This window comes from Notothenia rossii (assembly GCF_949606895.1).
Source record: "Notothenia rossii genome assembly, chromosome: 7".
NCBI lineage: Eukaryota > Metazoa > Chordata > Actinopteri > Perciformes > Nototheniidae > Notothenia > Notothenia rossii.
The window spans coordinates 37,603,921-37,676,009 of record NC_136905.1 but is presented as its reverse complement, the minus strand read 5'-3'; the positions used below and the strand labels follow the sequence as shown (position 1 = coordinate 37,676,009).

At 41.4% G+C, this 72,089-nt stretch overlaps 2 protein-coding genes across 5 annotated transcripts; both read left to right on the top strand.

The window, feature by feature from the left end:
- The first annotated feature begins 20,097 nt into the window (after positions 1-20,097).
- Positions 20,098-63,526, top strand: LOC307046224 (uncharacterized protein). Of its 3 annotated transcripts, XM_079692496.1 has the most exons (3): positions 20,117-20,231; positions 34,504-34,603; positions 63,329-63,526. In XM_079692496.1, the coding sequence occupies exons 1-3, from the start codon at positions 20,145-20,147 to the stop codon at positions 63,493-63,495; spliced, it is 354 nt and encodes a 117-aa protein (XP_079548622.1). In that variant the 5' UTR covers positions 20,117-20,144; the 3' UTR covers positions 63,496-63,526. The 3 variants fall into 3 exon arrangements, 1 of the variants encoding a protein (XP_079548622.1); XR_013810096.1 differs by lacking the exon at positions 34,504-34,603 and having other exon boundaries at positions 20,098-20,231; XR_013810097.1 differs by lacking the exons at positions 20,117-20,231; positions 63,329-63,526 and adding an exon at positions 33,759-34,093 and having other exon boundaries at positions 34,504-35,570.
- Positions 51,517-60,043, top strand: LOC307047204 (uncharacterized protein). 2 transcript variants are annotated; one of them, XM_079693993.1, is made up of 7 exons: positions 51,518-51,841; positions 53,131-53,220; positions 55,643-55,807; positions 56,099-57,085; positions 57,791-57,949; positions 58,063-58,158; positions 58,998-60,043. In XM_079693993.1, the coding sequence occupies exons 4-7, from the start codon at positions 56,102-56,104 to the stop codon at positions 59,298-59,300; spliced, it is 1,542 nt and encodes a 513-aa protein (XP_079550119.1). In that variant the 5' UTR covers positions 51,518-51,841; positions 53,131-53,220; positions 55,643-55,807; positions 56,099-56,101; the 3' UTR covers positions 59,301-60,043. The 2 variants fall into 2 exon arrangements, with proteins under 2 accessions (XP_079550120.1, XP_079550119.1); XM_079693994.1 differs by lacking the exon at positions 55,643-55,807 and having other exon boundaries at positions 51,517-51,841.
- Positions 63,527-72,089: the final 8,563 nt, after the last annotated feature.

The following is a 72,089-nucleotide window of genomic DNA, read 5'->3' as shown; positions in this document are numbered from 1 at the left end:
TGTACTACCACCAGAGTGCGCTATTTTAAATTCCAGCTTAATCCACTAGGGAATAGCTGTTTCAAAACTGACTCGTTTTTAACAAGGAGAAACTTAGTTTCCTCAAAAATATCTTTAAAATAGGAAGAACATTACACTATGGTTAAACAACACAGCACATAACCGCCAAAACACATTTGCAAAGAAGAATATTCACAAAAGCGCCAATACACATTTACCAGCAGAAGTACTTCCAATAGTTCTAACTCTAACAAGAAGTATGATGTTCTTTAGAAGATGGAATGCCTAGCCTCAGTGTGTTAAAGCAAACAGAGTACTTCAATTAGCATTTCATGAAATGGCGACTGCCGTGTGGCTCACCGTGAACATGAGGTCAAGACAAGATGGCAACTGGTTTTCCAACCTTTGACCTGAAGAACAAAGGGATTTGAGAAAACACCTGGAGTTGAAATTGGTGAGGTGATATTTTGTCTAGTAAATTCAACACACAACACTGTAGTTTAAAATAACATTTCTATTTAGTTTACAATGATAAATGGGCCTCATACCCTTACGTCATAGCCCTCTACCCATGTACGTAAATGTTTTGACTTTAAGAGCCAGTATGGTCATCTCTTCTGTTTAAACACGCTATTTATGGGACAAATAGGACGCTATCCAAACACAATCAGAAGAATATCGTCTATCTAACGCACGAATGTCGCACTTCCTACCGTAATCCACAACGCAATGTCTTGAAAGACAGAAATAAAGTAACCACTGAAAGCTTCAAACTCCTCAGGCCTTTTCCTTGAAAAAGGACTTTTTTAAAACAGCCTCACACTGTTGTTACACAAAACACTCACTCCAATAACCTTAGCTTCAAACTTTGGCTGTGTCTTTGCCTCAAGCAGTCCCGACTGCTTAATGGCCTAAAACCATTCACGTAAAACGTAAAACGCAACAAAAGACACATATAGTGATTGGCCTCTAGCCGGCATGTAATAACAGACAAACGAATAGCATGCAGGGTTAAATAGAAAAAAAGAAATTGAACTCACCCTGCCTGTAACAAAGCAACGCCACGTGGTAGGATACCAATGTTTATCAATTTAGGCTTGTTTTAACTTAAATTGCACAGCTATTTTCAGGATCCGCTGGCCGCCGTCAAACACACAGAACTAACATTGTCCTACATTAACTATTGAAGAATTCGATATAACAGGTTTCTCCTTACCTAGTTGATTTGAGCTCTCTGTGTGTTGAACGGATGCCAGCGGGTCCAGCAAGCAGCCTGCTGTAGTCTCTCCCGGTTTTGCGAGACCCCGGCTAGCTCGCCAATTGTTAAATATGTTCTTTATTCTCGCGTCCAGGAGAGAAGCTTTAAAATGAGACTAAATGGAGTCTCTGAAAAGATTCAAATGGGATACTTTAATTAAAAAAGGCGCGGTAGTGTTACAGACAGAATATTGTTCCGGCAGAAAACAGCTGTGATCTGGCTCTCCTGAGCAAGAAGAGAAGAGACTGGATCTCTCCTCCGGCGCTGTTATATATCCTCTGCTGGCTCCTCCCCGCCAGCCGGCTCACCTCGTCTCCAATGTCCGTTATTGCATTTAAACAGAGGATAGGTTCTTTTCACATTCAATATATGCTTAACACGCCGTTTCTCCTCATATTCTCTTTCATCACTTTTCATTTAACACATTCTAAACGCTGTAATCAATACTCTAAACAATACTTCTCGGCTCGTTTGGTTTCCGGTCATTCCGGATGTTGTCACATGCTACTCTCGTCTGTAAACAATAATGTATTCAAATAAACTGTACTTTCATTTAATATTCAGCAGGGTAGTATCTCGACATCTATCGTTGTAGTGTTAAATCAGTAGGTTTCGGTTTTCACCACACCACGTCATTTCGCTTCTCAATTCACCTCTTTAGGAATTCGTATATTAGCCACATGCTAAATGCTAACCGTAGATGAAGGATTTTCAGAATAAAAGCTTAACTGCTTGTGCACAAGAATTTCTGGTTTTTCAGTATAAAAGAGCGTTTAAACTGACGGTATGTTTAAGCTACATTATACCATCAAAACATTGATTTTAATTTCTAACACAGCTCAGGTGAGGTAAAGGACTCTCTGAGTGTTTAGATAGTTAACTTAGTCTAAGTTCTCAGTGGGTCTCAAACGGTTCGGTCACCATTTATGTAAACACATATTTCCATTTGAGGGGGGAGTGATTAGTAAAATATGCATGAATAATAAAAAAAAACAAATGCTAACCAGGTGAAAAAAGGTAAGATAAACTTTAAAAACTTGTTGAGAGCTAAAACTAGTCTTTGCTGCTGCCTCAAAGAGGAGCAGGGGGGACAGGAGGGAGACAGGAGAGGCTGATTCAGGAGCCCAGACACACTCACAACTATAAATGAACCAAAAACAAATAAATAAACAAGTTTCAATGTTTTTTCATATTGGATATGGTATGTTATTGGTTATGGCCATGTTCTTATGATTATTTAAATACAGTGCTGTTTCATATGGATCTAGTCTCATTATTTCCCCCTCAAAATGCACCAGATTGATGCATTTAAGTCCAACATTAATGCCCCCGGACCCCCCTAGAGGATCTGAGGTCCACCTCCACTTAAAATATGTTCACATACATCGGTTCCTAAATAAATTTGCACATTTTTTTAAAAGAGTAACCCATGTCCATATGTTTATTCTGGGGTAGTAGATTTAAAGTTTAGGGCTATCACTATGGGCTGCAACGCTGTAAATATTGACAAATAAATCCAGGAAAATGGCACAAAAGAAAACTGATAGTGGCCTGGCTGGGTGTATAATTCCCGGCCTGACTTATTGTCCCAGTCCGGCTCTGGATAGAGAGATACAAATACTGAATAGTTTAGATGAGAAAAGGCATCGAAATGCCAGGTTACTAGTATGTATCATGTAAACAGGGAACATGAATAACCCGATCTCTCTGTGCTCATGTAAACACCATGATGTCCATGTAGAGACGCAGTCAGTGTGTTTTACTGGAGCCTCAGTTCGATAAGAGATTATTTTCTGAGTTCTTTAAGGTACTCTCTCTCAAAATGGTAATGTGCATTATGTTTTAATTATACTTCTTATAATTCAGAAGCTTTTTGTGTGTGTTTATGTTTGAGTACTTAGGCAATTTCCATTCCAGTATTCAGTTAACTATTTATTTTCTGTGCACATTACATAGACTAGCTAATATTCTACCTACTGCTTGGGACTTTGAGTCTTCAAAATGTCCAATGTCACAGACTGGGACTTACTTTAGAGTCAGTTGTATTTACATTCAGTATGAATTGTTATGATTCAATGTGAAAGAGTATACTGCTCAATAAATAATGATCACTTCACCACCTCTCTTGATATCTAGGCGCTTGAGAGTGAGTCAGAGGCAGAACACAGGGACAGTGGAGAGAGGTCCATTGCTGAGGTGAGAGATGAAAGGGAAATGACAGTTTAGAGTAAATTGTGATGTGGACTCTCATCCCAGAATGTTAAGGAAATCAGTGGGGATATTGAACAGGAAACATTTCAGTCAAGGGGCATCATGTGACCAATATAGACAGAAGAGCAACATTTATTTGAACATTTAAGTCAATGATACCATTCCTAGGTGAACTTAACATCTGTATGGAGTCTCAATATTAATAAATGCTCACAGAAGGATTCACAAATGTATTTTGCGATTTACTGTATATATAAATGACTTTCCACAACAATATCTCTCAATGCATTCACAAATATTTACTGTTGTATATAAATGTACAAAAAATGGGCATTTAAACTGTTTTTTATTCATTCAAAGACGGCTCTGAATTAATAATCAAATATGTTTCCTTTCTTTACTACTGGATGAAATTACAAAATGTACCCATCATTTTCCTCATGCTAGTATAGCCACATAAAAGTATCAAACCACCTGAAATGCACCAGAATACAGGAAATCTATATATTTTTTCATGGGGGGGATCCCCAAACCCCCCGTTAAAAATGTCCCCCCCCCCCACATTCAGGATGATTCATACGCCCATGGTGGTGATTATTATTCACCCACGTGTCTATGGGTTGGGGTATTGTTGCGCACGGACATTATAGTTAACCAGACTTCCTGTTGATTTGAAATCCGAAAACATTAAAAAAAAATAATACTTTATTCCGAGTGCACTTGCTTTTCTCTTTGAAGGTCATCACATAACGGCATTGTAATACACGGTTATACATATCTGCCGTAGTTTGCTATTTATAGAGCCCTGATGAGAAGACTTCTAGACAAACAAGAATAACTGCCGCCAAAACTGAATATGTAACGTGGATCATAAATATATTAGCAATCAAACTAAATCTTCAATTTCTCTTCACACAATACGTCTCCTCGCATTATCGATACTAATTCGGCTGACTTTTATATTTGATCCAATTGGTATATGTACACCATAACGGTGCACAGCTGATAGAAAGGGACACCTGGTGGTTAAAGCACGTTATTGAAATGTATTATTTTTATTATTAAATATTAATAGGAGACACAGACAGACAAACTAATAAGGCTTTATTTAAACATTAAAGAATAATTTAGGTTAAGGTCTTATTTTGAATAAGAAAAAAGCTTTGGGGGTATAAATATTAAGCCTGACAAAGTACTAACATATTGCTTTCCTGCAATGTTAACTACTGTATGTTTAAGCACTTATTTTAACTGATATTATACATATGTTTTTTACTCTTATAAGGTGTATGTAGATAGTATAAGAAATGTGCAGAATATGACAGTTTAATGGTGGAGGTATAGACATATTGATAGATGTCTTGTAATGCACTGTTGAGGCACCTGCGACCCAGGTTTTTCATCTCCGACCTTGTCAGGTATTGAACAATCAATAAATAAAGAACTCATAATTTGTGTGATTATACTAAATGATTTACAAATAAACACCACTGCATATTTGGGGACGGGGTGGACCCGTTCAAATCCAGTTTGCCGTGGTTCCATCCCATTTCAAAGTGCTGTTCGACGCTCGGCGTAACCCTCGGCACACACTCAAACATCCAATTACAGAGCTTGAGGACTATCACAGGGTTTGTCAAGCGAAGCGGAGAGAATACTTACTTCCGGGTGTAAAATTCTCTAAAGCAACTACTATGAGCTGCTCCGACCCTCGGTCCTGACGGACTCCAACTTGTGTTTATTAATCAAACAAATAAACACAAGGATAATTATGTGTTATTGTTGAGTAAATAACAGTGTGTGGTTTAGAAAAGAATACAAAATTAGAAGGAAAAAACGATGAAACAATACAGATTTCAGTATGCTGAGCCCCTACTCTCCCCATAACTGACGGCAACAAAAGTCCTACATTATTCAATTAAAATAAAGAAGTAAAAACAATAAGTGTGGCTTGATATTGAGTAAGAAAAAGTTTGATAAGCGCTGTGAGAATGGATCCGCGGAGAGCATTTCGCCGCGATCCCAATTCCTCTATTACCAACGTTCAGGGAGCTCTATGCAAGTCAATGGGACGCCCTGCCCGTTGAAAACTGACTTCAAAGATGTATCCTGTACGTAATAGAGTGACGGGGAGGGGCCCTGACGGGTTGGGAGTGAGAACGTGTTGTGTTAATAGCTTGCCGGCATAGCTCAGTTAAAATAAAGCACAGCTATTGTGCAATACATTTGTATTGCACAATAGCTGTGATCGGAATCGGAATCGATACATTTCAAACGATACCCATCCCTACTCTGGGCCCTCCGTGATGTCATCAGTGGGTCCCGAATCAGGAGGCAGAGGCCACACAGTAGAGGAGAAAACAATCAATCAACAATCATAAGAGGGAAGTCGTTTCACTCCTACATCCTCATTCGGTTTTGTTGAGATCTCCATATTAGGTTGCGTACATAAAACGAAAGTTAGTTATAATCAAATATAATCAGTTATATTGTTGTATAACCCAAAATGAAAATGCTTCATATTTTATGATTTTCTATATTTACAGTATAAACAAAAGTGGTTTGTTAAGTTGAGTGTCTATTATGATTTATGGGTGTCACTGATAAGGGAGGGGAGACCGTTTCATCCCTCTTCACTCACAGCAGTACACAGGGAGGGGGGCTCCTGACTTTTTGGGGAAAGACTGAGGCCCCAAAAAGGTGTTTCTGACATAACCGAGAATAATATTTTTGTCCTGCACACTAGAGGCCATGCCCAGTTTCCACAAATATGGGTATGGAGGAGGTATCTTTAGGTTTTTCTGTCCTGTTTCGAGCATAAAAATAAAAACACTAGTAGAGAGGGAGCAAACTTGAGAGAGAGAGGGGGGGGGGGGGGGGGGGGTGTAAGCTCTCTCTTATTTTCTCTCTGGGGTTTCTCTTGGTAAGGTTCACTCAAACTTGGTAAATATCGCTTGAATTTCTTTGTTGAATGCAGAGTGGATTTCTTTGTTGAAAGCTGAATGAATTGATGTGTGTTGAAAGTTTAGCACCCTGCCACCTGTGAGGAAAGGTCCTCCAAATTCATGCGGGACTAGATGTGTATACGAAATGATGTGTTGAATGCGGACTGCATTGATGTGTGTTGAAAGTTTAGCACCCTGCCACCTGTGAGGAAAGGTCCTCCGAATCTTGCTGACGTTGGTGGATCTGAGCCAAGCAGTAAACTTACAGAGACTCAATAACTTCTGTTAGTTCAATTAGTAGGTCTGGGTAATTTGTCGGAACAAATTATCAGGCCCCCCGACTCCAACAGTTTACAAGTGGGTGGGATTCAATGGAATTTTTTTCTCAAACACCAAGATGATGTGAAGTTGAGGGCCTACACAACATGGCAGGAGAAATGCATGAGTATGTCTGACTGCATTTGAATAATGAGTCAGAATGTGTGAATGCTGACTTGTATATGTAAAAGAGCTTTGAGCGATCCTAAAGACTGGAAAGCGCTATATAAATGCACTCCAATTACCATTATTCCCAAATGGAGGCCGCTAATTAAGTGTTACAAATATCTGCTCCATCCATCTATGTAATGATTGTGGATGTCTTCGAAATGTTTTTTGAAATCATTTGGTTTCAATTAATTTGAATAACTATCAATTGAACATTTATAAATGTATGTCTATCATAAAGTGTTACTCACTTTCATTATGTTTCAAGTTTTAATTTGTCTTATCTGTGGCTAATTATTTCAGAGAACCAACCTGAAACACGAGGCAGTAAAGAATGAGGTGCACACTTTTTTTGATTTTATATAAAAATAATCACTGCTCTTGTGGTTGCTTTTCACCAATTGTCTTTTTCTGGTTACACAAAATTGGCTGTGTGTTAATTTGCATTTCTGATGTGTGTCTTCCATGCAAGGTGTTTTCCCCGCAAGGTGATAGAAGTGTTATAGATATTTGCTAGATGATGCACCTGCAAACTGCAACCATTCAAGGCTGCTCACTGGCAGGATTGATGGTAATGTTTCCGTCCAGGCACATCTCAATGATTATGTTGTTTTGCTTTTCAAAAAAGACTGCAGAGCTTGTAATTACCAACTTTATGGTGTTTAACTTCTACTACTGAAATCTATTAGCATTTCGAGCATGAATAGGTTTGTTATGCAGTCTGTAGTTTGTCTTCTTCATTTTTAATCTAACTGCTAAACTGTGTCGTGCAACTGAGAAGAGTTTACAGCTGTCAATCACAAAATACATATCATTTGGCCTTCAGATAATACAATCCTCCTGCAATAAATGTGTTGAATATGAGTGTCTGAAAACAAAACTGAATTTATTTCAGCTTAATAATGTTTCATGTAGCAACTGTCATGCATCAGTTGTCACAGCCAGTCTCCATCTGCATAAACCGAATATTCCTGCCAATTAGAAGACAACTGGCATTTCTCCCTGCAGCTATCACTGTGAAGCCACACTACTTCCAAAAACTGAAAATATGTGAATGTTTCTTACATATAAACAGTGTTTCTCATCTATCAGAGGCCTATGAAATATAACGAAACTAGATAACATTTGAAAAAATCCTTTCCTCACATTGCATGTTATTCATTACTGATTGTTTTATTTTCTATCTTCGTTTTAAGATGAAGAAGAGTTAAACAATTGAAATGTACATCAAGGGGCTGTTTGCTTTTACCTGCTGCAAGTATAGTTCACTTGAAAAAAACAATATAATTAAAGCATGACCATATGTCACAAGTGATTAAGATTGTAGAACATGTTTCCCGTACAAAGCTTATAATCTTTCTACTTACAGTATTATGCGACTTTGTTAAATACTCGATTCTGTTTGGTCAATTTGAACATTCCAAACAGACTGCTGCTAAGGAGGGGGCTCTGATCAAAGGACTACAGCATGTAGTCATATACTTCCACAAAATCAAGTCCGGACAAGCTAGTGTCAGCTGTGCGCATTAAACATTAGTTTTCTCCATCAAAAACACCACTGAACACTTTTTAAAGATTATTTTTTATATTTGTGGAGAGCACATGTTTGGATTCATGATGGCTAAACTGACCCCAGTAAAGAAAAGAAAAAGAGAACAAGAGAATAAAAAGCGGTTAAAAGACAGAAGAGGTTTCTCAATACTCTAATTTCCAACCTGACACGTTTGATTCCTGTTTTGAATAGTGTGCCATCGATGGGTTTCATTCCATTTCAAAATGCTGTTTGATGCTCGGGGTAAACTTCGCGCACTGCCACTCCAACATCCAATCACAGAGCTTGAGGACAAATCAAGGGGTTTGTCAAGCAAAGCACATGGTGTAGTCCCAAACGATAGCTGAGGATTCTGGGTAGTGTAGTGTCTTCTGCCATCCTAAACTCTGAACAAATATTTGTTTCTCCGAATCGAAGGGGACATGATCAAATAGGAATATAATTATCTTTTAAAAAACGTTAACTAAAGGGAACAATCTATTGAACACAGCTGAAGCTCTGGCCTTCCTTAAAAAAAAACTAATTTAATAAAAATCACAGTTGTATTACACACAATGCACTGTTTTTTGAGAACAAACATTTGTAACTAATGCATTTTTATCATTCTGACGAAAAATACAAATTATTATGAATACAAATAAAATAAAAGAAGCCTCCCGTGAGTTACTACAAGCTATAAAGTATATTTTAAAAACGTTTTATAGAATAAAAAGCTCACTGCAGGACGTTGTAGAAATGCGTGTGTGCACCACGACAAAGGAGCCTCATCCACTTTACATTGGCGTTGTTTGCTTGGTGCAGACACGTAAATGTAGCAGAGTTCGTGACTCCACCACGCATTGCGGTCTTAAGTAGTCGTGGTTGAGTCACGCATTCTGGTGATACAATAGCCTCATCCCAATACCCCTCGTTCTTTCCCTCACTTCCGTCCCTTCCTTGCGTCTTAGCCAGTATGAACACTTAAGTGTTCATACTGGGTAGTATGTTTGGGTAGTAGTTTTTTAGTTTAAAAAAAATTATCCAACAATTTACCGACCACTCTTTTCCCATGTAAGTCAATGGGAAAAAGTATTTCCGGGCCTGGCAACCAAACGGAAGTGTAGTACCGCCGTTTGGCCACCACAACTATTTTCATCTGAGTCCGGTGCACTTCCTGGGGGATTGGTGTAGACTCCGCGGTCCTAAAATCCCCCAATGCTTTGCGCACGGACTAATTTCCCAAAATCTGTGGCGGAAAATGTAAGGCGGGGCTTCTCATGTGATGCACACAACCTGATCTCACCAGAATGCGTGACTCCACCACGACCCCTTAACACCGCATTGCATGGTGGAGTCACGATCTTTGCTACATTTACGTGTCTGCACCACGCAAACAACCCCAATGTAAAGTGAATGAGGCTCCTTTGTCGTGGTACACACACACATTTCTACAACGTCCAGCAGTGAGCTTTTATTCTATAAAACGTTTTTAAAATCTACTTTAGAGCTTGTAGTAACTCACGGGAGGCTTCTTTTATTTTATTTGTATTCATAATCATTTGTATTTTTCGTCAGAATGTATTATGGCAACCCTGTCTCCTAAAGATTACGTTCCCACATAACTAAACTGCATTCTCAATTACATTTAGCAAGAAACATATTTTCTCCCACGTTACGTTTCTTAAATACGTTTATTTTCTACATATATTGCCATTTAGTGCCAAAAAGCTGCTGTGTCGTTTATTGCCCCTCAAACAAATCCCGACTTACGTGTTTCTGTACTTCCTCTCAACGTTTCCCAGATCGGTGTCCTCCATTTTGTAGATTATTCACAATTTTTAAATCCACATAAACACATCGGCAAAATCCAGCTTACTTTGAGCATGTGTTTTAAACAGTTTAATCCCTTTGTGAATTGTTTCCACTTGCGTCGTCCTTTAATTTCTTCATACAGCGGGAATCCAAATGAATGAATCCTGAGTCCAATAATCATCAAAGTCACACCAATAGTGCTCCTTAATTACGCTTTCATCCTCCTTTAACAAAATACTTCACATTCATCCAGTTTGTGACAGTAGTTATAGCATTTTTGAGACTTTGAAACTTTAATTAATGTTTCTCGGGTCAACATCGTGATGTGTTTTCGTGTTTCCGGTTATTACTTCCTATTGGGGGTTTCCCGCCTGTTTGATTATCTGAATCTTTTCACCCAGTGCCCTTGTGTTTCTCCTCCCCACCTGTGTCTTGTCCTTGTGATTAGTTCTGCATGCACAGTATTCAAGTTCAAGTGTTCTGTTAATGTTTGTCAGATTCTTGATTATTCTCCGTCTGAGAATTTTGCTTTGTTTTGGCCTGTCCCGCAGGGGCGGCGCCAGGGGGGAGGTAGGGGGTGCTGAAGCACCCCCCAGGATTGCCAAAGCACCCCCTAAGCAATCCCAAGAAATATGTTTTTTTTCTTTTCTTTTTTTCGAAAATTATTATTATTATTTTTATTAAATTAAATCAGAAAAATTATTGATTACATCAATGCAAATGTGAAACAAACAAATGTTTGACCAAAAACATAAAACCAACACAGGTGATATGATTAGGCCAATGGCCAGCACCCATTCGATTTTTGACCTGCCCATAGGCTAAATTACTTTGTGACACTTGAGTGACTTCCTGTTAGCTGGAGCTCCAAATTATTTGCTAACAGCAAAGTGACAAATGGATTGATTTTTAGTCCTTAAATGTCCACGTGTGGACACTCAAACAAAACCAACTGAAAGCGAGAGGGATTCTGCACATAATAGGCCTCGTGAGTACAAGTAGCTTACTTCTGGGTCTCTAGAGGCTTCTCAATTCTTACATTTCCCCTCCTCGACTCCCCTCCTCGACTCCCCTCCTCGAGACTTAGTCCCACCCACAGGAGATGCAAGCGGAGGACCGTGGAGGGGAACCGAGGGGAAGCAGCAGACGTTTAAAGAAATGGAAACTCCTCTCCTCTGAGCGGTCATATTAAAGCGACGTCCGTTCATTATTACGTGGTGTTGGAGATTTGGAGGATGTTTAAAACCAACCTCGTCTCCGCGTGTCGTTTGATAAGCTGGGTAAATTCGTAAAAAGGAAGGGATTAAGAAACCCCAGAATGCAAGTTAAACAATAATCTTGTTTTAATGATACAAAGTAACAATGCAAATACATCAGCGAATCACGAAGCACTCTGCAGAGTACTCCGGGCTCAGGTTCTACCACGTGTGAGACAGGTCTCAGGAACGGCCAGTCAAAAACAAGAGCGCGAACCAAAGGAAAACACAGGCTTTCATATTAAAAACACAGGAGGAGGTGTGTGCGTGCTTTCCCCCAGAGGTCATCTTATTGGGAGAGACCAACACATGGCCTGTCGCACCCAATCAGTGCGACACAGCAGAAGAAACCCGGAAAACAAAAAGTCTCTTTCAGTTTGACGAAGACCAGACACCTTTTGGTGTCTGGTACGAAACTGCTCTAAACAACAAGTTTCCTTATCTTATTTCACATCTTGCAGCCAGCACACACACATCCCCTTTATGGCCCTTTGTCCCTGAGTCCATCTTCCCCCCTCAGGTTACCACACACAAGTTAAAAGTATGTTTTAAGATATAGTTGTTATAGTTGGCTAAATATACGTAATACATGTAAATCACTTTCATATCAATAATAACGAGGAACACATTACCTATGCTCTTAAGCAGTATTAGAGATGCTTTTCAAATAGTCAAACTTCACACAGGCCCAATATAGAGAACACACTCATCTGTCCTGTTGTCTTTCCAGCCATTTGAGCTATTGTTCACATCTCTACTTCAAATAAAAGGTTTCACATTGCATATTTCCAGCTTCCTTTACACATACTGTTATTATTAATACAAAGTAATTAACCACACACATCTATTTAAAACAAGTAGATTTCTCTGATAATTGACATGCTGAAAATCTTAGGAAGAATGTCCCCTCCCCGAGCTCTCTCGTCCCTGTCATAAAAGCTGCTTCCATTTCATATAGAGTAATAAAACATGTTTAAGCTAATTTCTCCACAATGTTTGTAGCCATTTAGTACCCACACATGAAAGAATAAAAACAGAGGTATAGTTGAACAGTAATCATGCAGCACATATATTTACTGCAATGAAAACACACACATTTGCCCTAAGCATGTGTAACGCACCCTCTTCTTTTATGAGGGAAACATTCCAGAGTTTTGGAGCTATCCCCAAATTAGGATGTCCCCTGCTTGCATCCCTCTCTAAACGCAAAGACTTCACCTCAATATATTGGGGAGGGAAAATATACTTTGTCCCTTCAAATTTAACACACATGAATATATATAAGGTGACATTAAAATGAATATACCAGATTTAACTTTCCTGCCATAACACGTTACTTTAATACTTCAAACAATTCAACTAATCCTTCAATGGCAACAGCTGCATCAGCTGTCAAGTGTTTTGTCATAGCGTGAACATTGTTCCCCCACCTATTCACTTTGAATTCATTGAGAGTGCGGTATAATGAAATAACAGGCTACAGATGCGGACACACACACACAAATATATTTATATAAATATATACAATTTAAAGTATGAGAGCACTCTCATAATAAAGCCACACAATCAGAGACTGGATATATCCCCCCCCTCTCTCTGGTCGCTAAAATGGGGAATTGAAATTACGGGCCAAAAGTTGTATTTACAAGTATTAAAAGTAAGCAGAGGACACCAAACCAACTGAGACCCGTCTGTCCGCCGCATCTACGAACTGTACAACACACACCTACACACTGCCCCAAACACACACACACACACACCTACACACTGTACCAGACACACCTATAGCTCCTAAAGCATAATCAGGCTACAGCCGTTGTGTATTTTATTATGTGAAGCACTAAATGGTCTTAGAAAAATATCGACTCTTTGTTTGTAGATATCTACTAAACTAAAGCAAATAAAGAGAGTAGGCCTGTTATACTGAGTGATATATATTATACACACTGCTCTGCTTTCTGCACGGACCTCACAGCTGTTCTCTCTGGAAACATCGCGACGCGATGAAAGCAGTTTCTAAAATAATATCCAGGGGATGCATCAGAGCTGTCATTGGCTAAGATAAGTCCGGCCGTGCGTCACGCCTCCACCGTTCCCGGAAATGCATCCGCGGAGGAGCCGTGGAGGAACCATCAGTGTATCCTCGGTTAGAGCTCCTCCAGAGAGCCTCCTCGACGCTCGATCCTCGGTCCTCGAAGTGCATTTAGAGAAATGAGATGTCCTTCAAAATGGCGCGCTGAAATTCATTTCCGGGTCACTACCGGAGGACCGAGTAGTCGAGGAGGGGAAATTTGAGTATTGAGAAGCCTCTTCTGTTTTTCATTCAACCTCTGCTCTGTGTGTGTGTGGCACGAGCCATTTTGTGTACGTGCGCAAGCGAGTGAGAGAGAGAGCTCGCGCACCGGTGGGTATCTACCGGAGATCGTTGTGGTTAGCATCTGGTGCTATCTAGCCAAGCTAACGGATATAAGGAGTGTTTTCAACAACAAGGTGGAGGGAGAACTCTCTCCTCCTGTCAGACTGAGAGTCTCAGATAACCTCAGCTCAGGTGAAGTAAAGGACTCTCAGTGTTTAGATAGTTAACTGTAGTCTAGTTATCTCAGTGGGTCTCAAACGGTTTGTTTTAAAAGGGGAGTGATTTGTAAAATATCTATAAAGAAATAGAAAATCTGTTTACAGTTCTGTTTCATATGTATGTTGAGAGATGTATCCATAGATCTCTTCATTTTGCTCTCAAAATGCAACAGATTGATGCTTTTAACTTCAATATCTAAAAAAAGATCTTCCCCACTAGAGGAGGTGAGGACCCTCCTAGAGGAGTGAGGTCCACTCCCCACTTGTAAAAATAGCACTTTATGCCGTGAGCTGATTACAGAGCCTTCATTGTAACAGTCGCGGGTACACTGTGTGTGCGTGGGAAGTGTTGCAGTAGAAAATTCAACTGTAGCGCCGGTGCATTAATGGGAAATCCTTAATGTTTGAGCACCCTCTATGAAACGTCAAGCTACCCCACAGCACCCCCTAGAGAAAATCTCTGGCGCCGCCACTGCTGTCCCGCCTCGATGTAAACCTTGAATAAAGGTATTTGGGTCCACCCTGCTCTATTTTCTCTAACACAATAATACAATGTTACATAATTACATTTTGTTGGTACAAAGCAGCTTGTTGGACACCATTAAGAAGTGGCAGAAGATGCTCAAAGTGAAGCAATGTAGGACGTGTTGGCTAGAAAGCTAGTGAAAAGATGTGGATGGAGTAAGGTAGCAGAGACCACCTGTGACATGCTGCTACTCCCCTCTTGCAACTGTGAGCAAGAAATGAATGAGCAACAACCAGTTGAATGCAGAGGCCAATATTCTGTCACTGCAGATACTTTTTTTGCAGCAAAGTCCCTGAAATTACATATTTCATATTTTCATTAACAGCACCTGTATATTTTGACATTCACAATTCTTTCATACTGTTGGACATACTTCAACATTTTGACCTAAATGTATACTGGAAGTAAAACCACTGAACATCTCCTTTAAATCAGTACAGTCAAAACACATTGAGGAGTGTGAATGTTCTTATATTTCCACAACATTCATGCATGCTACTGTATGTAGCTCTATTAGAGGTGTATCTATCTATCTATCTTTAAAGTTGTCATTGAGCCTGGTTCAAATGTTTTGTGTATCTCTTACTGTGACATTTGTGGGTTTGTCTGTAACTCCAGCAGTTTGCTTTGGTCACGCTCTTTGTGCAGAGTAGCTGGGGAATTCGAGTCAATTTCCCATAATGCTGTAATGCATCTAACCTTCATTTGACGGGGGATTTGCTGACTGCCAACTCAAAGGGTATTGTCACTGACTGATAGTCTGTAACTGAGTCTATTGTTATGTCAGTATAAAGATAACTGTGAAGGATTGATAAGTGTTTTATCAAAACAACACGTACTGCCTTAGCTGAATGGAATTACACAAGGAAATATCTACAAAGAAAAATAGAATGTGTACCAGTGGACCTTTCAGGGTTAGGTTTCGGCTTATTATTCTGAGCTGGAGATATTTTTGGAAGTTTCCTATAGTGGCTATTTCCAGAGAAAAATTAAGCTGTGGTTGTCATAATCATGAGAGGATAATCACAGGGTGACATGCTTTTCTCTTGTCAGAGGGAATTCTGGAGCAGTATGTGGCTAATTCTAACCTTTAAAAATACCCTATATAATAATAGTAAAATGAGAGGAATTAGGAAAGTATTAAAGAGCAGACTAGTAGTCCAGGAAAGTGAAGGAAAAGTGGGAGAGATAAGGCGATCTGGACGATGTAGAACTACCTAAGTGAAACAGTTAAGAGGTCATGTTTGTCCCTGCCTAATATGGGGGCAGACAGGGGCAAACATGCTTCAACTGCTGCAAAACATTTACATTCTGAGAAACGTGCACTTGCAAATATATAAAAAAAGAATGTTCCAGGACACATGCTGTTAGTGCAATTAATGGCTCACAAACTTTAAACGTTAACACAGAGAGAGATCAATAAAACAAAACACAGTTATAGTTGAGATTAATTATTATTCAGTTGCGCAACAACAAATAACTAGAGAATGCAATTCCTGAAGAAATTGCTTGTGGCAATGCTTTATGCTGGAAAGCTGATGCTGAATTGCTATTCTGAAATGTAATGTGTCAGAAGAAAGTGAAACATTTTGATTGAAATGATGCATGAACACTGGGGGCTTGAATGTGTGATAAGAGAAGAAAAGAAAGTAAAAAAGCTTGGAAAAGTAGCAGAATATTTGAACTGCAAACTATTGAACTAACTTGATGACGAATGATCTGTCGCCATGGCGACGGTATTTGATGACACCCCATAATATGCTCAGATGTTTTGATGGCTGCATCGTTACCAAACCTGTGAAGTTTTGGGCCGTTTGGAGCATTTTCACTAAAGTTATGAGAAAACCATGTTTCATAGCGAGCATTGTGTTGCCATGGCAACGGCATTTGAAGAAATGTCAAAACTGTCACGTAGATGTCTTCACGGCTGGAATGTTAGCACACGTGAAGTTTGAGCACTTTTTGACCATTTTCATAGGAGTTATAGCAATATCGTGTTTTAGGGCGAGGGATGCGGTGCCATGGCAACAACTTTTGAGGAAAACTCACTAATGGCACATAGACATGTTGAGGGCCGGATCATTAACTGTCATCTGAAGTATGGTGGTGTTTTGACCATTTTCATATCAGTTCAGTCAGACAACTCACGTGTTTCTTTAACATGTTTATTAGAAGCAGCATATAGTTGAGTGGCGATTAGGCTCGGGCATCATCACTCCCTAGATATACTTAGCAAGATGAGTGATGATCAAATAACTAACCCCCAAAACTGTGTGGAGATTAGATACTATCCCCCAAAACTGCGTAGCCCGAGCCTGACGCTGGTGATGTAAATCTGATAAGTAGAGGGCCTGGCGAACTGCCATGTGGCCATTCCCCCTAAGCACACTGGCTTTAAGGGGAATATACTACCTAGCGAGACTGCTATGTGTAGGGCCGGGAACACCCCGAAAAGCCATCCCCCCTTAAGCCCGGCGGCTTTAGGGGAATATACTACCTAGTGACTGCTATGTGAAGGCCCGGGAACACCCTGAAAGCCATCCTCCCCCCCAGCACAGCGGCTTTCAGGGGAATATATTACCTAATGACTGCTATGTGAAGGCCCGGGAACGCCCCGAAAGCCACCACCCCCCCCAACACAGCGGCTTTCAGGGGAATATACTACCTAATGACTGCTATGTGAAGGCCCGGGAACACCCTGAAAAGCCATCCCCCTTAAGCCCGGTGGCTTTAAGGGGAATATACTACCTATCGAGACTGCTGTATCTAGTATTGAGGCCGCGACAATGAGCTTACCCCCCCAAGCATACAGCTATGAGGGGAATATACTATAATGAAATAAATATAATCTAACCCAGCAACCACCTGGTGTGCAATAACAGAATCCTACAGATATACATCTTTGAACGTTTATTCATTCATCGAGTAATGCAAGAGTTCATGGTTGTTTGTGCTGAAAGGATCTCATTCCTGTGAAGCATGATATACCACTGGTGGGCAGAAGATGACCGATGGCACATGATACTCAGGGTTGAGGTAGGCGGAGAGCTGCAGTTGTGGCTGCGCAGATTCTTAAACAGTGGGAATAGCTATCTGGGGGCAGGTCGCAGCTTAGGCAGAGATCACGCAGCTTGGAGGAGAACCCCCGTCGTTGGGTTTGCAGCCATCGAATAAACGTGGGTGCCGTCCCATGTTTCGGAGGGCAATGGTGCGAGAAGTTCAGCATGGAAGATAAAGAATAAAGAAAACAGTGTTAGTTTTAGCAATGATTATTCTGGGTTCCGTGACTCCCCAAACAGAACTGTCAAACATTGAATGTTTCAAAACAGTGTGTATATTTGATCTACGAAGTTAATTCAGTAAGGGCGAGATTATGCTGAGGATTAAAAGGTGAGAGGTCTGTGTATATTTGCCACCTGAGAAACCCATAGAAAGCTGTAACAACTGCATCTGACGTTTATCAATGTATAGTGAAACCCCTTTGTCTGAACTTATACCTTAACCTTTGCACAGGTGCAAAGTTAAGAGGCAGTTTTTATCATTGTGTGGAGGACGTGCCTTCTTAAGGCCCTTGAGGAGCAAATGAATTAACTCTAGCTTGGCTTTACACTTAGCACTTGAAGATGCAGGATTTGAAAGAAAATACAATTAATGCATGGACAACTATTATATATATTGTATAAGTACACAGAGGAGGTTGGGACAGAAGAAGAAAGTACCAAGCTGAATTGTATGCTTTGAATCATGCTCTTGGTTGGAGGCAGAATATGGGAAATCCTTGAGGGGCTTGACGTGTAGATCCAGAGTCATTTGGTTGAACGAAGGGCATGGCATGCTGGTGGGGCAAACCACTCATTGTGCCATCGAATCAACATGGGTGCCGACCCATGTGTCAGAGGGCAATGATGCAGGACGTTCAGCATGGAAGATAAAGGACAAAGAAAACAGTGTTAGTGTTAGCAATGATTGTTCAAGTTCCTTGACCAGAAGTATCAAACTTTGATGTTTCGAAAACCTGGCGAGGTGACAAACGCCGGCTACTACAGCAACCAAAGTTACTGAGTGTAAAACCTTAAACGCTATTAACGTCACATATGTATGCCACAGAAGGTCTCTGTGATATCTGCTTTCCCTAGCCATGCACATACCCCTATTGAGTTAATAGTCTGCCGGCTTCATCTACAGAAGCTTAGAAACAGGAAAGCTCTTCAGGAGTTAAGCTATTAATACTCTTGACGGAAGAATCATGAGGAGCTAACAGATCAATAAAATACTTGCAAGAATATTTCCTCGTTGCGCTTGGGCGCCTATCAGGTTGCTAAACTCTTTAATAGCGGCACATCTAATCCTGATTCCTTCAGCGCAACTCGGTCTTCAGTGCAGGTTTAAACAGACATAGGTCCCTTTGGGAGCCAGCAAACCTGCTAGGGAACCTTGATTAAGGTAATTGACGAACATCTGTTAGGGTGAAAGCTTTGGAGAGCTGGCACATCACTGGAGTCGATTTTGCAGCGTGAAGCCTCCAGAGGGACACCAGCATGGGTGGCCATTTCTGTACGAACTACACACGTGTGTAAATTACAATTAAGATAGGTACACACATCCAGAATTATAGCATATAGAAGGCTTGAATCCTCTGGGGAAAACTCTCTCCTTGGTAGGTGATTGAATGTACATGGCCGCTTTGGCAGAGAAGAATTCATGGTATTCATTGAAGAGAGAGCCACTGTAATGAGCGAAGTCTAAGATGATGGACAAATAAGTATCGAGCTATTCTTCATTATTCAGAACCACATAACAGATATATATTATATATTAATAACAGATATATATTACATTTAATTTTTAATGTATTATTATTTAATTCATAGTAGTATAACTACTTCTGTATAATTGCCTCAAAATATGAATTACTGCAGACGAAATATTTCCATAATAAAACATTGCCTCATGCAGAATTTTATGATATACCTGCTAATATACGATTCCTAAGTCAGGAATTGCTGCTTCAGGGTTCAGGAAGCTAGAACCAGTGGTTGGAGCTGAGACTTCATTTCCCAGAGTCCTCGGGGGTGTGACGTCAGCGGGAAGCAGAGCGGGAGCAGCAGCATGGGTAAACACGGAAGTAGATGCATGGATTGAGGAGGAGGGGCTCGGTTTGTTTACATTTGCAGGCAGCGGAAAACGGGTTTTGTTCCAGGGAATCTATCCTGGAATTAAAGGTTTCAAGCGCTGATTTAACTTTGAAAAGGGAAGACAGCAAGGCAGGTAGTTTAGGAATGCCGGAGTCAGCTTGCTCCTGCCTTTTTTGGTGTTGAATTGGCCGCTGGTCGAGAGACATTGAGCCTTTTAATTGACGCTCTGTGATGAGAGGGTTTGTTACCGGTGCTGGCGTACAACTCAGGCCTTTGTCTTGGCCGGAAGGAAAAAGGCTCCTCGTGGTTGAGGACGGACGGGACACCCGGCCAATCGTTCCGGGAGCTGCGGTTCGTTCCAGCTGCGTCTGCTCTGAGCTAGCCTATTTTAGCTAGCCTATGTTTCGGATATGAGGCAGGCTTCTTCCCCCGTGGATGATGATTCGGTTCCAGAGTCGGAGATAGCGAGACACATGTGCAAAGGACAGCACCAGCAGGTAATCTGAACATATCATGGAGGACTGTTTAGAGCAGCAGCGATGTGAATAAGCAGGCAAGCAGCAGCAACATGAAACACAGCAGCAGGAACATGAACGCAGCAATAGCAAGTGAACACAGCAGGCAAGCAGCAGCGACGTAAAGGTAGCTGCGGCAATAGCAGCAGCAAGCAATGCATGGAGAGAGGACTGGCAGGTTAAATAGAGCGGCATATTAAGGAGACTGTTGGTTGGTTGTAGAGTGGCAAGGGGCGTTATGTATGAATGCAGCATAAGTGCCCGAGTTGACTGCCTGAACTAGCTCGCAGGCTTCGCCCCATTTACGACAACATCGTGTTTTTGGGCGAGGGATGCGTTTCCATGGAAACAGCCTATGGTTAGATCCCATATTTGGCGTAGAGCCGATGAGGCATGGACCGGTGATACACAAGCGAAGTTTTGGGGACGATCAGACCGTGTCCATTGGAGTTACAGCGACATCTTGTTTTATGGCGAGGGATGCATTTCCATGGAAACGGCATATGATGACACCCCATAATTGACGTAGAGCTGTGTTAACCATTATCTGAAGTCTGCTGCTCTGAGCATGTCGGTTGGAGTTATGACATCATCGTGTTCCATGACACAGGTGTTTATATTTGAGCTAACGACGTGTCCAGAGATCAAAGGTTTCCATGGTGATGTGCAGTAATCACAGAGAGGAGAGCATTTTCATTGTTCTGAACGAGAGATAAACCTCTTACATGTGAACGTTTTGTTGAAGAACCGTAACAGATATCGGTGAAATTTCAAAGCGTGAAGCATGTCAAGGAACTTGAGCATCTGAAGTGTACTTTTTGTGTACTTTCGGGTTAATAATGTGGCCTTTTTGGCAGATTAACTAAAGGTGTGCGGCTGCTGTGGTGGGGAAATATGAGGCTTAACTTACAATGGGGTTTAATGGAGACATGTTGAAAGTTTGTATCACTTCATGTCCTCAAGAGGCATTTTCTTTAATTATTTTGCTTAATTTTTTTATTTTTCAAGCTACGAGATGTTTTCCTACGTTTCTCATGAAATATTATGTCTCAGGAATGTAGGGTTTGACAATTATGGCAGGTTTAAAAGAAAATATGAAGGCAAAATTAAATCTGTCCTCTACTCTAGCTGTGACATCACACCCTCTAAAATCTGAAGAAAGCCTCTTTACCAAGGTCTGAACAATGTTTAATATCTCTAAAAGTACGAATCAGATTTAAAAGTGGTGTTAGACGAATAATGTCAGAAAGATGTAACGAGATGTAACATTTTAAAGTTGGAATGAGGTTTCTGAGTGAAAGTATGAAGGAGCAGCTGGCAGTTGAAGTTGAATGAAGATTGTCTGAAGATTTTCTCCATTGACTTCCATGTTAAAAATGTGATGAATTATGGGATGTATCTCTGGAATTATTAAAGTTATGAATAGGAAAAGTAATAGCCATTGATTCCCGACCGAGCTGAACGTTTTGATGTTTGAACGGAGTTTCTGCGATGTGGAATGTGGGAGAAGACGAGGTGCAAAATAACCCGGCGGAATAATACATTATTTTGTGCGTAGCATAACAGATAGTTAGAATGCTGTATCAGCATTCCCACTAAATAATGGAGTACATCACCTTGCTTCAACAGCAACCAATCCCAGAAATGCCCCCAGAGTAGAAGTTTCACACAGGCATATATAGCTACTGTAATGAACGCACACACATTTTTCCTAACCATGTTTAACCTGTTAAGTCCGAGAGACCCTGGTACCGGGGCCCTTCCGCAAAATCTTGCAGGAAACAGTGTCTGAAGGCATCTTAACATTTAATAAACTATGTGTTACGGTTTGCGGAAAAGGCAGGACCCAAATGCAGACTATAAAAAGGTAAAAGTTCTCGAAACAAAAATGAGCTTTATTTAAAAGCTGATGAACATAAATATGGCACGAAAAAACCCAAGTAGCACAAGGTAGCATTAACAAACAAAACTGACCGTTACCAACATCGAGGGCGACAGGAAAGACAAACAATGAACACAGGAAGAGACTAAATACAGGGAGGGGTAATCACAAGACGAGAAACAGCCGGGCAGAGGAGGAGAAACACAAGGGCCACAGGTGAACACAATCAGACAATTAGACACACCAGGGAAACTAACGACTGGAGGAAAAACAGAGGGAAAAGGACCAGACAATAAACCAGGAGGAAAACATGACAGGGAGAACAGCAAAACACCCAAACCTAGACATAAAAAGGTGACATAACATGAATATCGTGACAGAACCCCCCCCCCCCCCCTCAAGGGACGGATACTAGACGTCCCTAAACAGGGTGGGTGGAGGGGGTCCGGAGGACGGGCCTTGACTGACAGCCCAGGGCACGGCAGATGACCAGGAAGGGGTCTCGGGCGGACGGCCCGGGGGCAAGGCAGAGTCCAAAAAGGGGCGAACACCACAGCGGGCGAACCCAGGGTACCGGGCACTAGGGCGAAGGCAGCGGCAGGAAGAGTCAGGGGGCCGGGTCCGAGGGCGAGGACCACGGCCGGGAAAGTCAGGGGGCCGGGCTCGAGCTCGAGAGAGTCGGTGTCGACCGGACAGGACCCGGAGCCGGTGGGACAGGTGTCGGCAAGATCCCCCACGGAAGAGGACACAGGGCCGGCAGGACCCCCGGCAGGAGAGCAGTCAGCGGGACCTCCAACGGCACAGGACATAGGGTTGGCAGTAGGGCTGAACGGTATACCGTGTCATGGCGATAACCGCGTTATGCGCATGCGCGATATTCACACCGCAGGGACGTGCGGTTTTATTCATTTAAAAAAAAAAATGCTAACGCACTTTAGCACAGAATTCAAAATAAAGATACCCTTATTACTTATCGAAACTGCACACACAATATATCCGATTAAAGCTGAGACTCCACAGATTATTTAAGTATAGTATCTAAGCGATCCGATCTCCCGACAGGGGAAGCAAACACAGACATCACAACACGTACCTTTACGGAGATTTTACGGGAGATCGTCTCACCGTAGCTGTCAATCTGATCAAAAGACGTGTTCAATGGCATTAAAACGAGAAAAAACGCGGCTGAATCGGTTGACAATACCTTCATCCGGTTAAATATAGTTAAAAAAAACGCAATATATACAGCAGGGGGGGGGGAAATCGCGATGTCGTTTTTTTCAATATCGTGCAGCCCTAGTTGGCAGGACCCCCGGCAGAAGAGTAGTCGGCGGGGCCTCCAACAGCACAGGACATAGGGTTGGTAGGACCCCCGGCAGAAGAGTAGTCGGCGGGGCCTCCAACAGCACAGGACATAGGGTTGGTAGGACCCCCGGCAGAAGAGTAGTCGGCGGTGCCTCCAACGGCACAGGACATAGGGTTGGCAGGACCCCCGGCAGAAGAGTAGTCGGCGTGACCCCCAACAGGACAGGACATGGAGTTGGCAGGACCCCCAGCGGAACCTCCAACGGCACTTGAGTAGGGACTTCAGTTAGGGGTGGGCGATATGACGATATATATCATCGAGACGATATTAGGTCTCCACGATATGCCTTTTCAGAGATATCATATCTATCGTGATAGTGCACCAGGGTAGGATTTTCACGGCGGCCATGACGGCCGGTCTGGCCGTGTAGCCCCGAAAATAATTGTACGTCCTACGGCCACCAAGGCCTGCATGCCCCTGATACTGTTAAAATCTCGAAGTTGCTTTAAAAGCGTCAGAACAGTGGTTTCTGAGCTGCGTTATGCTGCGTTCACAACGGACGCAATGCGAATATTCTCACCCTAACCGCTGGAGTTTCACCGCGGCTGTCAGCTGTGTTTACTCCTGTCATTCAAACAGGACGCGCTGGAGAGAAGGCGGGGCTTATATCCATGTAAATACTGTGGTGGAAACCAACTACGACAAAATTAACCTATTTTACCGTGATTGAATTGTAATACACATTTCAAAATGATGCCGAAGTAACTAAATACTGATAACGGTTAGTAAAAACCAAGCTGTCTTCAGACAGTATTGCACTTCATTTATGGTCTTGGTTGGTTGCTTATATTTTATTTTATCAATAAGGTATTTATATTGTTTTTCCCTTTTAAAACAGATGTTCAGTTATGTTAAAGTCTTTGATTGCACTTCAAGTCTAAAGTTTACATTTTAATTGTTTGGCACTGACTTTTCCTCATTGATGTTTTATGTTTTACTTAGTTATGTTTTACTCTCCTTTTCATGTTTATTGATGTTACATCACTGCTAGTGCTACCTAAAACACAAAGTGATTTTTTATATTGAGAAACTGTGCCTTGAATATTTTATTTTATTTAGCAAGAGAGTGTACTTTACTTGGTGAAGAAACCAGTGTTAACGTTTGTTGTGTAGGGTGTAGGCCTACCTACTTGAACACTGAGGAAGCCATATCAAAATTCCTGTTGAATTGTTAATTCAGGGATTCATTGCAGAATTAAAAGCAGCTTGAAATGCTATTTTGGTCTGTTACTCCTTTTTATTTTAGTTTTTGTTTGTGACTTGAGAGTAGACTCAAGAGGGAACTCGAGGGGGAACTCGAAAGGGAACTCGAAAGGGCACTCGAGAGGAGACTTGAGAGGGAACTCGAGAGGTGACTTGAAAGGAGGCTTGAGAGGGGACTCGAGAGGTGACTTGAGACAGAACTCGAGAGGGAACTCGAGAGGACACTCGAGAGAGGGCTTGAGAGGGAACTCGAGAGGGAACTTGAGAGGGACCTCGAGAGTGGACTTTAGAAAGAACTCGAGAGGAGACTTGAGAGGAGACTTGAGAGGGGACTCGAGAAGAGACTCGGGAGGGGACCTGAGAGGGAACTTGAGAGGGAACTCGAGAGGAGACTTGAGAGGGGACTCGAGAAGGAACTTGAGAGAAAACTTGAGAGGGGACTCGAGAGGAGACTTGAGAGGGAACTCGAGAGGGAACTCGAGAGGAGACTTGAGAGGGGGCTTGAGAGGAGACTTGAGAGGGGACTCGAGAAGGAACTCGAGAGGGGACTCAAGAGAGGACTTGAGAGGGAACTCGAGAGTTGACTTGTAAGGAGACTTGAGAGGGAACTCAAGAGGTGACTCGAGAGGGGACTCGAGAGGGGACTCAAGAAGGTACTCGAGAGAAGACTCGAGAGAGGAATCGAGAGGGGACTTGAGAGGGAACTCGAGAAGGGACTTGAGAGGAGACTTGAGAGGGAACTGGAGAGGTGACTTGAGACGGTCGGTACGCCTACAGGACACGGGGTGCTGGAGTCGGCCGCTACGCCGACAGGACTCGGGGAGCTGGCGTCGGCTGGAGAGCCAACATGAGACGAGGTACTGGAGTCGGCCGGTATGCCGACAGGACACGGGGAGCTGGGAGTGGAGGTTGGTTATGGCAGCAGTGGAAAACAGTTGCTCCAGGGTGGGTAGAGAGGCATGGCTGGTCTTGGGAGTGTGGAAGGCCTTGGATTCCTCCTGGGAGAAACATACAAATGAGTGTGAGGCAAAAACAGGTAAAGTTGTCAAAGAATGTGCTGGCAAAAAGCTAGAGCGGCACGCAAAAAAACGTTCACGGCAACAATCCGGCAGGGAATAAGTGCAGGCTGCAGGCTTTCATAGTGTGGCTGATAAGCAGGTTGCAGGTGTGGTTGATTGGAGATTGCTCCCAGCCGTGTAGAGCAGACCAGCAAGCAGGAGGGGGGAGAGAGAGAGACACACAGTAGAAACAAACACATACAAACACTAACAGGGGTTTCAGGGACGGGCAGTGATAGTCGGTCCGTTCTTCTATATGTCTGTCTTTGGTTTTCTAAGTGTTATTCGATCCATATGTCAATAGAGATATGTGCATAAACAAGAAAAACACTTGTGGTAAAACGTTGGAACAATGTTATCGCCAAAAATGATAAGAATGTTTTTAGAGAACGTTATCCTACCTTTCAGAAGTACATTCTAGGAGCCAAAATAAAACTTCTCGACGAAACCATTCCTAGAACAATGAATGGTAACATTCTCAGAATGTTTTTAGAACCAACATTGCCTAGCTGGGAACTCAGACATGCCTACACAAATATGCAATATCCAACCCGATATCACGGCAAGACGTGAAAATGTGACGATTTACCATGCCTGGAGACGTAAAGATGTCACAATTTATTCCCTTCAAACGTGACAGTTACACGGTATTGTTAACCCATGTTAACCAGTGGAGAAATAATCGGAAATACCAAGCAAATGCTCCCCCGACGTAATGATTTATTTTTTAATAGTCACACTCGATTACGCCGATTTTCTTGTTGCCCCAGCTGGTCGACACCTCTTTTAGCAGAAACAAAGGCTACATTAACCCTTTGGAGTTGACCGTCATGCCGGCGTGATCAGATCACATGAACTGTTCAAGCCGGTGCCGCATAAAAACAACAGTCCGGAAAACATTGCAGTGTGTTTCTATCGAAAGTACTGGCTTGAAACTATATCCCACTCTTTGTTTCATGCAAAAAGACCCAGTAAACACGGAGATACGATGATATAAAGTTAATACATTTCAAAAGTATGAAAAATGGAAGCACATATTTGAATATCTTCGCCGTATTTGATCATTTTACGAAACGGAAAATACTGGAAACTGTAGATCCTGCTCAACAGGATGTATATGTGTATTTCTGTCGAAAGTAGCCTACTGGCTTGACACTATATGCCATTCTTTGTTTCATGCAAAAAGACCCAATAAACACGGAGATACAATGATATAAAGTTAATACAAATATATTTCAAAAGTATGAATAACGGAAGCACATATTTTAATATCTTCGCCGTATTTTATCATTTTACGACACGGAAAATACTGGAAACTAGATTCTGCTCAACAGGATGTATTTACCAGGGAGGGGGTGAGGTAATCAGGTAAACGGAGTGATACGAAGCGAGACGAAAAGAGACGAAGAATGACGGTGGAAACCGAAGAGAGACGGCGGGAAATGGAGAGAGACGAAGATATACGAAGACAGGCGGCGGGAGACAAAGAGAGACGGCGGGAGACTGCGATTGAAGTAAAGTGGCAGACAAAAATTGAGAATTTTGATATAGTTAGACAGATTTAGAGTTTTGAAGATTCAAAATATGATGAAGAGAACTCTGAATGTGAGTCAAGCTATGAGCTTGTTTTTGACATGGAGGAGGAGGAGAAGCCTGTGATGTTGCCCTCTGTATCGTAGTTGACAGAAACTGCTTTGAAGCGTGGCACAGATAAAGACAGAAAAAACAGATTTGTGTACATAATGTGTATATATATTTGTATTATATTTATAATAACACTTTTGCCTTATCAGAATGAAATCCCATGTACATTATTTAAGCTTTTAAATGTTTTGTTGTGCCTACTGTGTCACTGTTGACAGAACTTGAGAAATGAGGAAAAAAAGCCTATGGATACACCTGTTATTTGTTCATAACATTTGTATATAGGTTCATGCTACCTCAATCAAACTTTCACATTATCATAGTGACATCCCATGTATATATTTCCAGCTTTCAAATGGTTTTGTTGTGTATGTTTGTGTTACCTACATGACATATAATATCATTTTCAAAATCTGTTTTTAAGTTTTTTTGTGATTTGGGGTCCAAAATGTTCATATAGTATCTCAAAATGAAAGAAATAACTATCAGGTTATATTGGTGAAGTTGTCCTTAAAATAAAAATACCAAACATTGACATGCCAAACCCTTCTGAATGGTGTTTAGTAAGACAAATCAAAAGTATGCGAAAACGGCCAAGTTAGCCCAGGACTCCAAAGGGTTAATGTATTACATCGATGTTAATCCGTGTACCAAGCAAATGCTACCCCGACGTAATGACTTATCTTGTAATAGTCGCACTCGATTACGTCAATTTTCTTGTTGTCCCAGCTGGTCGACACCTCTTTTAGCAGAAACGAAGGCTACATTAATGTATTAAATCGATGTTAATCCGTGCGTGTAGATGTGGAATTAACGGACGTGATGTTGTGCGATTGAGTTACCAAAGCAACAGCTTCGGTTCATGTTAATCTACAAACTCTTCAACTACAACCGTAGTTATATTTAAAAACATGTTAGAAGGCCTCACAAAATACTTTAATGCAAATTAAAATGTAAATGTGAAGGAATGTGTGTATAACAAAATACATCGGTCATAAACGAAACCGGAAACAGACGTAGGCAAGATCCTCAGCTCGATGATTGGATGGTTAGCCGCAATGCATGCTGGGATTTGGTAGTTATGTGATGTGAAATCTGAAAACACAATAATACTTTATTCCGAGTGTGCTTGCTTTTCTCTTTGAAAGTCATCATATAACGGTATTGTAATACACGGTTCGGCTGCATTAAATATTACATATCTGCCGTAGTTCTCTATTTATAGAGCCCTGCTGAAAAGACTTCTAGACAAACAGGAGAACTGCCGTCAAAACTGAAAACGTGACGTGGATCATAAATATATAGGAAATTAAACAGCATCTTACATTTCTTTTCACACAATACGTCTCTTTGCAGTATTAACACTAATTCGGCTGACTTTTATATTTGATCCAATTGGTAGAAATAGGCTGCATTTACACCATAACGGTGCAGAGCTGATAGAAAGGGACACCTGGTGGTTAAAGCACGTTATTGAATTGTATTATTTTATTATTAGATATTAATAGGAGGATGTGCAAAACAGACAAACTAATAAGGCTTAATTTAAACATTAAAGAGGTTAAGGTCTTCTTTTGAATAAGAAAAAAGCTTTAAGAAGAATAGGATGAGGGTCCTGCAAACCCTCTTGAAACCCCAGGTCCTTCCTTCCTGCAGCGGTCAGACTTTACAACCAGCACTGCCCCTAGTAGACCCTCCGACACACAACACAACACAGACTATAACACCCCTTGCTGCTAAATACAAACCAACTTTGTGCAATATGTGCTATAGCCTATGTGCAATATATATATATATGCCATTAATAACTGTGTAATTTATACCTGGCCACTAAATCAATTGCCGTTCATAACTGCGTAATTTATACCTGGCTGCTAAACCCTTGTTACTGTTACAAGGTATGTATCTTGTATTTTGTAAATTGTGTAACTTGCTGCTGTTAAATACCGTCAAACTATGTGCAATATGTGCTTTATGTGCAATATATACTTTATACATATGCCATCTTTAATAATTGTAATATGTACCTGGCTGATAAATCCTAAGAACTGCTACAGGATTTGATTTGTCGATTTGATTTGTATTTCTGAAAATTATGTAACTTTTTATCTTTTTTTTAGCATATTGTTTATTATATTATAACTTAGTACTTTTTTAGCATATTGTTTATTTTATTATAACTTAGTACTTTTTTAAAGCATGTAAGATATGCAGCACTAAGCTGTCTGTGGCTCTTTCCTGCTGTAACGCTGCACATTTCCCCTCTGTGGGACTAATAAAGGTATTCTGATTCTGCTTCTGATTCTTTAATGGTCACACCTGCAGAGCACACAGCACACACAGTGACATTTGTATCTACAGATAAATATTAAGCCTGACAAAGTACTTAACGTCTAATATATTGCTTTCCTGCAATGTTAACTATGTTTAAGCACTTATTTGTTTATTATTAAACTAATATTATACATATGTATTATACTCTTATAAGATATATGTAGATAGTATAAGAAATGTGCAGAATGACAGTTTAATGGTGGAGTATACACACATATTGATAGATGTCTTGTAATGCACTGTTGAGGAACCTGCGACCCAAGTTTTTCATTCATTGCATAACTACACCGTAGTTGTGTATAATATGATTATGTCAATAAACTTAGAAAATCTTGAAATCTTGAAAGGGATGTGCAAACTAGTCATTATATACAGTCTTTAATGAACTATTAGTAGAGAATAACGAGTAATGAATATACTTTATAGGGACCCTATTAATATCTAATAATAAAATAATAAAATTCAATAACGTTCTTCAACCACCAGGTGTCCCTTTCTATCAGCTCTGCACCGTTATGGTGTAAATACAGCCTATCTACCAATTGGATCAAATATAAAAGTCAGCCGAATTAATGTTGATACTGCAAAGAGACGTATTGTGTGAAAAGAAATGTAAGATGTTGTTTAATTGCCTATATATTTATGATCCACGTCACATTTTCAGTTTTGGCGGCAGTTCTCCCGTTTGTCTAGAAGTCTTCTCAACAGGGCTCTATAAATAGAGAATTACGGAAGATATGTAATATTTAATGCAGCTGAACCGTGTATTACAATGCCGTTATGTGATGACTTTCAAAGAGAAAAGCAAGCACACTCGGGATAAAGTATTATTGTATTTTTAAAAAACGTTTTCAGATTTCACATCACATAAACACCAAATCCCAGCATGCATTGCGGTTTAACCATACAATCATCGAGCTGAGGATCTTGCCTACATCTGTTTCCGGTTTCGTTTATGACCGATGTATTTTGTTATAAACACATTCCTTCACATTTACATTTTAATTTGCATTAAAGTATTTCGTGAGGCCTTCTAACATGTTTTTAAATATAACTACGGTTGTAGTTGAAGAGTTTGTAAATTAACATGAACCGAAGCTGTTGCCTGGCAACTCAATCGCACAACGTCACGTCCGTTAATTCCACATCCACACGCATGGATTAACATCGATTTAATACATTAATGTAGCCTTCGTTTCTGCTAAAAGAGGTGTCGACCAGCTGGGACAACAAGAAAATTGGCGTAATCGAGTGTGACTATTACAAGATAAATCATCGTCGGGGTAGCATTTGCTTGGTATTTCCGGTTATTTCTCCACTAGTTAACATGGGTTAACAATACCGTGTAACTGTCACGTTTGAAGGGACGAAATCGTGACATCTTCACGTCTCTCAGCATGGTAAATCGTCACATGTTCACGTCTTGCCGTGATACCGGGTTGGCATTATCATGAATTGCATGCTTGTTTTTAAAAATCTGATTTTTTTTAAACATCCTTTTCAAACAAATGCAACAAGTTTGTTTTTTAAAGCGCACTACAAATAAATCTGACGTTGACCATGACCGTGTTTAATATTTCGCATCACAGGAACGTTTTATAAAAAAGAATAACCTCCTGAAAACATTATCCAAATGTTGCTTTCAGAATGTTCGTCTTTGGTTATCATGTAACATTATGGGAATGTTTTATAAAGAACATCTTTAATGTGTTACCCCAACAACGTCCAAAACACATCCTTAGAATGTTGCAGGCAAAACGTTCCACCTTTGTTAACATATCACATTAAAGGAACATTTTATAAAACACCTCATCTCAGGTCTCAATAACATCCTCAAAACATCCTCTGAATGTTGCAGTTAAAACGTTATGTCTTAGTTAACCTTAAACCTTATATGAACATTATTTGAAAAAATAAACATCCTAAAAAGGTTATTTGAACATCAGATTAAAACGTTTCTTTAAAACCTTATTAGAACTTGTAGGTAATGTTAGCCAAAGTTGTGAGAACGTTCCCAGCTAGCTGGGTACTTTCATGTCAAAATGCTCCAAAGCAAAGTATTTGCGTTTTGCCATCAAGGGGATAGCCTACCAGTTCAACAGACTACTGTTCGGCGATTCCCTGTCCCCACGCACGTTCCACAAATGTGTGACCACAGCGCTTCAGCCGCTTCGCGACCATGGCATGAGGGTTTTATTTTATCTCAACGACCTCATAGTCATGGCCAGGTCCAGGGAATGGGCAGATGTTCCACACAGCCCAATTGATCTTACACTTAACCAAGTTGGTGGTTTGTGGTCAATTGGAAGAAGAGCAGTCCCATACCTCACCAGCAGGTGGGGTATCTGGGGATTTTGCTCAAGGCAGCCCCCATCGAGAGCGAGGGGTATGCCCCCATCGAGAGGGAGGGCAGGCTACGTGCCACTCTGTCAGAGGAGAGACAGACGTGGTGCGAGGAAGGGATTCTAGACCTTCTGTCTGGTACATTGGGCTCTATTCTATCCTAGCTATAGCTACTGGTGGACAAGGGGCTTGCTCATGCCACAGTCAAGGTGTATGCATCAGCCATCTCGTCCTGTCATGCAGGATTTGGCAGCAGAACAGTCTTTAGCCGACCGCTTATGAAGCGTTTTTTTGCAGGGGATCAGGAGACAGCGCCCAGTGGTGCATGTCTCCACCCCGCAATGGCAACTGCCATAAAAGAATGGTGCTCGAGGCTTTGGTTACGGAACCGTTGAGCCTCTGGAGCTCTCCTCCCTGTAGGCGCTATCATTGAGAGAGAGAGAGAGTAGCAAAAAGAAACAGCTTTGCTGCTTGCTTTGACTTCTGCCAAGAGAGTATGCGAACTGACCGCTTTATAGGTGCACCCGAGTTGCCTTCCGGTTCGTGGTGACCGTAGCAGGGCGACACTCAGACCGAACCCCTCCTCTGTTCCCAAGAACCTAAGGAGTTCTTCCAGGTCGAGGGTTATACAGCTAGACGGCTTTAGTCGTCCACCTATGCACGGCGGCGTCTTTGTCTACGCCGGGCCCGTTCGTAAGGTAAGTATCTCTTAGACATGTCTGGCTCCTTTTTCATCGTCGGTGCTTGTTGGGGCAACACAGGACTGGTGAAAAGAGGAGGGCTGTGGGTAAGTAAGCTGTATCTGACCCCCTTGGACATAATGCACTTACGTTGTCCCATGCTCCTTAGGGACCTGGGAAACATGGTGCGCAGTAAGCCCTATACAGGCTATGGGCAGGCGGGGAGAGCCTTCCCCACTAGTGTCCGTGCACACACTACACTAGGAGTGAGTGAGTGAGTGAGGAGGAGTGAGTGAGTGTGGAGGAGATAGTACACTTACGTTTTCCCCATGCTTCTTAGGGACCTGGGAAAGGTGACCTGGTGCGCAGTGTGTAGTCACTTGCGCTCAGGGGCGGATCTACCGGGGTGGCATGGGGTGGCAGCTGCCACCCTAAAACACATCCTTGCCACCCCAGCTGCAACCCCTGTTGGCAGCTTTATTTTGAAATAAAAGTTGTGGCTCATCAGACATTTATGAGAAAAAATCTCTAATGTCCGAGTGCAAGTAAATGCAGCACAAGACGCGAGCCAGTTACCCCCCTCCCTGCGAGCTGAAATGTGATTGGCGGCGATTTCATTTTTAACGGGACAGAACAAACAGAGAAGCATTCGGTGAAGTAGACGGAAGGAATGAGGTAAGACTGATCAACTATGTCTCCTGTGAAATAAATGTAGAACAAAGCTAATGTTTTCCAGTTACAGAAAAGAGAGAAGTTAGATATGTCCATGTGAATCATAACGTTAATGCTGATATTGAAACGATACAAATCTGGTTGAGTAACGTTATTATCAGTAACTCTTTACTTACTGTGTGCGTGGAACGTTAGCTAGGTTTTTGTTTAAAAAAATGTCATGCATGAAATATTTGTATATTATCAATCATTTAGCAAGATGTACAACCTGATCAAGGCTAAACGATTCTGCTCTTCAATAATAACTTTGAATCTTATTTCAGGAATCTGTTTGGAAGAGGATAGAAAGTGAGGCTGAGCAACAGGGAAGTGACAAAGTAATTGACCAGGGACATGAGGAGGTGGAAGGAGATGAAGAACAGCAACAGGAAAGTGTCAGTGATGAAATAGAAGGCAAAGATGAACAGGGACAGGAGGAGGAAGGAGAACACAAAAGAGAACACAACAGAGAAGAAGAGACGGAGAGGGAGAGCATAACATAGACAAGGTGCAAGAGGGAGAGAGCGAGAGACAACAAGACGGCATGCAGAGCTCAGACAGTGAGGGGGAAAGGAATATTCCTAAGCCCTTGCAACCAACGGCCAGTCGAGTTGGTCCACATGGTATGAACATTGTTAATACAAAGTATCAAAAATTACACAAAAGGACATTTTGCAAAACAGTTTATTTAAAAGACAGGGCTAGCCTCAGTCTAATAAATATATTATTAATTCAAAACAATTATGTTTGCTTTACTTAGATAGTTTTGAGTATGAGGAAAAGGGTAGATTGTGAGTATTTTGTGTACAATGTATTTTAGACCTATTATAGCAAATGAGGTTGAAATAAAAAAAAATTACCCAAAACAATACACACCCAGGCCAAAATGTTGTGCTGCATGCATTAACAAAGCCAGTAGGTTAAACACATATTGAAAAATGACAGCTCCAAACTGTGTTATAATTAGTTGATTATAATATGTACTCAGTTAAGCTCTATTACAGTTTGAATATGTTTTACTCCCATTTTCTAGACATATCCAAGTCCAGGTGTGAGGAGCCAGCTCAGCCGACACGGGAGAGTTTCCCCAAGACCCTCCAGGGAGGAGCCAGAAGAAGCTTCAGAACGGACTGGTACAAAACTCATTCATGGCTTGAGTACTACTCACAGTCCAATGATTCCGCGTATTGTTTCCCTTGTAGACATTTCTTTTTACCTGATGCCCCCAAGACCGTTTTCACCTCAATTGACGGGTATCCTAACTGGAAAAAGGCCACAATGAAAGACAGTGGTTTCTTTTCTCATGCCCGATCTGAAAGCCATGTAAATGCAATGTTTGCTTGGGGAGAAAACAAGAAAATGAGATGGGAATAATGGATGAGCAAAATAAGAAACAGGTGATTGAAAATAAAAACTACATTAAAACACTAGCTGAGATTCTGATTCTAACTGCCACAGAAAACACAGCCCAGCGGGGTTAGGCTACAGGGAGAATCCTGACTCAGAAAAAAAGGTGTCTTTTTTTAGCTCTGTTAGATTTGCTAGGAAACCATGATCCTATGATTAAAAAAAAGACTTGAAAAGCAAGCTAATGTGACGGTGTGATGTAGGTAAGGGACGGGTTTGTGTCGCCAACAACGCCACCTAAGGGAGTTTCACCCCTAGGAACTAACTATTGATTATAAAAGATTTAACCCACAAGGAACACATGTTTGTTTTACATAACGGGCCAGAGACAGTTACAGTTAACACAATTACTTTATTTTATAAAAATCAATTAACTATTCTAAAAACACAAGATACACATAATACAATCAGCTAAAAGTTCATACTGGGCATAGGAGGTACAAGACAGGGCTGGGGCTTACCAGGCGGCAATAAATAAAAAGGGGGAAGGGTCCAACTCAAAACCACCCGTTACACCGCAAACCAAACAATAGGACTTGTGAAGAACACCACCACCAGGGACTGGGGTTGCCGCCTCAGGCCCACAGCACCTGTCTGACAAAAGGAAGACGGTTAAAACCTCCACAAAGTATTACACTTAAATAAACAACTAAATAAATAACCAAACAAATACAACCAAATGAATTAACTTATCTAAATAAAGTCTGCACGCAATGGTCAATGTTAAACAAGGAAAACACAAGTATATAAACTTAAAGAAAACCAAATAAATGAAGGTATCCAAATAAAGTCTGTGCACAAGGGTTAATATTAAATAAGGAAAACACTAGTATATAAACTAAATTAACAAAACAAAATAACAACAACATAATAACAGTTTCTCAAATTAAACAGTGAGTTGTATCCATGAGAATTGGTCGGCGAGTTCCCGGAGAGCCCGAACCGCTTCAGAGTCCAGAAGGGGGGGAGGGGGCACGTCACCAGCCACGGAGCTCGCAAAGCAACGGCAAGTTTATCCCAGCAGTGGGTCACTGCAAAGAGCCAAAACAGCAGGACCAGTTGTCCGAAGGTGGGCCTAACAATTAATAGCAGCCCTGAAAAGGGCACAGGTACATACAATATTATTTAGAGGCCAAATAAACACATGGATGTCAATAACTTTACAGGTTCCCATACATACAATCTATTCAGCCACAGCACAGCACCCCAGCCGTCAGGGGAGAGAGGCGCACAGGCAATGGCAAAATCCCGCTGCAGCAATAAACATAATAAGATAAGCCAGGAGCCAAGTGTCAGGTGATAAAGGGAGGCAGGCAACGGCAACTCACCAGGTGATAACAACACTGCGCCCAGGGGAGTCTTCAGCGGAGCAATTTCTCCGCCACCGCACCGGCAGTCAGATGCGCTGTCCGGATGCGAGTGTTGCGAAACGGCTGCCACGCCAAACAATTAATTTAGGCCATGCCGTGCTAAAGCCACCAGCGAAGGGATTGACAGGTGAGTCACGAGCTACGCCACACCCCTGTATTTATACTTCCGGCGCCGCCCAGTAGTGACAAATGCGCGGAGGCGCATGGCACAGTGCCGTGCAGCGGTACGGAAGGAGAAGACCTCCTGTCACATCCACCCCCAGCTTTTGCATCATCGACCCGATGATGGATTTAAAAAAGGGTGGAATCAACACCAAGGCCTGAAAACTACAGACTGGGCGTTGGACATAGGGCTTGCATGTGCACTGGCTGAATCGTCCTGAGGACCAGAAGGACGAGGAAGGTGGTGGACATTAGAATGGTGGCCAGCAGTAGAGCGGACAGTTCTACGCAAAGCCTGCTGGCTAGTACTCGGCTGGTTGGTCGTGGATGTACTGAGGGTGAGGAGACTCCATGCAATAAGGCTTCCGGCACTGGTCGGGACTGGTACAAGGTTTCATCAGAGGGACCCAACGGACAAGAGGCCCTTGGAGCCACTGAAAGTTATGGAATGTGGTTATCAGGGACCAAGAGCCAAAGGTCACTGTCGCTAGAGGAGTCAAGATCAAATGCGGGCACGGCAGATGGAAGAGCGGTATTCTCAGGCTGGAGAACCGCCTTCATCATATCCCGATGTACATTCCGTACCCTCTGTGGGTCGTTGACAGGGGCAACAGTATAAACTGTTCCTTCACCAGAGGGGGCCCGTACAACCTGGTAGACCACAGAGCTCCAGAGATCCTGTATTTTACGTCGACCTCTAACACCATGGTTCTTTAGGTACACTATTTGGCTCACTGGGAAAGGTGCACCCCGGACTCTCTGATCGTGCCAATCTTTCCTGCAGCCGCTAGCAGCCGCTCACGAGCACCCTCAAAAGCAACCCTGAGTCTGGCCTTGTGTTCAACCACCCGGTCCTGTACCTCACCAGGTACTGGATCCTGGATTCGACCCAAAAGGAAATCTACAGGAAGCTGGGGTTCCTGTCCAAACATCAGGTAGATTCACCAGTGCCCTGATGAGGAGTAGTGTTATAACAAAACAACACCTGAGGCAAACAGGAGGCCCAGTCCCGTTTCCGTGATACTAGCAGGGTGCGAAGGAGATTATGCAGAGTTCGGTTGAACCGTTCGCATTGCCCATTACTCGCAGGATGGTATGGGGTCGTACGGGATTTTGTGATGCCGTACAAAGGGCAAAGCTGTTGGATCGGGGAACTCTCAAAGCTCCTGCCTTGGTCTGAGTGAAGACGGCTCGGAACACCAAAGTTGTAGAACCACTCGCAGATCAATACTTGGGCCACGGTGGAGGCCCGTTGATCCTGAGTAGGAACAGCTACAGTGAATTTGCTGAACACATCTGTCATGACCAGTAAATTCTCAAGCCCATTTCCGGAAGGCACCAACAGAGTGAAATCGATGGCCAAGATCTCATTGGGCCGTGAAGCAAGCAAATCGCCCATAAAACTATGGGGCACCTGGCCTGAGTCCTTGGCCACTTGGCACCGTTCACACTCTTGGACCCAGCTCTTAATATCGGAGGACATACCCGGCCAATAGCAGCGCTGTCGGACCAGCTCTGCGGTCCGTTCAATGCCTTGGTGGCCATGCTGTTGATGCAGCTGGGTTAAGGTCTCCGGTTTGAGAACTGCAGGCAAAATGAGTTGGAGAGACTCTCCCCCCCCATCAGAGCGGAACACCCGTAGAAAAAGTATGCCATCTTTTTCCACCAGGCGGTCCCATTGGCGTAAAATTGCCATGACTGGCCGCTGAAGTTGCCGCTTCTCGGCTGAGGTAGGTGGGGTTTTACGTCGCCAAAACACCAACACCTCCTTTAGGAGGGAATCATTTTCCTGCAATGAACGGAGATCTGGCACAGAGTGGGATGGAAGGACTGAGATCAAGGACTGAGACACAGGCACCACAGAACCTGAAGGTGAGTTGTGGTAAAGGCCATCAGGGACGGGAGTACCAGGCACATACTGGCCTGAAAGTGCGTTAGCATTTTGGTTGCTTCGACAGGAGCTGTTCTTGATATCAAAATCAAAAGAGGCAAGCTGGGCCGCCCACCGTTGCTCAGTGGCCCCAAGTTTTGCCGACTGGATGTAGCTCAATGGATTGTTGTCAGTATAAACGATGCACTTATGCCCCAATAAGTACTCTCGGAACTTTTCCGTCATGGCCCACTTGAACCCAAGGAATTCCAGTTTCATGGAGCTATAGTTGGACATGTTGCGCTCAGTGGGCCGAAGGCCTCTGCTAGCATAGTCCTGGGAGCGGACAGCCCCAAGGCCACTATGACTAGCTTCAATCTCCAAAATGAAGGGGCGTGAGAAGACCGCATAAGTCAACACTGGGGCTGAGACCAACCTTGACTTCAGGGCCTCAAAGCCTTCCTCACACTGAGGAGTCCATTCGGCAGCCAAAAGTTGACCTGATTTTGTCTTTGCCTTGGTGCCTGCCAGTTTAGCCACTAACTGGTGCAGAGGTCCTGCCAGCTTCGCAAAGCCCTCTACAAAGCGGCGGTAATAGCTAGCGAAACCCAAAAAGGAACGCAGCTTGGGAACAATTGCCACTGTATGTACGAGGCAGGGCCAATTTCTGGCATAGGCGACACAGGCGGTCGCCTAGGGCGCCAGATCTCGGGAGCGCTGCGCTGGTAGCTCTCGGAGGGAAAAAACCTTTTTGGACTGTTGGCGCTCATCCAAATGTTTGGCCTTGATGTAACAACATTCATAATTAAGTAAATGTAACACCCTTTTCTCCCCGGTTACACGTTTAATTTGCCCTGTACGGTGGGCGCTGTAAGTGATGAAAGTGGGGGATGTTGGCTTATGAGGCGCCCGCAGCTCACAGCCAAAGTGTGAGCGTGGTAGCGAGAGAGTGAGCAAGGGAGAGGGCGCACCGGTACCGGCACTGTTGTTATTAGAATCTGGTGCTAGCTGCGCTAACGGATATAAGAAGTAGATGTTTCTACAACCAGGGTGGAGGAGTGCTCTCCTGTCAGACTGAGAAGCTCAGTGAGGTAAAGGACTCTCTGAGTGTTTAGATGGTTAATTTTAGTCTAAGTTATCTCAGTGGGTCTCAAATGTTTTAACCACAAATTATGTAAACACATATTTCCAAGGCACTCCTTTATAATTATTAGGATAAATAAGTGTGTGTGGAGTGAAGCACTTGTTTTGTGTGAAAGAAGTAGCATTGAAACAACTCAGCGAAAGCCAAAGAGGTCAAGACAGACAACAAGGATCCTTCAAGATAGTGTCATCCCTTCCACTTTGGGACAGCATGTAGTTCCAGATGGTAAACACTCTTTTTGCATCAATGTGTACTATCCAGCTATGGATAACATGATTGGAGAAATAGAAAGACGTTTTTCTCACACAAATTGCAACATAATGCAAGGTGTCCAGGCACTAAATCCATCAAGTGCTACTTTTTTGAGTTAGGAGGCTGTTCTTTTATTGGCTAATGCCTATGATTCTAATATTGAGGATCTTAAACACAAATTACATCAGACGAGGAGAGTACTTGAAAGAAAGAAGAAGGAAAAGGGGAGTCCTACAACTCTGATGAAGTTTGCTAAATCTTTGGACCCATACCAGAATGTTTTTTACGAGTTGTCCAGATTGTGTAAAATAGCAGTAGTTTTACCAGTGAGCAGTGCATCCTGTGAAAGAAGTTTTTCAACTCTTAGGATCATTAAGAGTTATTTGAGGTCTACAATGACAGAAAAGAGACTGTTAAGTTTGGCTGTACTCAGCATTGAATCCAAACGCAGTAAAGCTTTGGATCTCAATAAGTTTGTGAGGCGTTTTGCTGAACAACATGGAAATCGCCGCATTCAGCTGTTATAGCCAACTTGATGCTCTGCTCACGAATGACTCGATGAGCATAGAAAACTGTTAACGCTATTCTACTCTAGATCCGCCCCTGCTTGCGCTGGCACCTGCAGGGTGGAGCTATGGGCTTATTCAGATCAATTAGGCTTTACCTAGCCAGGCCCGGTTCTACGGGGGTGCATAAGGGTGCATTGCACACTCAGTTCAGTCGTTATGCACCCTCATTTGAAAAATTAAAAGTGAAAAAAATAAAAGTGAAAAATATTACATATATAATAACAAGAATAATAATAATAATAATCATAATAATAATAATATAGTTGAAATAAAATAAATTGTGGTTAAATAACATTGTCTGCTGAATTTATTTGGTAAATTTAAACGGTAAGTAACGTTATTATGTCAGGTGCGCGTCACCTGTGCCGCTGCACGTTCGTCATCTGCAAGGTGCTTACACAGCAGTCAATGATGGACATCAGAAAATTGTTAAAACAACCAGCCCTTATCGCCAGGACTAACACTGCATCTACTGCAGGTAATAAAAGTTCAGACCATGGGGACAATACGTTACCCGCGGCCACTGTCGTGGACACTAACGTCTTCCTGCCCGACTCGCCGGCTTTGCCCGCCTCGCCCACGGAGGCGGAGCAGCCGCAGCCGTCTTCGTTGCCCCAAACACCGCCACCCCTCGGTGGCCCGCAAGTGCCAGAGGACCTCGGCAAAACAGAGCCTGCCCAGGTATATAAGTACCCAACTCGCCTGTACAGTGGGGTAAGGCTCTCATTTTGCAGCTCATGGTTTCAAAACAGAGATTGGCTGGAATATTCATGTAAAAAAGATGCCTTCTTCTGCTATGCATGTAGACATTTTGGTTCAAGTACGTCAGATGCCTTCACCACAACTGGCTACAACAACTGGCGCCATGCTCTTGTACGTGATAAGGGACTGGGAAGGCATGAATCAAGCAAAGAGCACATGAAGTCAGTGGCTTTGTGGAAGGCGAGGTTCTGAAACAGTTCTGTTTCATATGGGTGTTGAGATGTATCCATAGATCTCATCATTTTGCTGTCAAAGTGCACCAGATTGATGCTTTTAACTTCAATATTTTAAAACAAATCTTCCCGGGGGAGGATGCCCCCGGACCCCCCGGGAGGAGGTGAAGACCCCCCTAGAGGGTGTTAGGTCCACTCCCCACTTATAAAAATAGCACTTTACCACTTTACTCTCTCTCTAATCTCAGAAGCACCCTGAGTCATTTTGTTCTGGAACCGGGCCTGTACCTAGCCAAGTAAGCTGCGGCCCCGACTTCTACACGGTCTCAACCGGGTGATAGGAAGTTGGGGTGCGGTGGCTGTTAGCCAAAGGCCGGTCAGGGGCAGTGTGGTGGGTCAATGTTGTGGGACGACAGGGCGTTTATCCATTGGGGCTTGTGCCTGTGTGAGATAGAACGGTGGGTTACGTATTGTAACCCTAGTTCTATAAGCACAGGCGGAGCCCTCTACCTAGGGGCCCTGTCTTTCCTATGCCGCTCGCTGAAGAGGGTGTAGGATGACAGTCAGGAGGCGTAGCCGCCTTATATACTTTGAGCTGCGCGCACATTCACGTGGGCTCACCCTGATTGGCCGGCTATGTTTATACAACTTCAGTGTGTGAACGCTCGTGTATCATTGATGAGAGTAGTACCCATAGAGTCCAGTAAAGGGCTCCGCCTGTGCTTATAGAACTAGGGTTACAATATGTAACCCACCGTTTTGGCACATTTCAGTTTTTATATTTGCATAATTTTTTAAACTTCAGCACGTTCCTCCCAATGCAAGTGTTTCGTATGAAGGTAGATATGGTGCAAAATGCGAGAGCGTGTAAAACCTGATGTGAGCACTTGCAGAAAAAAAATCTGAGCTTGTCTGCATACATTTACACTTGCAGAAAATATCCACGTAAATGTGAACCAAATGTACACTTGTATAAAATATCCACGTAACTGTGAACCAAATGTACACTTGTATAAAATATCCACGTAACTGTGAACCAAATTTGAAGTCACAGAAGAAAAAAAAAAGTTTTGTAGCTTGTAGAAAAAAAATGAACTTAGTGATGAAATATTCACTTGCAGAAAAATACATGTTTTTTAAATATATTTTCCATAACAACAGCAACTTGGTTATTACAACCTCTCAAATCAGTCATTACAACTTGATGAATCTGCTCTGTGGCAGTATAAATCGACGAATCTGCGGTCTTGACTTTTGCTACACTTCTTGCGATAAATGTGTCGCAATAGTAATTTTCACCTGTAGATCAGCTGTAGATGTGGGGGGAGGGAAGGGGGTTGGAGCGAAGGGGCGGAGCTATCAGAACGACGAGGCTTGACTGCGGGGCTAACGGTTGTGTCGCTACCAGTCCGCTGACATGGCGCGTCAATCAACGGTAAGTTTTGCCCATTACTTGCCCAGTATTACTTTGATTACTTTGAATATTATTATTGTGATTGAGGATTAAATCCGCTTTGAAGACCACCGTTTTATATTGTGCAGTTTAGCTGCAAAATAACATCAGTTAGCCAGCTAACGCTAGCTTTGTTGAGTTTATGCTACCTAAACAAGTAGTGGTTGTAGTCTACAGCAGTAATTAATATATTATAGCCTACTGTTTTGGCACTGCTTTTAAAGCCTTTGTAAATTATCCATGCTATTTTCTATTTAGCTAACGTCGAAGTAGTGTATGTGAAATCAACCTCACAATAACATGTGTGTATATTACAATTATTAATGTCACATTTCAAGATGATTACTTAGATATTACAATATGGTTGGTTGAGCTGGAGTTCATTATTGACCTTACTCGTTTACGTCAGTCATATCTGAAGAACAAACCCAAACCTTGTTGTTTTTATTAATTGCATTACCAAATGGGTATCAAATAAACAGTAAGCATTGGTAACACAACTTCCATAGTTACAGTAAAATAAAAAGGACCCTGACTCGGACAATACACAATCCAACATGTTCAACAGAAGATAATCAGTTAAATTGTTTGTACACATGGTACTTTACATATATATATCTGTTTGTTTAAGGTGTCCAGGTGATGCAGACAGGCTGGACCAAAGAGTGAGAGACAGAACTGGACTCCTCACAGCAGTGAACTTCAGCACAGGTACAAAGACTATTTTTTCATACTGTACAAAGAATCAAGAAAGATACTGGTTTACATAAATGAAGTATTGACTTTAATACACTGATATACATTCCATTAAACAATACTAAATGACCTACACATCAGTCAAGTTGAGGGGTTTTTCCATGCAAAAAGTTACATTTAGATATTTAACACATAGTGAGAACTGCTACTATTTATCTCTCAATATTTTCTGTAAAAAAGTGGTAAAGGTTATTCTTTCAGTGAGACAACAGAGCAAGCTTCTACAGTTGCACTACGTTTTGTAACAGTTAAATATTATTTTGATAATAAAATATATTTCAATGTTGATGAATTTCATACTGTTCATTCATAATCTGATTACAATTACAAAAGAATTATATCTACAGCCCCTAAACCAGGGGTCTGCAACCTTTTTGACCAAAAGAGCCATTTTGCTCCTTTTTCCCAAACATTTTTTTGTCTGGAGCCGCAAAACACATTTCATAGCTTGATAGCTAATAAAGTTGTATTTATTGTTATATCAGACAAAAACTACAGTTTTTTTGCATTTATTAGGATATTTATTACATGCTATAAAACTGTTAACCTCTAATAAGAAACAAAGAACTCCTATAAGGAGAATTAAAAATAATAGACAGGCCTACTTTAAAATAAATTAAACACAGCACTTGGGGAGTCCTCTGCACATTTGAAGGGAAAACAAATATTATAAAAATGGGCCCACTTTGAAATATATAAAACATATAGCTGCACCCTAAAAAGAGTTAAAGCAGTGGTGTAGTCTACGTGATACGCAGGTATACGCCGTATACCCACTAGAAAATGCCAGTGATTTCCGTATGCCCTCTTAAAAATGAGCGATGATACGTAACAACATCATTTTGTGACTTCGCTTTCACGCTTTCGCCCCCTTCTGTGTTAATACTTTTGGACGTCTGGGGCTTCCGTCGCCTTTGGCCTGTTGCTAAGCAACAGCAACACACTTTGTTCGGCTCTGACAAACCCCACGTTTCTCTAACGTTATCAGAATTTGATCCTTTCATCATTCAAGTTCACGGAGCGCTAAAAAGGAAGCAAACATCAAACGAAAACAGACGAAAATATTTTTATGTTTTCCGAAGTTTTCCCCTATTACCACTACAGAAGAAGAGCCAGGTCAGGCGGCTGTCCTAAAGGTGACAGAGAACGAGCCCGGCGCTACCGCAAATTTACCCGGTAAATGGAATTAGCATGGTTATCATTAACGTAACAGTAGCTGGAATGTAAGAACAGGCATCCTTGGTTAGAGTGGAGGGACAGAAAGTTAGGTAAATGTCAGCACACATGCAAAGGAAAGCTGATCTAAACAACAGAAATTCATAAAGTCAATGACTATGCAAATGAGAGTTAATTCATGGTCATGTTAAAAGTGCATTTAAAACATTTGCACCATTATATTACTATATGTTAGTTATCAGTAGTTGTCAAATAATTAGCTATTGAAAAAGTGGAAGATTTTTCTCCTTTTATCTGCTTTTCATGCATTTGTTAGCCATGATGTAAATATTGTAAGCAGTTTATTAAATACTTTTGAGTAAATCTTGGCTCTTTTCTGCAGATATTATTGGTAAAAACTTGTATTATGCTAATTAGTCATGGTTTTGTTTATTTCCAGGTTGTGCTCTTTGCAGCGCTACAAAATCAACAGGTGTCCTCACAGAACAACGAGTGTCTATGTCTGAGGAGTGGGTGCACTTTAAGATCCAGTCCTCAGATTCAAGCAGATCAACATCTCTGGCCTCTTTGAGAAACAAGATTAGACGACATGAGACGTCCAGAGCACACAAAATAGCCCAGGAGCTCACGGAGAAGGGTGGACAGGATTTAGTTGGAAATTTGGTGAGAGCTGTGTCAGAGACAGTGTTTGCAGTAGGCCATATTGAGATTTTGATAAAAATGTCGATTAATTGTTCAACCCTAGAAGATAAGTGGGCTTTTTCCATCATTGTTCATTCTTTTATTTTTTTATTGTTAATGTCTCTGGCAGTTAAAAGTCACATAAAAATGCTTATAATACATTGACATGTTGATAACACATAACCAGTCTCAAGACTAGTCTATGCATTACTAAGTGTGATGGTTTTCATGAGGTGTTGCTTCGAGACAGGATGAATACAATTATTACAGTATACCCACTACAAAAAAGTAGACTACACCACTGAGTTAAAGGTAAGAATGGAGAAACCAGCTCGAGTGCGCTAGAATTTGAAAATACACAACCGGAAAAAATCTGCCTCTTCCTTCAGACTTTCTTACAGAGTCCCTCCTCCAACACACACGAACGCGCATCATCAATGAGGCCACGAGATCAGTTTGTGCACAGATGGAAGGCTGACAGGCAGGTAGGCCATCCAGTTATTTTAGCCGGGCCGGCTAAAATGATTGGTCGTGCTTTTTACAGCGCGACGGCTTCCAGAGATTAATTTTTATATGTATTTATTGTCAAAGCATTTAATATATTCATTGCTATCGGGACGTTAAGAGCATTCCATGTTCCACAAACACACCGCTTTCATAAATAACACACTTGTTCTGCAATAATATGTTTTATGTTTCCTGTCATTTTTGTTAGGAAAGGACATGCCTGAAAGACATCCCCTCTTTCTCTGAGGGTCAAGCAGAACATCCAAGAGGAAAATTAAAAGCTGATTTTATGAGATTTTAAGACTAGTACAGGACATTCACTAAGAAACTACTTTTATTGTGAAAACAAAGATCTGCACACCGAATATTTTTGTAGTCTATCAGGACCATCATCTGTTTGTGACGCTGCCTGCACCTCAGAGAAGGGGTGGTTATAGTCAGGCTTATAAAGTGTGGCGAAAAACATAGTCAGCTGATGGGATGCATCTATTTCCACATCTACACTCCATCACCTGATTATTTCTATTTGCCTCACTTTATGAGCTTCACAACACTTGTGCCTTGTACCGCAGAGTTTGCAACGTCACAAATAAATGGGGCCAATCTTCAGTCAGATGTGAATGTGTAATCTATTTTCATTAAGAATAATGGACGAAAGGAGTGCAAATACAAATACAATTTATTGAAATGTGAACCAAAAGTTAATCAAGAATGTTTTAAATAAAAAGCACATATGGACAGAAGGTGTAAAGCCTATTAAATGTATAAGTAAACACATTTAGTCAAATAAAGTGACAGACTAGGCCTGTGCTGTTGGTATCAGCTTTGCCCAGCATGGGCTCCTCCATCAGGCCTGGACCTCCTTGGTGATGAAAGACCCTCAGTCCTCTCCAAACCAACAGATAGGACGTCCATCACACAGAGGTTTCTCCCTGAAGTCTCTGCAGCTCTATGGATACCACGCTGTCTCAATCCGTCAGCACTGAATATGAGGGGAAAAAATAATAAGCAAATAATAAATGCTTTAGACAATAAGAAATATAAAGTTGACAGTTGAGTTGCTCAGTTTTTTTAGATTGTCAATACTATTACTGTATAACTAATATATCAGGTTAAGAGGCACCTTCAAATAAAGATTGGTCTTTAAATACATGTTGTCTCTTGAATTGTTTGTCTAAAGTCAAGGATCTAGAACTGGTACTTAGTTTTAATGATACAGTCTGGTTATTATGCTGTTTGGAGGAGGCCTCACAGGTAAGAGCACTAACTAGCTACCATCACATGTACCTTAGCTTGACTTAAATGTATTAAACGTATAATTAAGTGATGGCAAAATATAAATAACTAATGTCATGCAAACATATTAATATTTGCTTGATTCCAGAGTTGAATTTAGCACAATTGCATACAAACGTCAAGGGATTTTAAGATTCTGAAGTCTTCGTTCTAAATAGAAAATAGCATGGATAATTTACAAAGGCTTTAAAAACACAGCAGGAGCCCAAGACAATTATAAAACGTGTCATTATTTCAGTACAGTTCAATTGGTTTTATTTTCATAAACGGTTATCAACCGTTAGTGCCAAAGCAGTAGACTACAATATATTAATTACTGCTGTAGACTACAACCACTACTTGTTTAGCTAGCATAAACTCAACAAAGCTAGCGTTAGCTGGCTAACTGACGTTATTTTGCCGCTAAACTGCACGATATAAAACGGGGCAAATGGGTAATGGGCAAAACTTACCGTTGATTGACGCGCCATGTCAGCGGACTGGTAGCGACACAACCGTTAGCCCCGCAGTCAAGCCTCGTCGTTCTGATAGCTCCGCCCCTTCGCTCCAACCCCCCTCCCTCCCCCCACATCTACAGCTGATCTACAGGTGAAAATTACTTTTGCGACACATTTATCACAAGAAGTGTAGCAAAACTCAAGACCGCAGATTCGTCAATTTATACTGCCACAGAGCAGATTCGTCAAGTTGTAATGACTGATTTGAGAGGTTGTAATAACCAAGTTGCAGTTGTAATGGAAAATATATTTAAAAAATATGTATTTTTCTGCAAGTGAACATTTTCATCACTATGTTCATTTTTTTTCTATAAGCTACAAAACTTTTTTTTTTCTTCTGTGACTTCAAATTTGGTTCACAGTTACGTGGATATTTTATTCAAGTGTACATTTGGTTCACAGTTACGTGGATATTTTATACAAGTGTAAATGTAAATGTAAATGCACACAAGCTCAGATCTTTTTTCTGCAAGTGCTCACATCAGGTTTTACACGCTTTCGCATTTTGCACCATATCTATCTTCATAGTTTTGGGCCGTTGTAGCGCGTTTGCCTGTGTCGGCCACCGTAGTTTGCAAATGAAAAAGCCAAGTCATATTTCTTTAAAAATGCTATGAGTAATATTTTATATTCATTCACTGTGTGTAAGACCCTTAAAAATATTTATAAAATGCCGATCAAAAAACAACAACTATGAAAGAAATCAATTATAAAAACAGAATTTATATTAAAAATAAATAGAGGATTTTAGATTTAGGTTAGGCTAAAAATACACTAATTAGTAAATAACTTTTTGTACTCTGAGGTCTTTTGAGTACCATTTCAAGTTTATCGTTTAATGAACATAGATTAGTTGCTAAGGGCGCTGCAGATTTCTTGGGGTTAGATCTACAATCTGAGTGACCAGGAGAATCTTCAGATATTGGCCTCCTCTTCCTCCTGCTTCAGCCCCCCCCCCCCCCCTCCTCTGCCTGTTCACAGAAGGCCTGAATTAAACATGGCTTCATATAATGTAAGAGGCAATTACACAGGCCGGTCAATAGGCTTTTAATCCGTCTCGTGCTCCCCTCTCATCCCCATTCTGCAGTTTTAGTCCTGCAGCTAAATACACAGTGGCTCTCATCTCAATGTCCTTCAAGCCTTTCCTTTAGCGGCTCAACACTTTGGCCGTCTAAACGCTTTCTCTCATTCTTCTCCAGCCTCGCCCTCTCTCTGCTGGGTGTCATCCTGTTCTCCTCCAGCAGATCCTTTGTATTCACTGTTATTCTGCCTGTGTGTCTGTGCTGTATTTGGTTAAAGGGACAACCCAGCTAGCGGGGAACGTTCTCACAACTTTGGTTAACGTTACCTATTGGTTCTAATAAGATTTTAAAGAAAAGTTTTAATCTGATGTTCAAAGAACCTTTTTAGGATGTTTATTTTTTCAAATAATGTTAATAAGGTTTAAGGTTAACTAAGACATAACGTTTTAACTGCAACATTCAGAGGATGTTTTGAGGATGTTATTGATGCCTGAGGTGACAGAAAGTTTTTGTATAACACGTTCCTTTAATGTGATATGTTAACAAAGGTGGAACGTTTTTTCTGCAACATTCTAAGGATGTGTTTTGGACGTTGTTGGGTAACACATTAAAGATGTTCTTTACAAAACGTTCCCTCAATGTTACATGATAACAAATGAAGAACATTTTCAAAGCAACATTCTGAAAATGTTTTCAGGATGTTATTGAGGCCTGAGATGACAGAAGGGTTTTTATAAAATGTTCCTTGAATGTTACATGATAACAAATGAAGAACATTCTCCAAGTAACATTCTGAAAATGTTTTCAGGATGTTATTGAGGCCGGAGATGACAGAAAGGGTTTTTATAAAATGTTCCTTTAATGTTACATGATAACAAATGAAGAACATTCTCCAAGCAACATTCTGAAAATGTTTTCAGGATGTTATTGAGGCCTGAGATGACAGAAAGGGTTTTTATCAAATGTTCCTTTAATATTACATGATAACAAATGAAGAACATTCTCCAAGCAACATTCTGAAAATGTTTTCAGGATGTTATTGAGGCCTGAGATGACAGAAAGTGTTTTATAAAATGTTCCTTTAATGTGATATGTTAACAAAGGTCGAACGTTTTGCCTGCAACATTCTAAGGATGTGTTTTGGATGTTGTTGGGTAACACATTAAAGATGTTCGTTATAAAACGTTCCCTCAATGTTACATGATAACAAATGAAGAACATTCTCCAAGAAACATTCTGAAAATGTTTTCAGGATGTTATTCTTTTTTTATAAAACACTCCTGTTATGGCAAATATTAACATGGTCATGGGCAACATCAGATTTATTTCTAAAGCTCTTTAAAAAACAAACTTGTTGCATTTGTTTAAAAAAGATGTTTAAAAAAAATTCTGATGTCAACATATTTTCCTTTTGAAAAAAACAAACAAGCACGTAATTCATGATAAGCTGTAAGCAGATATTGCATGTTTGCGGTGGCATGTGTGAGTTCCCAGCTAGAAATGTTTGTTACCATTCGTTGTTCTAGGAATGTTTTCAGCAGGACGTTTTAGTTTGGTTCCCAGAATGTTCTTCTGAAAGTTAGAATAACGTTCTTTAAAAACATTCTGGAAATGTTTGGTGATAACCTTCTTAAGATGTTTCTGATAACCTTCTTAAGATGTTTTTGATAACCTTCTTAAGACGTTTTTGATAACATTGTTAGAACATTATGCCCTACTGTTCTTAAAACGTTTTCAGCGGGACCTTTTATTTTGGTTTCCAGAATGTTCTTCTGAAAGGTAGGATAACGTTCTCTACAAACATTCTTAACATTTTTGGTGATAACTTTCTTAAGATGTATGAGCGCATTGAGACAATGAATAGGATGTATAAAAACGAATGTATGCATGCCGATATTCACTCACATACACTTATAATCACACTAAGGTATGTAGGCCCACAGTATTCATATGTGTAAAATATCCGAAAATAATCACACTTTTTTCTGACTATAAAGGTTGTGTCTCGTATGTAGGTTCTAACTGTTATATAAGCTATCTGGCCGTGTGTGGTTTGTGAGGGCTGCATATAAACAGTGTCCGCTGTTTATGCATATTGGATAAAAATCGTTATTGCACCCTTTAGATTTGAGACCGACAGACATAGAGGAACAGACCGACTGTCACTGCCCGTCCCCGAAACCCCTGTTAGTGTTTGTATGTGTTTGTTTCTACCGTGTGTCTCTCTCTCTGCCTGATCGTCTGCTCGACACGGCTGGGAGCAATCTCCAATCAACCACACCGGCAACCTGCTCATCAGCCACACTATGAAACAGGGTTTGTACGGGTGCTTGAAATCCTTGAAAATGCTTGAATTTTTACGAGGTGTTTTCATGACTTGAAAGTGCTTGAATTTTGGGAATGGTGCTTGGATTTGAGATAAAGTGCTTGAAATTGTAAATGCTTTACTTTTACAATAAATTGCTGTCTGACTGAATAGTTCGCTTTTTAGATTAAAAGAAAATAAAGAAGTAGGAGCGAGCTTAGTTGCTTCGCTTCTACATAAAACAGCTCCGCTCCGGCCTTCCCGCGCTATGCGCGCGACCTGCAAGTGTTTTATTTTGTGTGACCTGGGCATTCTAATGAGAGAAGGACAGTATGCCAGGAGGTTGCCGTTTTAACGAGCGTTGGCTATCCGAAAAGAAATACAAGCTGTGGCTAAAACGAGGATCAACCCAACGATTCGCCTTCTGCACAGTTTGCCACAAAGAATTTCAATTATTCGCGATGGGAGAGTCTGCGCTGACGAGCCATATGAAAGGTAAGCCGTAGTAGAGCATTTTGGATTAGGCTAACGTTGCATGTTACGTTTGTTTAAGCTAGTAACGTTAGCGAACTCGATGTGGGATAATTGCTTATACAGGTGACAATAATAAAAAGGAGCGTACCTACACTGTAAAAACGATAACTAGCAATTGTTGATCTCATTACAATTTTGAAATTAAACTGACTCAGAAATATGGCTTTGCAATAAGTAATCTATAAACTCTTGTCTGCCCAGCAAATTTTTCCCATTGTTGACTTAACTACTATTTTTAAGTCAGCTCAACAAGAAATTGTAAATCTATAAGCAGATTTTTGAGTTGAGTTGGGCCAACTCCGTCATTTGCTCTTTTGCGCATGCGCACACAAGCCTGGACCAGTTTGAACCGCGCTTTGCTGAAGGTGTGCCCGTCCGACATTTTGTGGAGCAGAAACCGCGTGGTGGGAGCTGGCCAAACTTTCGCTCCAGCAGGTAAGATAAGCGTGTTTTTACTTCCATCACGCTGAATTAGTGCATGGTTGACTTTGTTTTTACTGTAGGGTCATTGTCTGTTGTTGTTGGTAACTTTTTCGCATGCGCCTCGTCGTCATGCAGACGCTTTCACATGGGGTAGCTATGCAGCTATGCAGCTATGTAGCTATGCAGGCATGTGGGCTGTCATTTCAGTGGTGTAAGTAATTCGGAAACTATATTCATTATGAAAAGCCAACGTTGTGCATTTTTTATCCGGTGCAACACTGGGTAAGTTAAACAAGGCGGCAAACGATGGTGTTCGTTTATCGCGACCTCTCCGCGGCGCCGCCATTACTTGTTGTTTTATTTTCTGCTGTAGCGCTGTTATTTCGTCACTTTTTAAAGTTTTAATAATTTTTCATGCGAGAAAGTAAGGGTTTAGATCCCCATTGTGCGGTTAGTTTGTCTAAATGACGGCTGTTTAGAAGTTTGCTCCGAAGTTGAGAACCTCCACGTTGTGGCAAGGCCCCCCCGAGGTGGGGGACCTCGCAGAGGCAGCAAGCCGCCTGGAGAGCTCCGTTGGCCGGCCGAACTACGTAGTTCTGCCGGGGTGGTAACGGTCGTTAATTAACTCATCCGCAGGTTTTTAGAGGTTTGTCGCCGGGTTGCTCGATTCTTTTTTAGGAGATAGGCTGTTGGTCTCACTGGTGTAATCTAACAATTGGGCAGCTGCATTAGTTTGAATCAAGAGTAAGTTAAAGCTGTGTGAAGGAGGAGAGGAGCAGCGCTGTACAGAAATCACCACATTTACATCAATAATGTTTTACAATGTACCGATCAGAATGCATTATTTTAAATGTTGTTTTATTTTATGAAGTTATAACATGGTTATGGTTGGTGTTTTTAAAAACAAATGTTTGAATTCATGTTTGCATTTTTGTTGCTTGTCATAGGCCTAGTTATAATTTAAAATCAAATTTACATTTTAAAATTAATTTACAGATTATATTCATGAATGAAAGACAATTCCCAATAGACTTTTTTCTTGTCTCTATTTTTGGCTTGTTGATGTAGGCTATTTAGCTCCTGCAACAAGGGATTCCTTCTGTGTTATGTATGGTTGTTTTATTTATTTTTTTATATAACGGCTGTTGCAGTTGGCTTTCAGACCAGTACAGCTTGGTGTTATTACAATAATTATTATCAGACTAACTTTTAAGTTTTTCATATCAGTATTCTATCTTAAATTACGTGTAGAGGCTGTTGTGAAAATGCTATTCATGCTATTTGTGTCTCTTGTGTTTCAGTGGTGGATTCCATGCAGTGCCGGCTTTGTAAATTCTCCAGCTCCAGTCAAGTGACCCTCTTGAAACATCTTCGCCTTCGCCACGGTCAAGGTGCACACTGGCCTTGCACACACACCAACTGTGTTTGTGTATTTAAAACACTTGGATCATTGAGATCACACCTCTCGAGATCACACGCGTCAGTGAAAATCCAGGAGTGTGTAACATTTCACTGCGAGTTGTGTGATTTTAAAGAGATTTGCAGTGAAAAAACGTTTTGGAACCATCTCGGACATCATTTAAAGAACAGAGAAACTGTACAATGTCCCTTTCTAAGGTGTACCTTTAAAACAAACACTCGCCCAACCTTCAGTTCTCACAAAAGTCGAAACCATAAAAACTGGACACTTAAGGATTTCCGAACAATACAAAGAACTGTTACTGAAGATGAGATAATTGATGGTGAACAAGCTGATAGTGAAGCAGGGACATCAGCTCATGATGTTGTGGGACTAAATGAGGTTGTAGATACTGTGGAGGATGTAGATAGTGAGACACTTGAGCACAAATTAGCCTCTCTCTTTTTGTCTATGCAAACTGTGTTGCACGTTTCTCGAAGTGCAACACAAAAGATTGTAGAACATTTGCATAACCTGCTGTCTTTCTCTAACACTCAAACTTTCAACAGTGTCAAAGAGATCCTTTCTAAACATAAAATTGAAGTAAATGATTGTGTTTTGCAAGAAATTTCAAGTGCTATAGCTCAAACTAATCCACTCCTTTTAACAATATCAGAGAAAGGTTCCCTATCTACAGATCACAGAAGGAATATATACTTCAAAGGGCACTTTCCTGTTATCGAACCCACAGAATATCTGTACAACGCAGCCCATAAAAACTCTTTTGTATATATATCTGTCACTAAGGTACTTGAGACTTTACTTGGGTGTACAGATTTTTTTGACAAAATTGTATTTAATCAAGAAGCTTTATCTGGGCACTTTAAGTCTTTTCAAGACGGCAAGTATTACAAGGAGAATAAGCTACTGGGAGAACAAAACACTTGTATCAGTTTGGGATTATACATTGATGAATTTGAAGTGTGTAATCCATTGGGGACCTCTAGAAAAGTTCATAAGATTACGGCAGTATATTGGGTGGTTCTAAATTTACCAGCCAGGTTCAGATCGAGTCTCACTTCAATTCAGTTGGCTGTCTTGGGTAAAAGTGTAGACATAAAAAAATATGGTTATGAAAAGTTTCTTGAGCCATTGCTTAAAGATATAAAGTGCCTAGAACAAGAGGGAATTTTTGTTGAAGTTGTGGGCCAGTTTGTTAAAAGCACTGTGTATTGTGTATGTGCTGACAACCTCGGTGCACATGGTCTTGCTGGCTTTTCTGAAAGTTTTAATGTTGAACATTTCTGTCGGTTTTGTTTGATTAGTCGGGGCCAAATTGCAACCACTGAGGTTAATGATTTTCAATTGAGAAGTGTTGATCAGCATAACTTGTTTCTGGAAGAGCTTAAGCAGGGGGGCAACCTCAAAAGTGTTAAGGGGGTCAAAAGTGAATGTGTACTGGGCAAACATCTCTTGTTTTTTCACCCAATAACTGGATTTCCTCCAGATCTGTTGCATGATCTTTTGGAAGGGGTCATCCCTGTGGAATTATCCTTATGTTTGAAAAATCTGATTTCAAAACGCTTTATTACATTTGATGAGTTAAATGACTGCATAACATCATTTCCCTACAAGTATGAAGACAAAGTAAACAAGCCCCACAAAATTCCAAAAGCAAGCTTTGAAAAGGGGACAGTGGGGGGAAACGGGCATGAAAACTGGACACTGCTTCGTTTACTTCCTTTTGTGATTGGACGCAAGATACCAGAACAGGAGCCAGCTTGGGTGATTTTAATGGACCTCAAGGAAATTCTTGACATTGTTGTGTCAAGTAGGCTTTCTGAAGAAGCACTGTGTTATTTATCTTATAAACTACTCGATCATCGCAAGTTGCTCACCAGTACCTTTCCAGAGTTCAGACTGAGGCCGAAACATCATTTTATCGACCACTACCCGCAACTTATTCGCTGCTATGGGCCTTTGATTGAATTATGGACAATGCGATATGAGGCTAAGCATAGCTACTTTAAAAAGGTTGTCCATGACACTCGCAACTGGAAAAATGTGCTGCTCACTCTGTCCACGAAACATCAGCAAATGATAGCCTACCACCTGGACAGTGGGATCCTTTTCAAGCCAAAACTGTATGTTGAAAATGTGAAGGTGGTCAGGGTTTCAGAATTGGATCCATCTCTCAAGTATGAAATACAGAAGAAGTACCCACATCTAGACAGTGTGTCCCTGTCTAAAACGGTTCACCTGGATGGGACACAGTATGCGGCAGGCATGATTTTGTCTTCTGGGCAGTGCAGTGGCCTCCCTGAGTTCCATAAGATTGCAAACATTCTTGTCAATGCAGAGGAGGTGGCATTCATTTGTAAAAAACTTTCTTCTTGGTACATGGAACATTACAGGTCCTATGAACTTGTTGAAAACACCTGTGCAGACCTTCTTGTCCTGGATCCAGATGTGCTGACGGATTACCATCCTCTAGCAGCGTACACAGTTGGTGGGAAGCTTATGGTGACTCCGAGGACATTCCTTCTCCATTAACCTCCTGAGACCGAGCGTTTTTTCTGGTGTGCATTTTTTTTATTTCTCCTTGCTATCTGGGATAAGTAGGACCTAATAAGTACAATACCTAAAGTTTGTCTTTGTACAGGAAGTAGTTTTTGCAAAAAATGATGTCCTCATATGAGGACACTGGGATTATCTCAACATAAAAAAAAACTGTATTTGCTGTTTGGGACCAGAAGGGCCCAATTTGTGTAAATTCAAATTTTCAGCTTTCTACAACATTGGTGTAATCTGTCTTCTAATTAGGTTTGACTAATCATTTTCTCCCACTTTTCTCTCTCCCCTCTTTTCAGACTATGTTACTTCGGGTCGTTCTTTCCTCCAGAGATGCCCGGCGAATCCAGCTTCCAGAAGTCCCAACATCTGTGGAGGGCCTGATTAATATGCTTAAAGAGAGACTCAATCTTCAAGAAGATTTCTCACTACAGTTTGAGGATCCGGAGTTTGGAAATGCACTCTGCAACTTAACAGAGATGTCAGAATTACCAGCTGTGCGTGCAGTCTTGCATGTCATGTGGAACTGTGATTTGTCTCCACTTAACCAATCCACTAGTTCAGTCTCCTCTCAGGACACAATCAGTGTTCACTCTGAGGATTTCAGGCCTAGTTGGACCGATTCTATCCAGACCACATTAAGGCAAGTCGCAGAGTGGCCATCTCCATTCCCAATCCCCAAGTTTGCATATGATGTGGAGCTGAAATTGTCTAAGGCCAATGACACACATGAAAAGACAAAGAAGGGCGTTGAAGTGACAAGAGACATGAAGATGGAGATATTGGATAAAATTGCACAAGCAATTTTTGAAATCAAAAGCTACCCTGAGAAAGATGAGCTTGAGTCAGTTGCCGCTGCGCTCATTCAGAAGTATCCATGTCTGAAAGAGCCATTTGGCGTCACAGGCTACGAGGGATGGAGAACAAGTATCAAGTACAAACTTGGAAACTACAGGTCAAAGCTTCGCCAGGCAGGATGCAATGAGGTAAATGTAAACAAGAAAAGAAAAGGTGGAGGGGAAGATGACAGTCCATTTACCCTGAAAAAGCCCAAACGTGGAGAGGTCAATCATGTGCCAGATTACCCACAACACCATGATGATTCTACCCTTGAAGAGGAAAGAATATCTCTGGTCGATGAAATGAAGAAGAAGAACAGGAACACAACATTGATAGAACAGAAGATGGAGCTGACGTTTTCCCTCAGGCGAAGGGAGGTGGTAGAGTGTCAGCCGATGGTATCTGAGATCCAGGAAAGGTGGCCTGCTCTGTTTTCTTGTGAAGAGGTAAGGATCTATTCTTTTTTATTTCTACTGTTCAGACAAGCGAGTAAAAGAAGATGTTATGTTGACATTTTCTACTGAGACTTCATTCTTCCTCAGAAGCGTCATCCAACGTGCTGCTGACGTGTCATTTACCAGCTGGTCTGCCGAGTTGGCCACGCACCTTCCATCCTGGGTGGTCTCTGGAGGAAGGAATCCCAGGTATGACATACCTGGGATTCCCTCCTTCAGAGACCAGAGGCCAGCTGATGAATGACACATCAGCAGAACGTTGGATGACACCTCTGATGAAGACGACGACGTCTCAGTTGAAACTGTCATGGTAACATCCTTTTTTACTTGCTTGTCTAAACAGTAGAAATAAATTGCAATAATAACAAGAAGACAAAAGTAAAATGTTTAATCAGGTAAGAATGTGTGTTTTTTTTTTATGTCTTCCAAGGAGTAATTCACTTTCTGCAATTTATGGATGTGGCATAGTCACCCTTTTTATTTAATTTTTAATCCTCAAAATCCATGGTTAAAAATGAGGTTCTTTATTTCCTGTGGTGCATTTTAGTATGTAATCCACTTTTTCACAGGTCACAGAAAAATGGTCAGATATTTAACATGGTGCAGACTCATAACAAGTTACCCAGGAACTTCCTGTAAGAAATTCTGACATTATGGTTTGAAAATTGATAATATTTTTTTGGTTTTCTTGTTAAGATATCTAAGGAATTTCATCGTATCACGAGCAAAGACCTCCTGGGGACTTTCAATGCATCCCTTGACAAGTTTGGGCCTGGCCTGCTGAAAATCTACAGGTCTAAGAAAGGAGCTTTTGGTCAGGAGATGGAGGACCTCCTTGATCAACTTGATGATCAGGTCAGTGAACTGCTCTTTTGCCTGGCAGTTTTAGAAGAGCATGAATATACTTATTAGGAATGACAACATTACAGTACTATACTAATTGAACTACTTATGTTTTCCACTTTTAGACATCCGACATTGTGTCCCACCGGAAAACAGCAGCACTGAGAGGCCTGCCTATCTACCTCCGCGAAGATGCAACCACGTTTTTCCTGAAGTGCTTGGTAAGTAAAAGTAACTGCAGGAAAGACAAATAATTCAGGTCATGCAGCTAATTACTTATTCTCACAAGATGTTTTTAAGGAGTAGTTAATCCAAAATGTAAGTACACCTCCCCAGGGCAGTTTATCAGTCCAGATGATTTTGGGGTGAGGGTTGGACTTTTCCACTTCAGATCCCTTTTTTTCTGCTGAGGGGAACAGTTGGTCATTTTGGGTGGTGTTTCAGCACAAGGTTGGTGGGTTACATTGATTAAAGAAAGAGATTTATTTTTTCTGGTTAATACCTCCACAAGTTAAATGGCAAATTAGTATAGCGTGGTACTAAATAATTAATTTCATCAGTATAAATGTATTTAGTCTGAATGTTTTTTTATTTTTTTTAATCTTTCTTAAACAAATCATTAATTTGAAAGCTGAGAGACAAAATTTGAAAGATGATCCTCTAAGAGTAAGGCTTTTTTTGGCTGTCATTTTTGTTTGTTTTAAAAGCAGAACCATTGTTACAATGGGCTCTTTGCACAGCTTCACTACTTCCTTTACACCAACTTGTTTACTTCATGTAAATCACCCTCCTTAAACTACTAAATCTATTCTTGGCTTTAGCAGTTTTCATTGGCTGTCAGATTTCAGTTTATAGCTGCCCATGTTCTTCTGCCTTTTTTTTAACATTTCAACTTCTTTTAGCCGTTATGAAGCCAATCATCTCTGCTTACAAGTTATACTTTTCAGCTTTAGCATTAACCTTTTCAGAATTCACACATATTTTTTTTTTCATAAAATGACTCTTTCTACTGTCTTACTTTTTCTAAGCTCTTAATAATGTACCTGTTCTCCTTCCTCAGGACACCGACATTTTGGCACCAGTGCAAGGTGCATCTGTTGCCATCCTCTCTGTGCTACATGATGAAGCCGACAACACTGTGCGAGACCAGGCGGTTGTGTTGGAAGGGGACATTGTGCTTCATAATATTCCAAACCTCTCTACTGCCATGGCATACCTCTTCGGCCTCCTGTATGCCCTCAACATTGATTTTCCAAAACAGATGAGGTACTCCTTTGAGGCAATTCAGACCATCTTTTTTTCGCTCGGTGGCTCTCGATGCTCACAGCGCACAAGGTCACTGAAAGCGAAGCTTGTACTGTGACTGTTATTGAAGTTTAAGTGCATTGTTGTTACACTCATGTAAAACAAAACAAAGTTCATATGCTTCACCTCTGGATTATATAATAATTCAGCAGTTGCCAAAGGGTGTCTAGTGTTTCAACTGTTAAATTCATTATTGTTAAGTAAAGCTTGAATGTGTATATGCAAAAAACAAGAAAAATGGCTGTTCACATGTAAAGTCAACAAATGGCACAAAGTAATTCAGTGTTAATGTGTAAATTCAGAAGCCGCCAACCATGAGGGGGGGTGGAGGGTAATCATTATATACAGTACGTGTTCAGTAAGACTAGCATTGATTTAAAATACTCAGCATTGAGGAAGATTCACCCCAAATGTTACTAGACTATAGAACAGTATGCACGTTTCATAATCTGCAACAAACAAGTTAATCTCTTTGACCTCTGGAATATATAATCATTTGGCAGTTGCCAAGGGGTGCATATAGTGTTTCAACTGTTAAATACATTACAGTTTAAGTAATCTTTAAGCTTGGATGTGTATATGCAAAAAAAAAAGTAACCAAATGGCTAGAATGGCTGTTCACATGTAAATATTTACATTTCAGTTCAGTGTCAATTTCAAATTCTCAGCATGGAGGAAGATTCACTCCAAATGTTAATATTAGACTAATAGAACAGTATGTATATTGTTTTTTTACACATGCATTAATGATGGTTTTACTGTTGTTCACTGGTAAACTGAATAAAAAAAATCTTGACAACATTCAGTTGTAGTGTGTATTATTAATTATCCATATATTGAGCAGTTTTGAATGTAAAATTATAGCCAAAATAAATTGTATTATTTATTCAACAAGAATATTTGTGTTAGGTGAATCAAGGAATGAATGCCATTGGAGGAATAATTGTGTATTTATACAACAAGAATATTTATATTTAAAGAAAGTAGAAATACATGACATTGATGGGAAAAATTGTTTATTAATTCAACACAAAAATCTGTGTTTGGTGAAGGTAGAAATACATCGCATTCAAGCAAGAAATTCTTAATTAGTCTCACAGTATTATCCTCATAAAGTGAACAAAAAGATCCAAGTTGGCAGAACTCTTGGCAAAACTTAAAAACCTTAGTTAAGTCAACAACAGCTGGCAAAAGTTGAGAAAACTCAAAAATCTCTTGCATCATGTTGCCTTGATATTTTAAGTTTTCTCAACTTTTTCTTTTTTACAGTGTATGTCAGTATGTGCGACAGTCGCCATCCTGTGGTTTTCAGAGGATGAAGCACATAAAAGCAATGTATTTCTACTGGTAGTATTTTTCGTGCCTAAACTTGCTCCATCGAAATCAGTCACATTGACCCGAAGACACATTTTGAGTTATACACTGTTGGAAAGAGGATATTCCTAGCTTTCTAACGGAGGAAACATATTTTCGTTTGTATTACTCGTCTGGGGGAAGCTCGCGAGTCTGTGAGGGTGTCTGCGGGGTCTTAAAAAGTATTAAAAGTTGATAAATCAATTTAGCGAAAATTAAGGCTATTAAAAAGTATTCAACGACATTTTCCAAGGTATTAAGAAGTCCCACAGCAACGACTTTAATTTACTGAAACGACATGTCGGGAAACCCCCTCAAGGCGGCCCCATGCATAGCGCGCCGTAAAAATGCTGCTTCTTATTTTAAGTTTAGTTGCCTTGCTCCGATCTGTGGGGGGGGGTCCCAAGGTGGGTAGACCGGCATACGCAACGCTCTGGGGGTCCAACGGCTCCGTGTGTAAGCCCTATATGATCATTTTCTGATAACGATGAAATAGCCCGCCTCCCTCTCCCCACGTCTCCTGCTGCTGCTGGGCTGTCAGAAGAGGGGGAGGAAAAGAGAGGCAGGCACCGTTTATTAAATATTATTATACAGAGAACAGAGTCGTTAACAATTTGTTTCAAAGCTCAATAAATAACAAAGAAGACCTCAGATCGGCACTTTTCTAATTTTGTACGGAAGATTTAAACTTTAACAGACATGTTGACCGGCGGAACATTTTTTTTAACGGAAACTGCCGCACGGTTCCCTCGTCCCTTGGAAGAGGCCGAGAGGTGGGTGTTTTTCATCTGCTGGTGGACTACCTGAGAGATATACAGCAGGAGAACACGCCGTCCACCGCGGAGAATAAACAGAAGGGCAACCATGGCAACCATGCTCCGGGGTCTTCTTCGCTGCTTTTGGTGTGTTTTGTGGCGGCAGCAGCGCTACTTACAGGCCTGACATATGTACTACAGCGTTTCCAGCATTTCCAGCGGTCTAGTGTGAACGGACACATTAATGAATCGAATGCGTGTGAACGGAAGACTTTTTGGCGTTTGCGTATGCGTTTTACCGTATGCGTCCTCGTGGGGCCGGGGTCTAAGCCAAACTATATCCGGTCACAGAGATCTGCTATTGTCTTTTGTAAACATATGACAAATGTGTGAGGGTGATGACATCAGAGCATCGTCCTATGTGCCAGGGCTTAGCCCCGGACAGCCCCAGCCCAATTTAACCCCTGGGTATTTGAGAGGGAGCTCCTATATGGCATTACCCCGCTGAAGCTCACAAAAGTTTAACATATTTCATAGTTCAAAGTTTTGTCAATTGTTTTGTTTATTGGTCAAATACTGGTTTTTAATGGTTTCTGAGGAGTTTTACTGGAATGAAAGAGCACAGAGTACAGAAGCAACAAAGCAGCATACTGCTTTAAACCTGACCTTCACAGAGAGGTTGAAGTTCATGTGGAGAGGAGGCTTCAGTAGTCTGTCTGCACTCTGTTTAGTTGTGCTATCTTACAATCAATATAGTAAATGTGAGGTAAAGTGTGTAGCCAATGTAACCGGTTAGAACTCAAAGTTGCGATGAGGTCTTAAAATGTATGGAAAGGGTCTTAAAAAAGGTCTTAAAAGGTATTAAATTTGACCTCAGGATTCCTGCATATACCCTGTGTGTGTGTGTGTTTGTGTATTTTTGCGTTTGTGTGTATTGTGTTAGTTTCCCGGGGAAAACACTCACGAGAAACACCGGCTGTTGTTATGCCTGCTTTGACGTAAAGTTACTCCGTTCTCCGCTTGTAATTATGCCGTTACAAGCTTCAAAGTTGTATTTATCATATTTAATTTAATATTTAATATTCTGAAAGCCAAGACTTTGTTTATTTGAAATCAGATGAAAACAAACTGTAACGGACCCTGCCGTGTTATCTATGATTACTTTACGCCATACATTCATAATGTCAGCGGGAGGGAGGGGGTAGCATCGCTACGTAAATGCATTAGTGCGAGGGAGAGCTGTCATCTTCCCTTTACAAGCTTCAAACATGTATTTATCGTGAGATTTTGGCAATAAAAGTTTCAGATTCTGAAAAAAATTCCCTGGAAACCTCAAACTCTTACACAGAAAGAGGATCTCTGCACACGCTTTTTTTTATATCAGCTTTGTGTTTCAATGGTTTTGTCCTAACCTTGGAGAGCCGTATGTTTACTGCCACCCTAAAAGGACCTCAAAAATGTTAAAAATGTTAATAAAGAATTTATTGAAAAGTTAGTTGGCTGATTGTTTTATATTGGCTCAGCCAGGTTATATGGGATGCCCAGTCTACTATATATGATATGGGTCACTCATTTTACAATATTAAACTTTGTTTTCTTATCTTTAATTTTTCATCCTTATGTAGAATGCTATTACGAAACACACATTTGGTTGTTTATAGCATAAAGAACATCTGATTTAATGTGAGGTAGGGAAATAATCATTTGAGTATAAGTATGTGCATATAAATATGTAATTTACAACAGCTGTACGCTGCTTGAAAAGCTTGAAAATGCACCTTGAAAATGCTTGAAAAGTGCTTGAATTTGACTTTGGAAAAGGTGTAAGAACCCTGTATGAAAGCCTGCAGCCTGCACTCATTCCCTGCCGGATTGTTGCCGTGAACTTTTTGTTGCGTGCCGCTCTAGCTTTTTACCATTATATTCTTTGACAACTTTGCCTGCTTTTACCTCACACTCATTTTAATGTCTCTCCCAGGAGGAACCCAAGGTCTTCCACACTCCCAAGACCAGCCAGGCCTCTCCACCCTGGAGCAACTGTTTCCCACTGCTGCCATAACCAACCTCCACTCCCAGCTCCCCTTTTCTAATAAACAAATGTTACTTTCACCAGCTGATTCCGATTCATCCTTTTACATGTGTTAATAGTCCAATTCCAATAGTTAAGTAAACTATCAAAATCATCCTAGTGGCCACAGTGGTCAGTCCACTTACCCAGGAATTTTGAGTTGAACAATTACAGGAATATTATGTCTTTTATGTTCTAATAATGTAAACATATTTTAGTAAATTGTTACCACAGAACATTTGCATAATGTTTTAAACATAAAGCATGTTATCGTTCTCTAAAATAATAACATTCTGGCAACATAAACAAATCTAACTTGCAGCTGAAAACATTTTAAGAACTGTAGGGCATAATGTTCTAACAATGTTATCAAAAACATTTTAAGAGTGTTTTTAGAGACCGTTATCCTACCTTTCAGAAGAACATTCTGGGAACCAAAATAAAAGCTTCTGCTGAAAACGTTTTAAGAATAGTAGGGCATATGTTCTAACAATGTTATCAACAAATATTTTAAGAAGGTTATCACCAAACATTTTAAGAATGTTTTTAGAGAACAATATTATACCTTTCAGAAGAACATTCTGGGAACCAAACAAAAACTTCTCGCTGAAAAAGTTTTAAGAATAGGAGGGCATAATGTTCTAACAATATTATCGCCAAACATTTTAAGAATGTTTTTAGAGAACGTTATCCTACCTTTCAGAAGAACGTTCTGGGAACCAAAAGAAAACTTCCCGCTGAAAAGATCCCTAGAACAATGAATAACATTCTCAAAATGTTTTTAGAACCAAAAATGTCTAGCTGGGAAGCTGACTTATGGCACATTTCCACTGCAGCGGGGTAGCCCCGTTTAAGCATCCCTAAGCGTCCTTGCTCAGGCCTCAGGCCGCCTCGCTGGCCGTCCAAGGCCGTGGCGCATTTCCATTACATTTTAGGACCTGGGGTAGCAACGCAGTGTAGGCGGGGCGATCGGCTTTTTGGCTGGCTTTTTGGGCAGAGCGACGCTGGGTAAAACTGCAGTGGCGTCATCTTCAATGCGACACAACTCACAAAACACACACAACAATGGAGGATGTGGAAGCGATCGTTTACTTGTTTCTTGGTGTGTGGCTTGTTATCACAGCAAGAGGAAAGTGATCACAGCAAGCAGGAAAGTGATGTTTCAAAGTAGGCTGCGTATAGCAAGACGAGATGCAGAAGAAGCTGACAAGAGAGTTTTGGAAGTCCTACAACGCTGCAGAGACTACAACAGGACTAGACGACAACGCTACTCGGTAAGCTAACGTTCGCTAACTAGCCATGTGTTTAGGCTCACGCTCACAATACGACCAAAGTGTTTCAAGTATTTAAGTAATTGTAGCTACCACTTTTACGTATTAAAATATGTGTAGTGGCCGTTTGTCCTAAACTTAAACTCAAAATAAGTGAAAACCTTCAAACGGATCACTTCTGGCACCCTGGGCAGGTAATGTACGCAGTGTAGAAAGTCAACCAATTTCCAGGCATGGGTTCTGTCGTTGAGGCTGGTTTTATTGTTTTCTCGGTCACAAACAATTCTTTCTCCTTGTACAAACAATCCTCTCTCGTGCTGGTAAAAAACCATGTGCCCATTACCCAGGTGCAAAAACAGGTGGTCTGCCACTTCCTGCCTATATACACCCTTACCTCTGCTCACCACTACCCCCAGGTGTCTAAACCAAAAATCACACTAAATAAATTAACCCAAATAAAGACTAACATACAAAGCAAAGAAATTAACTAAACAAATTATTATTAACTTAACAGAATATTACCACAAATATATACCTCTAATGTGAGCAAAATCATAATAAACAAATTAAATGACAAACTACAATTACTATATGCAAAAGACTGTGTAGCTCTAACACTCCGGCCCCTAATTGGGCATTTATCACAATTACTAGACTTAAAAAACATGGAGCTACACACTAAACATGCATTCTCAGGCACTGATGTCTTCTCTGGCAAACCTATGAAGGAAAGGTGTTATTGATGGAAAGAGACAGAGAGAGAGGCAAAGAGAAAGATAGAGAGTCCATGCGGTCACAGTGTTGCCTCCAGCAGCAGGCACAGCTTCGTCACAGGCCTCTCCAGGATACTGGTCTTTGTTTGGAGACGCACAGAGCGCACATGGCCATTCACATCTGCTCTGACTTCTAAAACTCTCCCCATCATCCAAGATCCTCTTGGGGCTGTAGCGTCTGCCACAAGAACAACATCTCCAGGTATGAGGTTTCTTCTTAGTGCTATCCATTTTTGTCTCTGTTGCATCAATGGCAGGTACTCAGAAACCCACCTCTTCCAGAAGAGTTGCGCCATGTACTGTATCTGCTTCCATCTTCTCCTAACATACAAATCATTTCTGTCAAACAGTCCTGGTGGCATAACTGGTTTGTTTTTCAACAACAGAACATGATTCGGAGTAAGGGCTTCCAAGTCATTCGCATCACCTGAGGCCTTTGTGATAGGTCTATCATTCAATATTGCCTCAACTTCACAAAACATTGTTTGGAGTCCTTCATCGTCCAAGGTTTGCTGTTTAAGGACTGAGTTAAGCACATTCTTCACTGAGCAAATCAGGCGCTCCCAAACACCACCTTGATGTGAAGCTGATGGGGTGTTGAATCTCCATTCTATGCCGTCCTGAAGAAGGGCTCCTTGGATTTTGTCATGATTCAGAGCAATCATATTCTCCTTGAGCTCACGGCTAGCTCCAATAAAGTTGGTTCCATTGTCAGACCTGAGAGTGGAGACTGGGCCTCGTCTGCAGATGAATCTTCTCACTGAATTTATACAGGAGTCCGTATCCAGCGTGTGTGCTACTTCCAAGTGTACAGCGCGGCTGGTCATACATGTGAAGAGCACTCCATATCTTTTGAGAAGACCCCTGCCTCTTTTAACTTCAATGGGCCCAAAATAATCAACGCCAACATGAGTGAAGGGAGCTTCATCAGGCAACACTCTCTCGACAGGTAAGTCAGACATTTTTTTTCAAGGAGTCTTCCTCTTTGGCGTCGGCAAACTACACAATCTGATATGACTTTTCTGGCAGCAGAGTTTGCATTTATAATCCAATACTTCCGCATTAATCTGGACAATATGTAGTTTCTTCCAGCATGACCTAGCTGCTGATGAATGTGGCGCAGAATCAATGTGGATACATGCAGGTCTTTGGACAGAATAGCAGGACGTTTAGATTCAACTGGCAGCGAGGACTTGCTAAGCCGACCGCCAACTCTGAGGATCTCACCTTCCATCACTGGGTCCAATCTGTACAGGGGACTGTCTTTGGATATGGTTTTCACACCACTATGCAGCGAGGTGATTTCCTCCTTGAACCGTTGATGTTGCACATACTGGATGATTGTCAGCTCTGCTCTGGTCACATCTTGAGGTATCAGACTCTGTCCTTTAAGTGTAGACTTAAAGCTCTTCATTTGGCTTTTAACCTGTTGTTGACTGAGTTCAGCAGAAGCACAAAGCTCCTTTCTCTTATGTCCCAATAACACAAGAGTCTCCTTGAACTTAAGAAGCCAAGCAACAGCTACTTGCAGTCTCTTCCAAGATGAAAAGTGATGAATCAGGTGGCTCATAGCATTGTCTGTGTCTTTAACAACAGCATTCACAGTCAAGTCCCTTTTCATCTCAGGGTCAGCACCAGGGATCATCTGAACATCTACGTCCAATTTAGGCCATTCATCCTCGGACTTGTAGAGGAAATCAGGTCCCATCATCCATCTCCTTCCATTCAGGAGGTCCTCTGCCCTCATTCCTCTTGACGCCTCATCTGCAGGGTTCTCATTAGTCCCTACATACCTCCACTGGTCAACATCAATTGCCTCTCTGATGACTGCAATTCGATTGGCCACAAAAGTATGGAATCGCCGGTTTTCATTGCATATGTATTTCAGGACTGTTGTGCTGTCGGTCCAAAAAACAGATTTCTCCAGCTTAATCTGCAATTCCTTTCGTAGCATGCGGTCTACTCTAACAGCGAGCACTGCAGCTGTGAGCTCCAAACGAGGAATTGTCATTTGCTTCAGTGGAGCAACTCTGGCCTTCCCCAGAGTAAAAGCAACATGCACTTTATTGTCCTTTTCCAGTCTTAAATACGATACAGTTCCATACCCGACCTCACTGGCATCAGAGAAGTGATGAAGCCGAACAGTGACAGGGTTGCTAAAGTCTTTAGGCTTGACACAGCGATCAATCTTGAACTCCGCCACCTTGTGGAGATCTTCCAACCAGCCAGCCCATTGCTTGGAGAGAACATGGGGAATAGCTTCATCCCATCCAAGATTTTTTCTGCACAATTCTTGCAGTAACATCTTAGCCATCATGCTGAATGGAGCAAGGAAGCCTAATGGGTCGTAGAGGGAGCTGACCACTGAAAGAATTCCTCTTCTCGTCTGCGGTCGCTCTTGTAGAGAGGCCTTAAATCCAAATTGGTCCGTTTCAACGTGCCACTGTAGTCCTAATGTACGCTCAACAGGAAGTTGATCTGTATCCAAATCCAGGTCCATCATGTCCTTTGCTCTTTGGTCTTCGCTGACAGAGCGTAGCACTGCACGACTGTTACTGGCCCACTTTGACAGAGTGAATCCTCCTTTGTGCAAGAGTGCAGTTAAATCATGAATCATTTTCCTAGCTTCCTCTTCTGAGGCCACTGAACGGAGGCAGTCATCGACATAAAAGTTGGTTTTCACTGTACTCACAACCTCTGGAGGGAAGTGTTCTGCGTTGTCCTCTGCAGTCCTCCTCAAGGCATAGTTGGCACAGCCTGGCGATGATGCAGCTCCAAATAAATGCACCTTCATGCGGTATTCCTGTGGTGCCTGTGCGGTGTCACCATTTGGCCACCAAAGGAAGCGGAGAAAGTTGGTGTGCTTATCTGAGACATGAACCTGATGAAACATGGATTGGATGTCGGCCACAATTGCAATAGGCTCCTGCCTAAATCGGACAAGAACTCCAATGAGGCTGTTAGTAAGATCAGGGCCTTGCAAAAGCTGGCTGTTGAGTGATGTTCCTTTGTATGAGGCTGCACAGTCAAACACAACTCTGAGCTTGCCCTTCTGAGGATGATACACCCCATGGTGAGGGATGTACCAAACGTTCCCATTGTTCTGTGTCAGCTGGTCAAGAGGCACTGGTTCAGCATGTTGCTGTGTTATCATTTCACTTAGGAACGTAGTATATTCTTCCTTAAACAGACTGTTCCTATCAAACTTTCTTTTCAGGCTACCCAAGCGCTGTTCTGTAACATAACGATTATCTGGCAGAGTTACATTTTCTTTTCTGAATCGCAGGTCAATGCAATAATGGCCTCCAATTAGTTTTGCTGTGCTACTAACAATATCCATGAACTTAATGTCTTCTCTGGACATTTCCAACTGCTCTTCTGACGACCTCTCATTGAAGTCATGGTTATATTGTTGTACAAGCATTTCTTGCAGGTGTTCAACAGAGATATGGTTTGCTGATACGGAAGAATAGCCACTCTTACTTCTGCAGCCTCCACCATGAAGAGGACCATTAAGGACCCAGCCAACTCTGGTTCTGACAGCATAAGGCCCTTCATTCTGGCTGTTTATCACCTCCCACGGCTCCAAGACCTTCGGGGCGTCAGTTCCAATAAGCAGGTCAACACTTGCATGAATGTCATAGAGTTTTACATCCTTCAAATACAGCCATGGATCAAGATCTGCTTGTCGTGGAATGTTAAGAGTAGACACAGGCATAGTTCTTTGAGTTAAAACATCAGGAAGCTCTATAAAATCTTCAGCACCCATACCAGACACTTCAAGACCCGACAAAACGTGAGTATCCACAACTTTTCGTTGTCCCATTGTTTTTAACAGGATGCTTGTCTTCTTACCCTGCAAATCCAGTCTTTTTGCCATGGCTTCAGTACAAAATGTGCCGGAACTGCCCGGATCCAAGAAAGCATATGTATGCATGGTCTTGTTTGTCAGTTTACTTCTGACCTTTACTGCAACAATTGAAAAGGTGGAATCATCTTCCACACCGGCCCCAATGTGGCCACACGTCTGAGAGGTTACATTTGGCTCATTTGGAGGACTCAGAGAAGGTTTGGCTTGTTTTTCAGATGTGCCTTTATCCGGTCTTTCAATGTGGAGGACTCCAGGGTGTTTCTGGTGACATACATAACAATCCAATCGACTCCTGCAGTCTTTGCTTGTATGGCCTACCTTCAGGCAACCGAAACAAATGCCCTTGTCCTTGATGAAGCTGATCTTTTCCCGCTGTACTTTGGCCTTAAACTGCCAGCACTGATCCAGTGTGTGGCTCCTCTGCAGGCAGAACAGACAGCAATGAGTGGAGGTGATTTTATTAGTATATCCTGCAGGCCGTGCCATAGCGTCTTCCCTCATAGGAGTGACATTTGTAGCGTAGCTGCTTCCCTTCCTTCTGTCTCCTGGCTGGCTGCTTTTGATGACTTTGGGGATATTATGTTGAGAGTCTTGGATGTTTCCAAAAACTGGATCTGAGGCAACTTTCACTTGTTTCTCAATACAATTTACGAGATCGATGAATGTAGCCCTCTCCCCCCTTCTTTCCTTCAGATCACATGCAACATTCCTCCATTTTTCTCTCAGTTTGTAAGGAAGTTTTAAAATGATGCTTCTCATGTTAGATGGTAAGTCCAGTTCCCTCATATACCTCACTTGTTCTGTTAGATTTGTACATCCTCGGAGAAACAGAGTGAATGATTGTAATCCTTTGACATCTTCACTTTTAATAGGGGTCCAGTTAAATATTTTCTCCATATAAGCATATGCAACTTTATGTTCATCTCCAAAGTGCTTTGCGAGAAGACTTTTGGCTCTTTGATAGCCTTGATCTGGAGGTAGATGCTGACAACTATGCACAAGGTCTTTAGGCTGCCCCCTAGTGTACTGCTCCAGGAAGTGCAAACAGTCGCTCTGATTGTTGGTTTTCTTCTCTACTGCATTTTCGAAAGCTCTAATGAAGGAGTCATATTGAATAGGGTCTCCATCAAAAACGGAGATTTCTTGTAGGGAGAGCAGAGTACATATTTTGCTGAACCAACAATGCAGTGATTTCGTTTTGTTTGTGCATAATGCTCATCATGTCATTCTGATTGTTACCAGCAGTCTGTCTTTCTAGATATGGAGCTTCTGGCTTAGCAGGCCTTTCATCCATTTGTGCAGCATATGCAGATCTTTCTTTTTGCCTTACAACTAGTGCAGGATCAAGGGGGGCTCGGACATGATTTTCATGTGGGACAAAAGTGTTGGCTTGGGGATTTAAACTGATGGACCTTTGAGCTTTGCTTCTCTCCAAATAGGAGTTCATTCCATCAGATCGAGCCGACCCACACCGTGAAGAGTTCCTTTCTAAAACTTGAATCTTTGCATTAGTTGCCGCTAAATCAGTTTCAAGCGCCAATTGCTCCTTTTCCCTGCGGAGACTTTCCTCTTGTGCTTCAATGTGATGCATCTTTTTTAAACCTTCAGAGCGTTTGAGAAGAACTGCTTTTTCGGCCTCCGCCTTAATGCGCGCTGTGGATGTTGCAGACGTCTTTGATACACCAGTTGCACGTGATTTTACAGAACTTCCTTTTACACTTGAGATGTTAGAAATACTATCCTCAGGTCTTATTTCATCAACACATTCTACGTCGGAAGGTTGAGGTTCAATTGGCTTCGAATATGGACGACCGATTTTAGACAGCCACTGCTTTACCTCTTCAATAAATTCACAACATGATTTCATCTTTTTCTCAAAGTTCGTAGTTTTTGCCTGAAGTGTTTGATCATCTTTTGGTAGAAGCATTTCCATAAACACTTCGTGCAAACTGCATGCATCTTCGTAACACTTAATGAACAAAGCGAGCTGAGCGTTTACTGCATCGGCATTGTCGTTTAATTCTAGTAGAGGACGTATTTTATCCATTAGCTTTTTAGCCAGCTTAGTTTTTGCAGTGCGTTTCTCTTGACAATTTTGTATGTAAAAGCATATTCCTTTTGCGGTCAGTTTAATTGACCGTCTTGATGCTGGCCTTTCCTCATCGGATGCCGCTGACTCGTCACTCATCTTATACACTTGCGGATAACACTGCGGTCCCGCAATCAGGCAATAAGTCGAGCAAAAGGTGGCAACACTATCGAAAACAACTTGGTTTAAAACGAACAGTTCTTTTTCATCCACATAAGTCACAAGCTGGGCCTACACAAGGCTTTATCTTCTCATGAATGAAGGCCGTCTCTTGCGTCAATAATCCAACAAAGCGCACAGCGAATTAAAGCAGTCCAAGTTTATAACTGAGTCTTTTCATAAAATACTGATTTTCACCATCTTCCTATATGGCGTTTTAAAACAGTGTACATACCATGTGGAGATTTCTTAGATCTGGACCAGGTCTTTGTCTCTCAACAGCAGATGCTCCATGAAAAATGATTAAAACAATCCAAGTTCCTTTCCCATCGGAAAGCCCACTCCAATAGCAGGTCCGCAGGATCGTATTCCAAGGAAAGTTCTTCTTTCTTTCATCCATGAGCGGGTTTTTTACTTGATGTAGTGGCCGTTTGTCCTAAACTTAAACTCAAAATAAGTTAAAACCTTCAAACGGATCACTTCTGGCACCCTGGGCAGGTAATGTACG

Excerpts from the sequence above, each read along its gene's own strand:
- LOC307046224 (XM_079692496.1), top strand. The coding sequence starts at position 20,145 with ATGAGGCAGGCTTCTTCCCCCGTGGATGATGATTCGGTTCCAGAGTCG. Across the intron at positions 20,232-34,503 it reads GCAAAGGACAGCACCAGCAG|ACATATCCAAGTCCAGGTGT; the intron begins GTAATCTGAACA and ends CCCATTTTCTAG. Across the intron at positions 34,604-63,328 it reads AGAAGCTTCAGAACGGACTG|GAGGAACCCAAGGTCTTCCA; the intron begins GTACAAAACTCA and ends TGTCTCTCCCAG.
- LOC307047204 (XM_079693994.1), top strand. The coding sequence starts at position 56,102 with ATGTTACTTCGGGTCGTTCTTTCCTCCAGAGATGCCCGGCGAATCCAG. Across the intron at positions 57,086-57,790 it reads CTCTGTTTTCTTGTGAAGAG|ATATCTAAGGAATTTCATCG; the intron begins GTAAGGATCTAT and ends TTTCTTGTTAAG. Across the intron at positions 57,950-58,062 it reads TTGATCAACTTGATGATCAG|ACATCCGACATTGTGTCCCA; the intron begins GTCAGTGAACTG and ends TTCCACTTTTAG.